Source organism: Ursus maritimus, unplaced genomic scaffold (genome assembly GCF_017311325.1).
Source record: "Ursus maritimus isolate PB19 unplaced genomic scaffold, ASM1731132v1 scaffold_26, whole genome shotgun sequence".
Taxonomy (NCBI): Eukaryota; Metazoa; Chordata; class Mammalia; order Carnivora; family Ursidae; genus Ursus; species Ursus maritimus.
This window is the reverse complement of record NW_024425119.1, coordinates 8,983,651-9,051,965: the sequence shown is the minus strand read 5'-3', so window position 1 is coordinate 9,051,965 and position 68,315 is coordinate 8,983,651. Positions and strand designations below refer to the sequence as shown.

General features: G+C 42.0%; 1 protein-coding gene across 1 annotated transcript; it reads right to left on the bottom strand.

Moving 5' to 3' along the window:
- Positions 1-8,544: 8,544 nt before the first annotated feature.
- Positions 8,545-46,036, bottom strand: A2ML1 (alpha-2-macroglobulin like 1). Its single transcript, XM_008697493.2, has 36 exons — positions 45,972-46,036; positions 45,257-45,440; positions 44,779-44,941; positions 44,140-44,192; positions 37,928-37,948; positions 36,959-37,118; positions 36,603-36,687; positions 35,850-35,976; positions 35,048-35,162; positions 34,601-34,710; positions 33,301-33,468; positions 31,674-31,901; positions 29,508-29,568; positions 29,102-29,247; positions 28,446-28,595; positions 27,719-27,877; positions 26,329-26,433; positions 25,834-25,934; positions 24,881-25,109; positions 24,626-24,752; positions 23,170-23,291; positions 22,087-22,138; positions 21,640-21,723; positions 19,600-19,776; positions 19,351-19,432; positions 18,842-18,998; positions 17,023-17,097; positions 16,681-16,843; positions 15,462-15,676; positions 13,054-13,269; positions 12,761-12,888; positions 12,513-12,603; positions 12,147-12,215; positions 10,936-11,038; positions 10,461-10,502; positions 8,545-9,303 (listed from the first exon to the last, which is right to left on the bottom strand). The coding sequence occupies exons 1-35, from the start codon at positions 46,034-46,036 to the stop codon at positions 10,462-10,464; spliced, it is 4,332 nt and encodes a 1,443-aa protein (XP_008695715.2). The 3' UTR covers positions 8,545-9,303; position 10,461.
- Positions 46,037-68,315: the final 22,279 nt, after the last annotated feature.

Sequence of the window (68,315 nt, the reverse complement as noted above, 5' to 3'; positions counted from 1 at the left end):
GGACCCTGGGACCATGACCTGAGCCAAAGGCAGTTCTTTTTTTTTTTTTTAAGATTTTATTTATTTAACACAGAGGGAGAGAGTACAAGCAGGGGGAGGGGCAGGCAGAGGGAGAGGGAGAAGCAAGCTCCCCACTGAGCAGGGAGCCCCATGTGGGGCTCGATCCCAGGAGCCTGGGATCATGACCTGAGCCGAAGGCAGACGCTTCACCGACTGAGCCACCCAGGCGCCCCCAAGCCAAAGGCAGATTCTTAACCACCTGAGCCACCCAGGCGCCCTGCCTCCTGCATTTCTTTCTACAGATGTGCCATTTCACTTCAACGCAGATGAAAATACTAACAATTGCGCTGCCAATGATGCCAGGGGCTATGAATGCTCCGCCTGCCTGCAGTGATGAGGTCGTCTTCAGCAGCTGGTCAGTTGATGATCCAGCAACAAAAGCACAATTTAGAGTCTTTTTCTTGGACCAATTCTGATACCACTGTTTCAAATCAGGTTCTCTAGGAAGCAAATTTTGAGATATAGGTTTGCATGCAGGAAATTTATTAAGGAATGATCTCAAGACCAATGCCTGTTGTTGATGAAGGGAGAATCTGGGCTTCGATTAATTCCATCACGATGGATCTCATGAGGAGCTCTGGAGCTGACATGATTGTGCAGACTGTTCCTGAACTGAGGCAAGAAGGTAGAATCTTCATCCCCCACACTGGCCAGTTACTGATTATGGGCTGTCCCTGGGAAATGGATAATAGCTGAGGGCAATAATCCAGAAGGAACGCCACTGCAAGTTGCCAACTCTTAACAGTCCCAGGAGCTAGAGGAAATAAGTGCTTCTAACCTGAACAGGAATAGATGCGGGTGGTGTGCCAGAGTCCACTACACTGTTAGATAGATTACAAGGTTTTGTACCTAAATAATCTAAAAGATTCTAAGGAAAAATCAAGATGATAAGTGGATTTAGGGGTACCTGGGTGGCTCAGTCAGTTAAGCATCTACCTTTGGCCCAGGTCATGATTCTGGGATCCTGGGATCGAGTCCCGCATGGCGCTCCCTGCTCAGTGGGGAGCCTGCTTCTCCCTCTCCCTGCCCCCTGCTCATGCTCTCTTTCTCTCAAATAAATAAATAAAATCTTAAAAAAAAAAAAAGACAATAAGTGGATTTAGAAAGGTCACTGGATTCAAGTCCAAATATATAACAAATAGGAAATTAAATTTAAAGACTGTTACCATTTACAAAAAATCAAAAAAACAACAACAACAACAACAACCATTAAATACCTAGGAATAAATCTAACATAAGATGCCTAACACCACTACATTGAAAACTATAAAACACTGATGAGAGAAATTAAGAATGATCCTTAAATTGAGGGATAAAGCATATTTGTAAATTGAAAGATTATACAATAAAGACTGATGTCAGCAAATCTATAGCTTCGAAACAGTCCTTTCAAGTTCCCAGCAGGTGTTTTGAGGAACTGAACAAATTGATTTAAATTCATATGGAAATTCAATGGCCAGGGAATAGCCAAGGCTATCTTAAAGAGGACTCACAACACTAGAAAACTATACTACCATCATAAAGCTAGTGTGTGTGTGTGTGGGGGGGGGGGTATTATTGTGAGGATAAGCAAATTAAACAATGAAACAAAACAGAATCCAGAAGTAAACTGTTGCATGTATGGTTACTTTGTTTATGACAAAGCAACACACTGCAATGTAGTAAGGAAAGGATGGCGTTTCAATACCTAGTGCTGAGTCCATTGGGTATCCATAGAGGGGAAACAATGTATTTTGTCCCCTACTTCACGCCATTTGCAGAAATTAAATCCAAGTGGACTGTATACCAAATGTGAAAGTTGGGAGGTGCCTGGCTGGCTCAGTGGGTAAAACATGTGACTCTTAATATCAGGGTTGTAAATTCAAGCCCCATGGGGGGTGTAGAGATTACTTAAAAAAACCCAAAATCTTATAAAAATGTGAAAGTTGAAACAAAAAAGCCTTTAAGTGAAAACATAAGGAAAACACTTTTGTGACCCCAGCACACACAAAGATTTCTTTTTTTCCCCAAATATTTCTTAAATAGAACATCAAAGCATTCATTTGAACTGTATTAAAATTAAGAACTTTTATTCACCAAAAGGCACTATTGAAAAAGCAGGGAACCCAGAGACTGACATTTGCAATAGGCCTCTTATTTCAAATATATAAAGAATTTCAAAAAGAAGACAACCCAATAGAAAAACAGACAAAAGGCTTGGACAGACACTTTGTAAAAAAGGATATCCAACTAAATGACTAGAATCAGAATGTCAGGTTAACAACGATTATTAAGGAGGGTGTGGAGAAGGCAGAGTGCTCATACACGGCTGGTGGGACTATAAAAGGGGATAGCCACTTTGGAAAAGAATCTAGCAATTATTCAAATAATTCAACACAGAGTTACCATATGACCCAGTAATTCCACTCCTGGGTATACACCCCGAAGAACTGAAAACATATATGCACTCAGTAACTTGTAAATGAGTGTTTATAGTAGTAGTGGTCATCATAGCAAAAAGGTAGAAACAACTAAATGTCCATCAATGGACAAATGGACAAACAAAATGTGGTATAGCCACAGATAATATCTGACCATATTATCAGGTCATAGAAATATTATCTGATCATAAAAAAGGAATGAAGTGTTGATTCATACTACAACATGCATAAATCCTGAAAACATTATGCTAAATGAAAGAAGCCAGTCACAAAAGTTCACATTTGGGGCGCCTGGGTGGCTCAGTCAGGTAAGCAACTGGCTCTTGATTTCGGCTCAGGTCATGATCTCAAAGTCATGAGATCAAGCTGTGCCAGGCTCCATATTGGGCTTGAAGCCTGCTTAAGATTCTGTCTCCCTTTGCCCCTCCCTCCACCTCTCTCTCTCTAAAAAAAAAAAAAAAAAAAAGTTTGCTTATTATATGTTTACATTCTGGTTTTTTTTTAAGATTTTATTTATTTATTTGACAGAGACAGACAGACAGCGAGAGAGAGAACACAAGCAGGGGGAGTGGGAGAGGAAGAAGTAGGCTACTAGCGGAGGAGCCTGATGTGGGGCTCGATCCCAGAACGCCGGGATCACGCCCTGAGCAAAGGCAGACGCTTAACGACTGAGCCACCCAGGCGCCCCTATGGTTACATTCATACAAAAGTTCAGAGTAAGAAAATTTGTAGATATAGACAGTACATTAGTGGTTGCTTAGGGCTGGGCAAGGGGAGTAAAGGATGATAGCTAAAGGGTATATGGGGTTTCTTTTGAGATGATGGAAATATTCTAAAGTTGACTGTGGTGATGATTGAGTGTATCTGCAAATATACTAAAAGCCATTGAATCGGACACTTCAAATGGGTGAATTGTACGGTATGTTAATTATATCTCAATAAAGATTTTTTTTAGGGGCACCTGGGTGGCTTAGTCAGTTAAGTGTCTGACTCTTGATTTTGGCTCAGGTCATGATCTCAGGGTTATGGGATAGAGCCCCCGGTTGGGCTCTGCACTTGGCATGGAGTCTGCCTGGCCCTCTCCCTCTCTCTGCTCCTCCCTCTGCTGGTGCGTGCACATGCATGCTCTCTCTAAAATAAATACATAAAATCTTTAAAAAAAAAAAAAAAGCAGTTTTTTAAAAGAGAGAATATTCAAATGGCCAATAAACTTTTTTCAAAGTGCTCAGCTGTATTAGTTATTGGGAAAATACAAATTAAGAACCAACGCAACGACAGTATACACTTACCATAACGGCTAAAATAAAGTCAGGAAATAGCAAAGTGTTGGCAAAATGTAAAAAAAACTAAAGTTTTCATACATTGTTATTGAAAGTGTAAATTGGTGCAAACACTTTGGAAAATGGTTTACTAAACTAAAACATATGTGTACCCTATGACTCTATATACTCCTAGGTATACATCCAATATAAATGCGTACGATATGTTCACCAGAAGGGCTGTATTAGAATATTCATAGCAATGCTATTCAAAGTAGCAAAACCTTGAAACGCCCAGATTTCCCAGCAATTGTAGAATAGATAAATAAATTGAGGTACTGATACAATGGAATACTATGTAGCAATGAGCATGAATGATCTGTAACTATACAAAAGAATATCGAAAGAATCTATAAACTTACTGTTAAGGGAAATAAGCCAGGAGCAACCATATGAATTATTTTTTTTTTTACAGTAATCTCTATGCCCAACATAGGGTTCGAATTTATGACCCTGAGATCAAGAGTCACGTGTTCCACTGACTGAGCCAACCAGGCACCCCACATTCTTGTTTTTATATGCAAAGAGCACAGGCAAATATAATCTGCGCTCTTAGAAGTTAGAGTTGTGGTTACCGTTGGGTGTTGGTGACCAGAACTGGAGAGTGGGCTTCAAGGATGCTGGTAACGTTCTAGATGCTAGTTACATGGGTGTTTTTAATTTGTGAAAATTAATTGAACTACATATTTATAATACGTGTACTTTCTATATGTTTATTAAACTTCAGTAAAAAGTTTAGGGGCATCTGGGTGGCTCAGTCGGTTGAGCATTTGACTTCAGCTCAGGTCATGATCTCAGGGTCCTGGGATCAAGCCCTGTGTCAGGTTCTCCACTCATCAAGGAGTCCGCTTCTCTCCCTCTCTCTGCCCCTCCCCTGCTTGCTCTCCCTCAAATAAATAAAATCTCTTTTAAAAAGTTAAAACAAACAAACAAAAAGAGCAAACCATTGATTATTTTTCATTACCTATCCAAAATGTCCAAGGACAGGACAGATGTGTGATGTCATCAAGCACCCAAACTCCTTTTATCTTTCTGCTCTCTCGTCTTCAGCATACGGCTTTTATCTGCATGATTGCAAAAGGATGCTCTTCCTTCAGGATTCGTGTCTTGTGCCAGTCAAGAAGGAGGAAAAGCCAAAAGCTTTCCCTTCCTGAGGTTCTGTCACCTCATTCAGAAGGGATTTATTTCCAGAGACTTCCAGTTACTTTTTTTGGCTAGAATTCTGCCCCACTGCCTCCCCTAACATAAGTAATTCTACGAAGATGAGTATTTTAGTTGGGTACATTACTGCTCCAAATACAGCTGTGCTTTTCCTTAGCGAAGAAGAGAATGGATAACGGGGAGGCATTAGCAATGCAGACTATAAGATACAAGCACTCGAGGGTCTTACATTCTGGTGGGGAACACGGGGGGGATTAACAGAAAATGTGAACCCAGTTTGGTAAGTCCTCAGTAAGAAGCACAAAGTCCTGTAGGAATGGAGAGGAATTCTTGTGGAAGACTGACTTACTAGAGTAGAAAACACACCTTGAAGGCCATACCGTATAGGACCAACGGAAGTCCTCCAGGCAGAAGAGATGGAGAGGTTTGGCAAGCATAAAAAGCATATTTCAAAATTATCAGAGAACACAGTAGAAATAGGCAACTAAATGTAGTTTGGTGTTCCTGGAGAAATAAGGGTTAAGGTTGAGAGACCAAAGGTGTCTCTAGGAAGCAGGCACAGGAAGAACTCTCTGCTTTCCTCCTTCCCCCTTTCTGCCTGCAAGCAGGGCATTAATTTCCTTAAGTGAGAGTGTCTCCCCTCCCCTCTCCCAAGCCAGGAGGAGAACAACCTTTATCACAGGAGATGCAAAGCACTAATTTTTTTTAATATTTTATTTATTGATTTGAGAGAGAGAATGAGCAAGAAAGAAAGAGAGAAGGAGCAGAGGGAGAGGGAGAAGCAGACACCCCATTGAGCAGGGAGCCTGATGCAGGACTCAATCCCAGGACTCTGGGATCATGACCTGAGCTGAAGGCAGACGCTTAACTGAATGAGCCACCCAGGTGCCCGGTCAGCATTAACTTGTATCTGCATAAGAAAACCTAACTAAAATAACCTTAATCTTCCAGTCTTTTCCCCCTATATTTATTTACTTTCCCACAATATCATTGCCTCTATAAGACATAGGCAGCAACCTCTACGACATCGGCCAAAGCAACCTTTTTCATGACACATCCCCAAAGGCAAGAGAAACAAAAGATAAAATGAATTTATGGGACTTCATCAAGATTAAAAGTTTCTGCACAGCCAAGGAAACAGTCAGAAAAACTAAGAGGCAGCCCACGGAATGGGAGAATATATTTGCAAATGACACTACAGATAAAGGACTGGTATCCAAGATCTACAAAGAACTTCTCAAACTCAATACACGAGAAACAAATAAACAAATCAAAAAATGGGCAGAAGATATGAACAGACACTTTTCCAATGAAGACATACAAATGGCTAACAGACACATGAAAAAATGTTCAAAATCATTAGCCATCAAGGAAATTCAAATCAAAACCACACTGAGATACCACCTTACGCCAGTTAGAATGGCAAAAATAGACAAGGCAAGAAACAACAATTGTTGGAGAGGATGTGGAGAAAGGGGATCCCTCCTACATTGTTGGTGGGAATGCAAGTTGGTACAGCCACTCTGGAAAACAGTGTGGAGGTCCCTTAAAAAGTTAAAAATTGAGCTACCCTATGATCCAGCCATTGCACTACTGGGTATTTACCCCAAAGATACAGACGTAGTGAAGAGAAGGGCCATATGCACCCCAATGTTCATAGCAGCAATGTCCACAATAGCTAAATCGTGGAAGGAGCCGAGATGCCCTTCAACAGATGACTGGATTAAGAAGTTGTGGTCCATATATACAATGGAATATTGCTCAGCTCTCAGAAAGAATGAGTTCTCAACATTTGCCACAACATGGACGGCACTGGAGGAGATAATGCTAAGTGAAATAAGTCAAGCAGAGAAAGACAACTATCATATGATTTCTCTCATCTATGGAACATAAGAACTAGGATGATCGGTAGGGGAAGAAAGGGATAAAGAAGGGGGGGTAATCAGAAGGGGGAATGAAGCATGAGGGACTATGGACTATGAGAAACAAACTGAGGGCCTCAGAGGGGAGGGGGGTGGGGGAATGGGATAGGCTGGTGATGGGTAGTAAGGAGGGCACGCATTGCATGGTGCACTGGGTGTTATACACAACTAATGAATCATCGAGCCTTACATCGGAAACCGGGGATGTACTGTATGGTGACTAACATAATATAATAAAAAATCAAAAAATAAAAAATAAATTTAAAAAAAAAGGAAAAAAAAATAATCTCTACACCCAATGTGGGGCTCGAACCCACAACCCCGAGATGGAAGAGTTGCACAGTCCTCTGACTGAGCCAGCCAGGCACCCTGCTCGAATGATATTTCTAAAAAGCAAGTCATGACCTAATTTCTCTCTACTTTCTCAATCTAACTTTTAGACACACACACATACACACAATCCCTGAGTGCACTGAACTACTTGGATGAAATACCGTGCTTGCTTCTACCTCTGTCTTTCATATGTAGCCCACTTTGCCCAAACCCATTTCCTCCTTCATTTTCTGGTTGTTGCTCGTCCAGCTCAGGCATCCATTAACCTGGAAAAGCTGTTTCGACCATCCCTTCACCTCAGTCTGGGAAGGTGTCTCTCCTACGTACTCCCAAAGCTTTTTGTATTTCTTCTGTCTCCTCTTTCCTCCTTTGTTTCCTTCCTTCCTCCCCACACTGTAATGTAACTGTTGATTGGTTTATTTTCTCCCTCCACCAGTTGTGAGCAACTTGAGGATAGAAACTTCATTTTACTTATGTTTGCATTCCCAGAACTGGTAAAGTATCCGGCCTTCGGCTAGTGCTGTTGATAACTTAAGTCATAAGAATATTCTTTTTCTCCTATCTGAAGCCCCAAAGATGTAAGAATAGCTTCCGTATTCATTTAAAATGTTCTATCCAGATACAACTTCAGTCTTGAGGAACACCATCCCCCTCCATTGCAAAAAAGGGGGTGCTCTGGTAGGAGCTACAGAGCCAAATGTAACAGAGTGTCGAGTGCTCAGGAGTGGAAGTGGGAGGAGTGCCCTCTTTAGAGTTCCCTCTGTTCCCTTCCTGTGATACCTGAGGAGTAAGGCAGGTTGGGGATGACCTCCTTTGGGTATGTTCCCCACCTTCTCTCATTTTGGGAGCTCCTGGGAGGTCCAGGGCAGAGTCTAGGGTGGGGGAAACAGGAAATGAATGGTTTTTGCAAGTATGGCCCTGGGCTTAGGGAGATATCTCTACGTCATGGACTTACTTTTTCCTGACACTTTTGGTCAAAATCTAAAATTTAGAGGAGCAAGATGAAAGAGTGAATATCTGGGGTTAGAAAGTGTGATTACCTAGATGATTTTCTCTGTTGAAATATCATTCATCTCTTCCCCCCACCCCCCATACCTTTGCCTCCAATCCGGTTTCTAAAACAAAAACATTGCTTCCAGAAAGAGTTTACACGACAATAGATATCCCCTGCAGGTAAAGGCTGGGGGAATCCTGAAGGAGAAAGGCAGAGATGGGGAATCCTGGTAAGCCACTCTTCTTGTTATCAATCACTGTTTTGCCCTGCAGTGCTGGCTGGCCGAACAGTCAGTCCCTTACTTTGCCTCCAATCCGGTTTCTAAAACAAAAACATTGCTTCCAGAAAGAGTTTACACGACAATAGATATTCCCTGCAGGTAAAGGCTGGGGGAATCCTGAAGGAGAAAGGCAGAGATGGGGAATCCTGGTAAGCCACTCTTCTTGTTATCAATCACTGTTTTGCCCTGCAGTGCTGGCTGGAAGAACAGTCAGTCCCTTCATTAGGGTTCTCTACCCTGACCCCTCCCTGAATCCGCAGTACAATTCTCCAACGTGTCTGGGTCAAAAGCTTTAATGAAGAAGCCAAAATGTCAGTTTGGGTTAAAGGATGATCACCATCTTTAAACAGAACCTTTGGTTTCTACAGAAATATGCACAGAGCCAAGCACACAGATTTCTTTTTCAAAGAAAAAAAAAATTTTTTACATCTATTCCCAAAGCCCTAAATTACATCTTCCCTTAGATTTAACCTCCAGGAAGCCATTTTTATCTTCCCTGGATCACCCTCTACTTCCGTATCCTCTCTGGAGAGTCCCGCACATGGCTAAACCACATCTCGTCTCCAGTTGTCTTTTCCATGTAATTCCTTCTTTGTGTGACGATTCCTACCCCATCTCCACAGCCCTTTGTTCCAGCATCTGTGCACCTGTGAAGTATAGAAAGTAGCTGAGGTTCAAGCCTGCTTATCTGTTACTCACTCACTAGTCAGAGAAATCACATTATTTGATTGAATGCGTTTTGCTCTAAGAGGCAGAAGAATGCTGTCCGGTAATGTCACAGAGGATTTAAATTAGTCTCTTTCCAACTTCTATCCTGGGAGAGGAAAAAAAAAAAGAAGAAGACATCATTATACTCAGAAAATCTTCACAAGTATAGAAGAGCTTTTCCCTATCCATTTATTTTTTTAATTATTTTTAAAAAGTTATCTCTATGCCAACGGTGGGGCTTGAACTCACAACCCTGACATCAAGAGTCACATGCTCTACTGGCTGAGCCAGCCAGGCATGTCTTCATTTTTTCCTATCTAGAAAAAAATCTCACAAATGCATGACGAGATTATTAATAGTGTTAGGGGAGTAGAATCAGGTAATCCTTACTTTTCCCTTAGTATTTTTAAATAACAAAGATGTAGAATGTAAAAATAATTTTAAAAATTCACTAATTTCGGGGCGCCTGGGTGGCTCTGTCATTAAGCGTCTGCCTTCGGCTCAGGGCGTGATCCCGGTGCTCTGGGATCGAGCCCCACATCAGACTCCTCCGCTGGGAGCCTGCTTCTTCCTCTCCCACTCCCCCTGCTTGTGTTCCCTCTCTCGCTGGCTTTCTCTCTCTCTCTCTCAAATAAATAAATAAAATCTTTTTTAAAAAATAAATAAATAAAAATTCACTAATTTCAATCAGAAAAAAAAATATTGTTTTTAAAAATCACATAAAGGGGCACCTGGGTGGCTCAGTTGGTTAAGTGTCTGACTTTTGATTTTGGGTCAGGTCCTGATCTCAGGGTCTTGAGATCAAGCCCTGTTATCCAGCTCCACACTCAGTGGGGAGTCTGCCTCTCTCCTTCTCCCACTACCCCTCCCCCTACTCATACTCTCTCTGTCTGTCTCTCTCTCTCTCTAAAATAAATAAATAAATAAATCTTTTTAAAAAATAAAAATCACATAGAAGCCCTCACACAAATGCCATTATGAACTTTTTCTGGTGTGAACCATGGAGATAATTATTCTTTCTTTCAGAGTTTGGGCCAAAAAAATGGGGGCGGCAGGCTGGCTCAGTCAGTAGAGCATGTGACTTTTGATTTCAGGGTTGTGAGTTTAAGCCCTATGTTGGGTATAGAGTTTACTTTAAAAAAAAAGAAAAAAAAAGGAAAGCCCACTTTCTATCAAAAATTAGCTTCCAAAGGACACAGTAACTCAGAAGAAGGTCCCCTTAACTTTTAATACTATCACCCTACCCTAAAAGCTCACCTTTACCTCATTCACAGGGGTCAGAGTACTGAATTGTTGCCCGTTCATCTGTAAAACGAAATGACATGTATCATTACATTACAGGCCTTATTCATTCAAAGAGAAAATACTTAATGAAAACTACTGCTTTAGCCCTTTTCAGAGGATCCCTATAGGCTATGAGCACATTAAGAATTACAGGGAAGTTCCAAACACTAATACTATAGTAAATTATTAATCACACCAAAAATACTCAGAATGGTGAGTCCTTAAAGGACAATGGTCCTTCTTGTTCTTTTGGTCTATAGACCACATCTGATAAAATATCCCTAGGGCAGAAGACATAAGAATGACATACAATTGAATTATAATGTTTTAGGAGATCGAAAAATGTAGTTATGTGCTACTTGGCTTGGGAAGGAGTATTTGTAAAATTAAGAGAGATATCATGAAGAATGAGGCAGAAATATGCTGGGAGACACAAGTAGATCTCAGCCCTCACCTGGGAGGTAGTAGTCATAGACTGTGATGGTTGCTGGTTTCAGGTTAGTGACCAACACACTTTGGCTGATGGTGAAGGTGTAGGTCTGAGTCGTCTTATTCAGCTGTGGAGAAGACAGACAAAGCATCATGTTAAAACTAAAGTGAAAATAAGACTGTCTGTGTGGAGGTTAAAAGACTCTTGTTTTAGGGTGCCTGGATGGCTCAATCCCTTAAGCATCTACCTTCAACTCAGGTCAGGAACCCCAGACCGGGCTCCGTGTTTGGCAGGGAGCCTGCTTCTCCCTCTGCCCCTCACCCTAGCTCATGCTTTCTCTCTCTCTCTCTCACAAATAAATAAATAAAATCTTAAAAAACAAATAAACAAACACAAACAAAAACAAAAACCCTCCCTTAAAAAAAGAAAAAAGAGACTCTTGTCTCCACACAAATTTTCTGAAACACTTCTACCTGTCCCTTCTGCCCCAAGCCAGTCTTTTTTTTTTTTTAAAGATTTTATTTATTTATTTGACAGAGAGAGAGACAACCGGTGAGAGAGGGGACACAAGCAGGTGGAGTGGGAGAGGAAGAAGCAGGCTCCTAGCGGAGAAGCCCGATGCGGGGCTCGATCCCAGGACTCTGGGATCATGCCCTGAGCTGAAGGCAGACGCTTAACGACTGAGCCACCCAGGCGCCCCATGCCCCAAGCCAGTCTTAAAGATACCCGCTTCTGCTGACTTCCTGAGTCTTTCTTCTTAGAATCTTATAGCTCCCTGGCCCTTCGGTAAATTGGTTCCCTCTGTTCTTGGTCTACTCTAACCCACAGTTCCTCCACGAAATTAACTGAAGTGGCCAAAGAAACAGACACTTCCATTTTATTTCAATGATTCTATGCTCCCTATTGGTTTTCTCTCTTCATTGCAGTCTCCGATCAGGTAACATCTCCGAAAGGCCCTCCCTGACCACTTTATTTTACAATAGTCACATTCTGGCGTAGACATTTTTAAATGACATAGATGGCTTCCATTTTGTATCTGTTAGACAGCACTGCCCTGGAGGTGAATAAGAGTGTTTTAAGTACACCAGCGGGGAGGTAGAATTCATTTTGTGGCTGTGGACTCACTCTCCCCGTTCCCCATCCCTGTGTATGCGACCCTAGTGTACGCAGATTAGACGGGAAGTTGCAAAGCTGTATAAGCAATCCAGCTCTTAGGTTCCCTTCCGAATGCCTACCTCTTCCAAGTAAATGTTCAGTATGTCAGTTCCAGATTCGACCTTCTTCACCAGACGTTGTTGGAGAAGCTGAATAAAAAAGGGGAAAATAAAACAGACTAAGATCCAGAGCCTTCCCGCTGCCCTGGGGTAATATTCCAAAGCTCTTTCATGATCAAGGAAACAATATATACTGCGGAAAAGGTAAGAAAAAGGGACCGAGAGGAGTCGTTTCCATCGTATCTATCTGATGCACTTTGTAGCCCACTGAAACAGCGTAACCATGAGTGGTATGTATATACCATGAGGCCCACTTCACCAGTGTTTTAGGAATAATGTTAGGTCCTCTTGAGGCTTAACCAGATGCAGAAAACAGAACAGACTTACGAACTGATTGGTGCCCTCCATGGGACCGAACCCGGAAAGCATCTTCACTTCTACAATGGCCATATTGGAAGAGCTGCGACTCCCCACATAACTGAGGGCAGAAAGGAGCACATCAGTGTGAACCCGTTATTCTCCCTCTCAGCATACTCTATATCCCCAACACACACATGCGTGCACACACGCACACACACACTCACACTCAGCTTCTATGATCCAGGTGCCCCCACCACCCGCTCAGCTTTTCTCACCTGGTACGGACGGTGAGCGTCAAGGATCGAGGTGAAGCACCTTGCTCACATCTAGCTTTTCCCACTTCCACACTAAGACTAAAGGTGTCCGCAAATTTAGGAGGGGGAATATGGTATTTCAGCACCGTCTAGTGGGGGGAAACGGACACCCAAATCAGAGCGGGGAAGAACTTTATCGCACAGTCCTAACAATTCTCTTTACAAATAAGAGAGAGAAAAGGTCCCACTGGAGGCAGAGTTGCTCTCGGACTCTCCTTCCCAACACATGCTTGTTCTCGCGGATCGCCACTTACCTGCACATAGATGCAGCCCCGGCCTGAGGCCTCCAAGGTGTACACCCCAGGGACATTGGGCAGGGTCTCCTGCTGAAGCACCAACCGGTTGGCAGCCTGAACGTGGAAAGTGTGCTGGAAATTCTCAGTGGATTTTAAAGCCAGGCTGACTTCCTCAGATGACACATAGGCAGTAGTGGCGTATCTGGCAAGAGCTTGGAGAGCAACGACAGTGTCCTAAAGAAAACAATGGAGCATCTGCTTACATTCTGTGAGCCACTGGCATTAGCCCCAAAGAAGCCTATAACCTACACATCTGGTTCTTGTTCCCCAGCTTGGACGATACCTTCCAAGTCTCTAAACACCACACTCACCAGTGCTGCGGAAGCTGACACAGAAATCATGTCTTGCCTGCATAGAAAACTGCCATCAAGCTAGTATTGGACACCTATAGGTCACCAGGCTAATCTCATTTTCATATTCAATGAAACCTCGTTTCAGAACGGGCTGGGGCTAGAAGCACGTGGATAACTGTCAGTATATGTTTTGCAGTTTCCTTATTTGGAGAGGAAACAGCGGTGATATGATAGCCCTAAACACTGCACATTCTTCGGAGTTATTTAGCTGGGTAATGATCTTCTGTGGCACAGCCGGGATCCTTCCTGCAAGCCAAGGCTTCCTCGCCACTGTGCCATGTGACAAGCTTTCCTTCATTCGGGTATAAGACAGACAAACTGCCACTAAGAGAACATGGTATCGTGCAGCTGGAACTTCTCCATTCTGAAAACATGACTTATATAAATTACAACTAAAGGAAAGAAAAAAAAGAATGAGATGTTCAGAAAATTGTTGTATTTTACTGTTCCTAGTATGTCTACACGCTCGACACTTCGGACAACATCTGCAGAAGCAAGGAACCCCACTTCTTCCTACCCCAAATTTAAAAGAACGGTTGTACTTAGACATCGCACTGTCATATAAAAACGGGAAGACAGGTCACCCACCCTGGGGAAGCTACAAACAACTTGTCTACTCTCTGTGAACGGGTCCTAGGGGTCCTTATTGTTCAAATACGGGGAAACAATTCAAGAAATGAAACCTCATCATTAGCTGAAAAACCCATGTGAGTGATGTGTGACTTCTTGTCATAGCTAAGGATTTTACTGAAAACAATTTTGACGTCTGTGTGTCACTGAGTGTTCCAAACGTTTCACCCACTGCTTTCTAAAACTATATATCATAATTATTTAGGGCTCAGCAAGAAGAAAGTCCTTCCTGATCTTGGGCCAAGAATTTCCTTGAAGTAAGGAAGCATAGTACCACATAATTTTTTAAAATTCCAATTAAGTCTTTTCCATATTCAAACTCAGTGCTCTTTACATCTTTACCAAACACTGTTATCAATTAAAATCTATTCTGTTTCCAGGTCTAATTTACACGTTACATCCTCAGTGAACTGGCCGTAATTTCAACAAGTCAGAATATAATCTTTGCAAGGATAAGAAATATGTTTTCTTGATCATTTTGTATCCTCAGTGAATTGGACATGGTATGTATTTAATAACATCTGCAGACAAATGAATTAATAACTACTCTCTTTATTATCATTTAAGACAATTTTTATGATGGTATTCAAATTTATAATGCAATTCTACCCCTTTTTCCCTTATTGCCATCTGACTGATTCAATTTCTCCTTATCCCTAACCTTGGCAAATGAAATAGTGTCCTTATCTCTTCAAATCCAATGTCTTCCTCCTCTAAATCACCCCCTACACCAATAACAGGTCGATTTTTCTGAAACAAGGTTAAAAAAAGTTAATAGCTCCTCCGAACTGGGCAAAATCTTGAGTCTGATATGAAAGGACCTTCAGGGTATAAAGCTGCCCTAACTTTCTAAACTGAAGTTCCATTATGCCTCAGCTAACCCAGTTTTCCCAACAGTCATTTTATACTTTTGCAAACTGTTGTCTCTGCTCAAGCCATTTCCTCTTCCTTTCAATAGCTGTCTCTCAAAATCATACACACACTTTTATCTATCTATCTATCTATCTATCTATCTATCTATCTATCATCTATTTTTTAAGTAGGTTCTATGCCCAGTGTGGGGCTTGAACTCACAACCCCAATGCTCTATTAACTGAGCCAACCAGGGGTCCTACATATCCTTCTAGATCTATCTCGAATGCCATGCCCCTGAAGACTTTTCTTACCTACAAGTTGGTGTAAACTCTCTCCCTTTTGGAACATGTTATTTTGTACCTTCTGTATCTTTCTTATGTTATATAACCAAATCCTGCTCTGTAATTATAGAACTATTCCTAACTTTACTTCTAGTTTGCAAACTTTTTAATTTTTTTTAAAGATTTTATTCATTTATTTGGACCTAATCCTACCGGATAAATGGCAGTTGGAGACGAGGCTATTTACCTGAGTAGAAGAGAAGCCCCCATAGGCATTACGTTGCTTGGCCAACCAAGCCACTATGGCAGTGGCCTTGGAGAGCTCCTTTTGAGTCAGGCTGGCTTTGCTAAGCTGGGCCAGTAGTACATATGCTGTAAGTTCCACATCTACAGCCGCAGGCTGAGACCAAGGTCTGGCATCCGGTGATGGACTAGGCTTTGAGCTCCAGTGAATGGACTCTCCTATGGAAAAAGAAGCATGATCAGGAAGGTCTTAGAAGGAAATGATTTCTCATATTCAATTTGTAAATGGTGCACCTTAGAGCAGAGCAAGTACCAACCAAAAATTAAGCGTGAGTTAGACAAAGATATTTCTCAAAATCTTCTGATATATTGGCCATAATGTTTACACAGGAATGTGTGTACATAAGTGTGTGTGTAGAACATACATCATTCCCCAAGATGAAGCTGAGACTATCAATAAAAACCTCCCTCCCGCAATTACAGGAAAACGATTCTTGTTAATTTGTAAATTCTAATGCTAGCGGAGGTAGGTAAGTAGAAACTTTTAAGAATCTTATGTGTTTGGGGGCTTTTTGGGAGGGGCGTATAGAATTTTAAGTTTAATTTTTCAGTCTTTATTTTACCTAATAAAAAGTTTAATGTTTTTTAAAGATTTACTTATTTATTTGAGAGAGAGAGCGAGAGAGCAAGTTGGGGGTTGGGCAGAGGGAGAAGGAGAGACAGATTCCCAAGCAGACTTCCTGTCGAGCACAGAGCCTGACATGGGGCTCGATCTCATGACTCTGAGATCATGATGTGAGCTGAAACCAAGAGTGGGACCCTTATCCAACTGGGCATGGAGCTTGCTTAATATTCTCTCACTCTCTCCCTCTGCCCCCCCCCCGGAGGAAAAAAAAGTCTCTAAGTTTAACTCTTACCCCGTCAACCTCAGTGATCTCACACCAAAGAACTTTTACAGGGTGATTCTACAATGCCCACAGGTCTTCTGACTAGCTTCCACCATCTCTTTCCTCTTCATGTTAGAAGTATAACGATACCTTTTAAGGACTTCCACAGGCTTTCTCACAAAACTCTCAACAATAATCTAATGACTTCAAAACTCTTCCTAAAAGGAATCCTATATATGAGAGCATCTATGTGGGACTATGGGGACTAAGGAAAACTATAGATAACTCACAGCATATTTTCATAATTTCAAAAATCTCCTAACATGGCCAACGTACCTGAGCTGATAGCCTGCTGGTCTAACTTCTCAAGAAGAGTGTTTCTGATGTCCATCTCCCCAGCCAGAGAGAAAGTATAAGCCAGGAGGGCCTGTGTGTAGAGGTTGGTGGTGGAGGAAACCGAGCCCCTGAGGCACTGCAGACCCTGACTCACCATCGGGTCCTGGAAAGCAAGAGGAAGAACTGAATTTATAAGGCATTCCTTGGGAAATGGGAGGTGGTAAGGAAATCATCATATCCTTTTTGAGTTTACAAGGGTGAACAGGGATTGAAAGGTGGTGAATTCCCCTAGAACGAGGTGTAATAAGAAGGACATAAAGAGGAGGAGCTAGAGACACTCACATGTGTGGTCCTTCCCATCTCCAGCAATGCAGCTGTGATGTACGCAGTCAGGGAAGTCTCATCCTCAACGCCGCCCTAGAGGGAGACGGGCAGACCGGTCACGGCAGCAGCCAGCACAGCATATGCAAGAATCGTGTGCAGTTTGCAAAAAAGCATCCCCTCTGAATGGGTGGAGAACTAAATGAACAAGCAAACAAACACAGCGGAGGGGATAGGGAGAAATCTCTCATTCTCAGCTTCTTACTGAATCTGAGCTCCTCAAACGGACATCCTCTCAAGAAGCAAAAGGCCCAGACTCTTCTCCAGGAGGGATTAGGTGGCACCTGCCCTGTTTAATGCCTTTCACGGAAAGATACTAGCAAGTTTTTAAAAACAGCTAATCTAAACTGTTATCCTCATTCTGTAGATATGAAAAAAAAATAAAAACACTTAAAAGCTTAAACAACTTGCTCGAGATTACACAGCTAATAAGCAGCAGGACTAGGACTTGAACGCAGGGAGTTTAATTACGGAGCTCCTGCACGAACCATGCTGCACGGGTAATGGGTTTCTTACTAGACTGGCAGGGTCTGGTAAGAAAGGAAGAGGAAAGACCTCTGGGATCTTGTTGGAGTCAAGCCCTGGCTTGTGCTCCTCCCACGTGTATTTCACACAGGATATAAGAGGAGAGAGCCTTGGGGGGCACTGATAAAATCTTGCATAAGGAAAACTAATGAATCCTATACAGAGATTTTTTTTTTTTTAAATGCTCAAGATTTTTAATCCAGGCCCTGGAACAGCAATGTAAACAATTTCTCTAGCAACATACGCACAAATCTGTCTTTCACTGGGTATATTCTGAATTGAACAAATTCTCTGGAAGCATCAACACCTCACCCTGTGTTTGGGAAGGGTAGGGGCAATGTAGTGAAGGGGCAAGAGCAGTGCCTCTGGAGTCCAGCGGCTGTGGTTCAAATGACAGTCGTCCTACCAAGCATTAGCATTCACCTTGGGCAATTCACTTAATCTCTGAAACTTAGTTTCTTCATCCGTAAAATGGGATTAATAATGGCATACCAGCAGCCAGCTCATTAATTTGTTGTAAACATTAAATAATATTGAATAAACGAAGTGCTTAGAACAGTGCCTCTTACAAAAAACACTGGGCTGCCTATCAGTCCTTACCAGAGCAGATGGCCTTGCTGTAGATTTAGGGACATAGTAAGAAACCCAGAGAACTTCTAGTCCAGTGGTTCTTACACTTCCACAAATACCAGAACCACCTCGAGGACTTGTTTAAAATACAAATCCCAGGGACCCCTGGTGGCTCAGTTGTTAAGCGTCTGCCTTCGGCTCAGGTCATGATCCCAGGGTCCTGGCATCCAGCCCAGCATCGGGCTCCCTGCTTGGCGGGAAGCCTGTTTCTCCCTGTCCCTCTCCCCCTGTTGTGTTCCCTCTCTTGCTATGTCTCTCTCTGTCAAATAAATAAAATCTTAAAAAAAAAACACACACACACACACAACAAATCCCAGAGGTTCTCAGAGTAGGTTGGGGTAGGACTGGAGTTTGCATTTTAAACAAGTTCTCAAGTGCTGCTTCTGCTGCTGATCTGAGGTCCACACTATGAGAGCCGTGGGCTAGTACATAGTCCCATTCTACAGACATGGAAGCTGAGGCTCAGACTGGTTAAGTACGTTGACCAAGGTCATCTGAAGCCAGGGCTGAGACCTGAAGAACACTAACACTGATCCCAGGCTTATGCTCTTTTGATTGCTCAGTCAGAGGTGCAAATTCCTCCCAGACATGGTAGTGGGCTGAAGGCCCGGGGGCAGGTCTGCACCTTCATAGCTGTGTGAATGAGCCTTCCCACATTGGCGTAGCAACCGCTGGGGAGCTGGTTTCCTGCCATCCACTTGAGAGCGTCCTGGATATTATTGTCATCGATGAAGATGAATTCTTGAGCTTGGCCAAAGCATTTGGTGACAAACGCTGTCAGCCTATATGGGTAAAGAGGAAAGTGTGGCATAAAGGGGGATTTCCCAGCAAGGGTACAATAGTTCTATAGTTTATTTTGGTATAGGGTTCCAGAAGGGGATTAATGAAACATAATGCCATAGGAGCCTAGAAAACGGAGGTATTAATGGGCATTAATGGGGGACAAGAACTGGGGAGGCACAAGGTCAGGGAGAAGGGTGAGGGGCTTGACCATGCATGAGGCTGAAATAAACAATATTAAAGAGGTAGAGAAGATGGATATAAGAAGGAATGGGGTAAGAGGAGAGGGAGAGGAATAGTTCCATAGGCCCAGGAATTATGCTCTGGGGTCCACTGAGAACTGGGCAATATTACCATGTGTTTCCATCTCCATCCTGCTCCCCAAAGGCACTGTATGAGCCATTTCTGTGTTTGTACATTAGCTCCTTCTGGTACCCTGGGAAGCCAGATACCATGTTAGATCACAGGGACAACTTCGAAAACCATGGCTTTCAAGGCTTTCAAGGGTACAGGACACTTCACTGGGGAATTCCTCTGTATCTTATTAACCTATCATTAGGCTCTAGAGAACGTGTCCAAGAAGAAAAGATTGAACCGACTCACCTAGCTTCAGGAAACCCACTGCCCGAGACCTGATTTCTTCAGTCAGCAGCCTTGCCTTCTCCAGATACTGCAAGACGTAGATTATGGGAGCAAACAAGACCATGTTCTGCTCCCCACAGCCGCTTGGCATCTGTACCAGATTGTCTAGGTTCTGTAGGGCTGTGCCCATAATGTCTCCTGAGATCCAAAAGGAGAGAGAAAGTGATGGTAGGGAGAGGAAGGAGCCCTTGTGAATTACTGTCATTCATTTAACAAATATGTATCAGTGGGGCGCCTGGGTGGCTCAGTCATTAAGCGTCTGCCTTTGGCTCAGGTCATGATCCCAGGGTCCTGGGATCGAGCCCCGCATCGGGGTCCCTGCTCAGCAGGAAGCCTGCTTCTCCCTCTCCCACTTCCCCTGCTTGTGTCCCCTCTCTTGCTGTCTCTGTCAAATAAATAAATAAAATCTTTAAAAAAAAAAAACCATGTATCAGCAACCATTTAGTTGAGTACCTACACTGTGCCTGGGAGACCGTAAGTCAAATACAGTCTTTACCTCAAAAGATCATAATCAGAGGGGCAAACAATGACAGAACATTGCAAGTAGAACTCATTATAGACAATTATAATACAGTACTGTAGTTGTGGGTTCGTACAAGGTGCTGGAGTACACAGAGCAGTACATAGGCTACGGAAGGGAGTTCAGGACTTTTAAGAAGACATGTCACTGGGGCCGGTGAGTGCCCTAACAAAACCCGCAATACTTAGGCTCAATCTCTAAGGTCCTCCACTGCCTATAAATACATTATCCTCCAAAGCACCACATTCCCCCCAAGCACACACAATCCTGACACCCTTTTCCAGGGATAGCTACTGACTCATCCGTATATTTATTTTATAAACCAGTGAGCCTGACACAAACGACCCAGTAATATCTGCACTTCAGCCATCAAGTTCAATTCAAACCTATAAGTAGGTACCAAAGGTCAACTATTTAGGGGCGCCTGGGTGGCACAGCGGTTAAGCGTCTGCCTTCGGCTCAGGGCGTGATCCTGGCGTTATGGGATCGAGCCCCACATCGGGCTCTTCCGCTATGAGCCTGCTTCTTCCTCTCCCACTCCCCCTGCTTGTGTTCCCTCTCTCGCTGGCTGTCTCTGTCTCTGTCGAATAAATAAATAAAATCTTAAAAAAAAAAAAAAGGTCAACTATTTGGCAGAAACTTCACTAGGACCTGAAATAAAAAAGACGTGGCCCTTACCCTCAAGGAGCCCACAAGGCAGTGTGAAAGACAGGTATAGACAGTGGGCTATGCTATAAAAAGATAAGTTCTATACAACAAGTATGCATCAAATACAGCAAATAGAGAAATTTTAACCTGGAAGGGATCTTGGTAGGGGATAAGAATAAAGAAATAATCTAACATGTCCAGGGCTCCTACTATCTGCTAGATATTACGGTGGAAACTTTATATTTAATTTTTACACCAATCCTGAGAGGTAGGTTATCATTAGTGTCTTAGAGAAGGGGGGACAATGATCAGAATTGTTCACTTATTTATTCAAGGTCACGTGGCTATTAAATGGCACAACTTGGATCCCAACCCAGTTTGGTATGATTTCCAAGCTCAGGCTTTTCTACTCAATCCCTCTCCTTGCCCAGAGGAGTGAAATGCCCCATCTGTGTAAATAAGGTTTTATCTTCCCTAACTATACTCAGATATATAAATTCCTCATTTTTAAAATGGCTGCTACAAACACTGTATTTCTCCTCCACTCAATTTATAGACTACCTGAACCTAAATGCATATGAAGCTTCACTGACCTTTAACTTCTTCCTGTCCACACTCCTTTCTGTTTTTAACTATCATATACATCTAATCCCACATGTACTGTTACCTATAGGATGTATTTACAGACTATATAAGCTAAGCTCTTCTGTCACTTCTATTCTAACATGCTTTCCTTCAGATGGGTCCACATGCCCCAACCCACTCCATGCTTTGGCAGATTTCAGCCCTGTGTGTTTTTTTTTTCTTTTGAGCAAGAATCACTAGCTATTTACCCAGAACCGTGACATAAGCCTTGCTTGAGTCAGGAACAACATCCGCAGGGAGCTCCAGGGAGATGGATTCTGAAGCCACTTGTCCTGTGAGAGGCAGAGAAAAGGAGAAAGTATAGAAGGTGGAAATAGTGCGAGTTCAAGCCCAAACCATAGAAAAACTTTCTATAATCCAGGGTTTTCTGTACCCAGTGCTTTCTGTGGGTTAGAAGCAATTTTTTTTAACCTTTTCATAGTGTTCTCTGCTGAAAATAAATTCCCCCCAAAACCGTAATTGTGCTGTACATGTTTTCTTCTTCATCCTGTCTCTCAGCTAATTGGCCCTATAACGGATAGCACCCCAGACTCTCTTCTACCCCTTCTTGTCCTGTATACTCCTCCCTTGGCCTACAAAAATCTGCTGCTGTCGACAGGAACTCTCAGCACCAACCCCTCTCTGCATTCACCCACCTTTTGGGCAAAGCAATGAGCTGTATGTCTTCTCCACAAGGACTCCCTCAGGCTGACATGAAGAGAGACATAGGACGAAAACAATGAAGACAAATGTCAGGGCAGATGGCACTGAAGGAGGAAAAGGGGAGAAGAGGCCCTCTCTGTGGTCCCCAGGACTTCTCAGAACTGGAGAGAATAGAGCTTCTCTTTGAAGCTCAGGAGAACTCCACTTCAATGCAGGAGTGGGCCTGTCAATCAAATTCTTTCTGAGCAAGGGCTAGAGCTAAGGACAAGTTTAGGAAACTTCTAAGAGGCAGGGTTGACAATGGGGTTCTTAGTGGGATAAAAAGCAATTAATGATGATATTAGAGATGTTAATAAGAGAAACTAACATTCATTGAGTGTACCAGGTACCGTATTCAGCACTTTCATAGAGTATTGGAATGGGTTAAGCAAATACTAAGGGCAGAAGGGAGCCACAGAAGAAGGAAGGTGAGCTACCTGATTGAAGTTGGAATCAGACAACTGTGAAAGACTAACCATATGGCTAGACACACACACAACATCCCTGGGGTGACTGCTGTCTCTACCTCTGAAGCTAGGCCTGCAGAAAACTCACAGAAATGAAAGAAAGAAAGAAAAAAAGAAAGAAGGAAGGAAAGAAAAAAGAAAAGAAAGAAATAAAAAGAAAAGAAAAGGAAAAGAAAAAAAAGAAAAGAGAAGAGGGAAGAGGGAAGGGGAGGGGAGAGGGGAGGGGAGAAGAGAGGGGAGGGGAGAAGAGGAAAGAAGAGAAAGAGAGAGAAAATAGAGAGAGAGAGAAAGAAAGAAGGAAGAAAGAAAAGGAAAGGGAAAAAAGAAAAGAGAGAAGAGAAGAGGGAAGGGAAGGGGAGGGGAGAGGAGAGGGGAGGGGAGGTGAGAAGAGGAAAGAAGAGAAAGAAAGAGAAAGAGAGAGAAAATAGAGGAAAGAAAGAAAGAAAGAAAGAAAGAAAAGAAAGAAGAAAGAAAAGAAAAGAAAAGAAAAAGGAAGGAAAAAAGAAAGAAAAGGGAAGGGAAAAGAAGGGAAGGGAGAAGGGTAGCGAAGGGAAGGAAAAGAAAACTCACCTTGACCAGAACTGGTTTGATGAGTGTGTCACTCTGGCCCTTTGCTGGAAGGAACCCCTTCTGCCCCCCACAGAGTTCATTGCTGTCCAGAATCTTAGTGGTGATAGTAAAGTTCACAAGACCTAGAAGAGAGAAGGGGAAAGGAAGGCATTAACCCTATTGCCAGAGGTACCAATGAGGTCTCTTCCCTTCTAGACCAGGGCTTCTTAAACTTAACAACATGCAAAGACCTGCAGATCTTAGAATACAAACCGACTCAATATATCTGGGGTGGGGCCTATATTCACATTCCTAACAAGTTTCCAGGTGATGTCAATAATGCTGGTCCAGTGTGGTAGGCAGCCTCTAAGGACCCCCAGTGATCCCTGCATCCCAATATATACACCATTGTGTAAGCTTCTCTCAGAGTGTGGGCTGGACTAAGCAACTCACTTCTAATGAGAAGGATAGGGCAGAAGCAATGAGATGCTCTTCTGGGACTAGGTTAAAAAAAACTATAGCTTCTGTCTTGGGTGCACTCTTTCTCTTGGGTCACTTGCTCTGCAGGAAGCCAGCTGTCCTGTCCTGAGGCAGCCCACTGGAAAGATTCATGTGATGAGATACTAAGGGAGGCCACTAGACCACAGCTGAGGCCCAGAACTGCAGCCTGTGAGGGACAGAGGTTTTGGAAGGAGCTTGGAAGTGGATCCTCTCCCAGTCAAGTCTCCAGATGAGAACACGGCCCTGCTGACAGCGTGACTGGTATTTCATGACAGACCTTGAGCCAGAAGCATCCTGCTGTTCTCTGCACCTAGATTACTGGCTCATGGAAACTGGGTGATCATAAATGTTTATTCTTTTAAGCCTCTAAGTTGTTGGGTTTTTTTTTTTTTTTTAAGATTTTATTTATTTCTTTAAGAGACAGCACGAGCAGGGCTCCATCCCAGAACCCTAAGATCTGACCTGAGTCAAAGGCAGACACTTAACTGACTGAGCCACCCAGGCGCCCCAAGCCTCTAAGTTTTAGGGTGATTTGTTAAGCAGCAGGACATAACTACACATCTGAAGACCATACCAGGTCTTCCAGTTGCCAGGGTTTTTATCCTAAGAGCAAATGACATCTCAGGGTTACTGGGATGATTAAATGGATTACCACCTGTTAAGCAGTTAGAATCGCAGCTGGCCCGTAGTAACTATTTGATGAGTAATATGACTATATATCCCTTGTCTTGGCATAAATATGAAAAGCTCCCCTTTTCACATTCAAAAATGTCTAGTTTGGATAATTTTTTGGTCATCTATCAAAGAGCATTTGCTTATTTATTTATAGCATAGACTTAGGAGGGAAAAAAATAGAGGCAAATAAAATGAGAAAGAACGAGAACAAAGCAAATGCGGGAGAGGAAAGGGTAAAGTTCTCCATCGCTGAGCTTTTGCTATATGCTTTCCTTGCTCCTCTGTCGCTTCCTTCTCTTACCCAATTTGACAGCGGTGATGTTCCAGTGATAGCTTTTTGCTTCATCAGCACAGAGACAGCTGGAGCCCTGAGAATCTGCCCACGATTCCACCTGGTACTTATCTGATGTACCCAGGTTAGTCTGAACCTGAAGGTGTTTAAGAAATAAAGGGTCTGAGTACAGGAAACAACACACAGAGGCTTAGGAAAATGTGGGGGTGGAGACACATCCCCTCTTTCCCAGGGACATCTGCTTCCCATATCCCCAGCTCTTACCCTGATGCAGTCCTTCAGATAATTGAAGATGGTGGCAGTAAGGCGAAAGGATTCCCCACGAACTACTGAGTAAGGGAGAGTCAGTTCAACAAAGAATGGCTTGAAAGCAGTCAGTCCTACAGTAGGTGAAAGACCAAAGCCGCTGGCCTGGGAGGTACAAAAAGTCATGGCCTTCCACTCGGTGATGGTATCAGGAACCGTGACATGGACAGCCTCCTTCCCGGAGTAACTGCAAGAACACAAGAACCCAGGTGAGGGACATAGCAGGAGAACATTGTGAATTAAGCTATACATTTACCTACAGAAGACATTTGTTGTTATTGTTATTGTTATTGTTATTGTTATTGTTATTGTGGGGGGTGGGGAAAAAAGGCAACTGAACCGAGGAACATGCAATCTCAGAGCGTGAACGTTCAGGTGAGTGAGGATGTACGAATATGGGAGAAGGGGGGTGCCTGAGTACGTGAGGGGGTGAGTGAGAGTAGGGGGGCACGTGTGCAAACACATCTGAAAGAGGCCAGTGCCCTCTGAATCTGTGAGAGGATATCTTGTTGGGGTTTTGATTTGCATTCTCTGACGATCAATGCTGTTGAGCATCTTCTCATGTGCCTGCTGGACACACGAGCCTTGAGGTGAGAGAGGCTGGTCATTCTTCTGGCTTGTCAAAATGAGCAGGTAAGCAGCGGGCAGGAACTGATGTCAACATGTGCGTTTATGTCTGTCGGACCTGGACTCCAAATGCACTGTCTGTACTGTGTAAATGTGGAGACATGTGAATTCGTTTTAAGGGATTGCCTATGATTGCCTAAGAATTCAGGGAAAGAAGCAAGTTCCCATGTCCCCATTAAACTTTCTTGGCTTGAGGCTTAGATTCATCAGACATTATCTGAGTCTGACTTTTCTCCTGACTCCCCACTGGACACTCTTGCTGTACCTTTAAAGGCACCACTTACCCAATAGGAAACAGATCCCAGAGCCAAGTCTCCGGGAAGTACTGGCGGACCTGAGCGTCCTTTGACTGAATTGACGAAGGTGATGATGACTCAGATCCCATCTCAACATCACCATAATTTACTAAGGAGAGCAAGAATAAGGGAATTGAGGGGAAAACAGAAGACTTCCATTGTAAAACAAATTGAGGCAGAGGGATACTACCAAGAAATTTAGAGGGAAACAGAGAACATCCAGTCAGAGACAAGGAGGAAGGACCACAGAGGAACTGACTAGTCATACGGCCATCAGGGGGAAGTGACAGATAAGGAGGTTGGGCCAGAGGATGAACAGGTAAGGGCTTCAGACTTCAAAGGGAGAGAGATCCGGCTGCCTGCATTTATGACCCACAACCCATCGCCATTCTGAGGCTAGAGGCTTAGTGCAGGAACAGGAGGCAAAGAATAAGTTTTCAGAGTTCTATGATTTAAATATCGCAGAGAATCCACAAGCCACACAGGTAGCTTACCTCTAGCCATTGCAGTGCTGTATCTTAGAGACTGTTGACTGCAATCTACTGGCTTCTTAATTTTGGCATTGGACAGTATTTTCAGGCCCATGTCCTGAGAGACACCAAAGAAACCACAGAGTGAAGTGTTAGGGTGGCCCCCTCCCTTACTACCAGGCCAACTGCCTAGGAATGCAACCCTCCAGGGACTGAACCAAGACATTCTTTTCCTATTAATTGTGAGACTGCTGGTTACTACCCAATACTCAGCCACGAAGGTTTTGTTCGCTTCTGTCAGCTAACGTGAAAGGCCTTCAATTTTTTAAAATATATTCTTTGCAAAATGATCACCACAATAAGTCTCGCTAACATCCATCACCATACGTGGTTACAAAAATTTTTTCCTTGGGATGAGAACTCTTAAGATCTATTCTTTAGCAACTTGCAAATATGCAATACAGTATCAACCGTGCTGTCGCCATGCTCTACATTACATTCCCAGGACTTATGTATCTTACAACTTACTTATCTTATAACTGGACGTCTGTATCTTTTGACAACCTTCAGTCATTTTACCCACCCCAACCCCTGCCTTTGGCAACCACCACACTGTTCTGTGTATCTATGAGCTTGGTTTGGCTGTTGTCATTGATTTTTAGATTCCATGTATAAGTGAGGTCATATAGTATTTGTCTTTCTCTGATTGACTTATTTCACTGAGCACAATGCTCTCCGGATCCATCCATGTTGTCACATATGGCAAGATTTCATTCTTTTTTTACGGTTGAATAGTATTCCACTTATTTCATTGTCAAATATGTTTAATGCTTCTTCCAAATATTAATCACTGTATCATTATTATTCAATTTAGACTGAACTTTCTGAGGGCAGGAACCATATCAACTCAGTCAATTCACAAAAATACACTGAGTATTATGAAGGATCAGTCATTAAAGAGGATACAAAGACGAACAAGACATGGTTCCTGACTTCAGAGACTTCCTGGTCAACCTTGGGCCACAGCATCCCCAACTTCTACTCACAAAGTACTCAGTTCCTACTCACGTAGTAGTTTTTATAATAATAGTAAGATGCCTCTGGTGTACCTTTCCTCAGTTTTTCCTTCTTGGCCGATCCCACGGAGATCAGTTTGTTTAGGGTCAGAAAGAGGCTGCACACAGCCTCTCACAGTGGCTCTCTTCTGATGCAATCAGGCGGCTGGGCCCCTTCTTCAAGCATAAGGACCAAGAGAGGCTACCTCACGTATCAGGAGTTTCTTCCAAGACTTTATCCCTTCAGTGCCCACATGAGTCTCTCTGCTTTTTTAGATATGGACTTTCCATCACCCCCCACCCCACCACCATTATTTCTATAAGAACAAAATGGGTAAGAACATCTACCTGGAAAAAGTGGAAGAGGTCCATGTCTTCAGAGAACCAAGGCCTCCACATAATTGAGAGGGGCCGAGGAGCGTCCCAGGAGCCAGACATTGGACACTCATCATATTCAGCCACCTGATAGGGGTAGTGACCATACCAGACTGAGAACATCCTATAGACCTGAAATGGGAGGGGAAAAAGAAATAAACTATTGACACAGTGAAATCAGTTGAGAAATTTCACTCAGATTCTGGTGCCATAGTTCACTGCTCTTGTATTATTTCTCTTCTTTACTCCAGAATTCTTCCTATATTTAACCATCATAATCTCTTCCTACTTTTTTTTTTTTAAGTAGGCTCCATGCTGGGCTCCAGTGTGGGGGTTGAACTCATGACCCTGAGACTAAGACCTGAGCTGAGATCAAGAGTTAGACACTCAACCAACTGAGCCACCTAGGTACCCCATCCCTTCCCTACTTTCTAAATTTTGATCTCTTTCTCACCTTTTTCAATAATTTGTCACCTTTATCTCCTATTACAAATTTCCTGCCTCTATGTCCACATGAACCATCTTTCTTCTGCCATCATTTGACCTTCATTTCCACACCAGCTTTTCTACCACCTTGTGGTGGTATACAATTTCCCTCAGACTTTCTTTCCTACTCCCTGAAACCCATCTTTTATTCTAATTCAGTCAAACCGTCTTCTCTGTCAACTCCCTCTTCCCACCCTGTTGGCAGACTACTCACGGAATGGTTGCTCAGCTCTGTCTCTGGCCTAAGTAGTAAGACACTCTCATCCACAGCCCGGACTGCACACAGGGACCCAGGAGCTGCCTGTAGCTGTAGTTCCACGTTTGCTCCTGGAAGCTGCTGGGAAGGTGAGAAGCCAAGGGAAACCTGTGAAAGGGAAAAGTATACTTGGGGGTCAGGTCAGCCCGGAGAGAAGGGGAAACAATGTAATTCGGATCATCAGCCGATATGCCCCAACTCTGGTATTCAAGCCCATTCTTTCACTTTTATACTGATTTTTTTTTTTTTTTTGTAAAGTATAGTCCTTTTGGAACTCGTGTCTTGTGGTATACATTGGAAAAAGTGAGCGGCATAGCACGGAATAACATAGAAAGTTTAAGAGACAAAAATTAATTAAAAAGTTCAAAAAAAAAGAAGAAAGTTAAGAGACAAAAACTAGAGAGAAAGAATTGTGCAATTTCCCAGCACAACTTCTTAAAAAGAAGTGGGAGATAGATTCAACAAAGCGTACTGAAGACATGAATACAATAATGACATCCACTTCAATGGGATCTCCTTATTTCCCTGCCCCTGCCTGATTTCCACCCACACCATACACATGCTCTCTCTCTGTGCCCAGACCTTTTCTTCACCTTCCTCAACTGCCATTTTACCTGATTGTCAAAACACATCTCCACTGAGAACTGAACTTTGTCAGCTATAATGCCTCCACTGGGAAAAATGGCATAGACCACCAGGGAAGGATCAGGGGCTAGTCTGGAAGTGAAGGTCAGTGAGAGGGAAAAGGAGCCTTTCGTTCCTGAAAAAGAAGAGGGGATACACAGGGATGAGAACATGCCCTGATGACCTCCAACCACATGTCTGCTCTTCTCACTGGGCCTGCTGCCGGCCTCATCGTGCAAGCTACTTCCCATCTTCCTGTTCTCCTATGGTTATCCTTAGTGTTCTGCTCTCATTGCTTCGTCTTTTGCTTCCAGTATAACATTTCCTGGAAGCTTAAAATATCCTTTGGTCTGTTAAAATATCCTTTGGTCTTTCAACAGAAGTATGAATACTCACCTTCCTTCTCAAAGTTCAGGTGTTTCTGCCCCTCCATCTCCAAATGCCCTTTCCCTATTAACTAAAAAAGACACACACACACACATAAAAATCAACAGCATGGAAGTTATGAGAGTTTCGCCTTGACCCTACTCTAGAGCACCCCTGCACCTCTCCATAAAGAGAGGCTCTTTTCATAGCTCGAGAGCCTGGGTCAATACTTCATGCAGTGTCCATCAGTTGGTCAAATGTCGGATGGTGCCAAGAGCCCTGCTGACTCTGCCTCCTGAAGGTCCGCCTGAGAACCACGGGAGTGGATGGGAAGAGACAAAGGTCATCAGTACCTCCACACCAAACGGAAGAGAAACTATTCTTCACAACAGATAGCTGTCCACCAATTCTTCAGTTTCCAGGTTTTATTCTCTTATAATCCTTATAACATAAAGTTCCTAAGATCCATCTTCATGACCTTTTTTTTTTTAATCACTTAATTCAAAATTCAATGGAAATGAGTGTGCTTTAAACTGACCTGAACCCTTCTGACATTTGAGTCTTTGGAGGAGAAATCCCTTTGTCTGACTTCCCTTCCTGTTCGCTCCCTTGAAACCAAATTCAGAGAAACTCTCTAAGCAGGGCTGTCATCTCAGACTGCTGTCGAGGGCTCTATGGCCAGCTTCTCAGACTCCTGACTGACACTCAGCCCTTCCACACTATCTGCCGACTACTTCTCCTGGCCTCGCCACACCCCTGTCCTAAAGGCAGTGCGTGGGCTATCACTCTGACTCCTCCTCTGTCATGTCAGGATGACTGTGTCAGCTTGACAAAGGTACTGAAATGAATCAACGGGGAGACGAGCCCTCAGAAACCTTGAGATGATGGTAAGAGAACGGAGACTCTAGGCCATCAAACGCGGGAGTTACACAAATCTAATTTCTCACTATCACCAAGGTGACCAGTAAAGCTGCTTATCTTTATACATTTCTTTCAAGCTACAAGTTACAGTTTTATACCACAAAGCTGCTATCCATGTTAATTTTAACCTTTATCATCTATTTTAAAACATTGACCAATGAAACACAGAATGAAATTTATTCTGAGTCCCATCCCCTCCTCACCCTCTCCCCCACTCACCCACCCAGCTCCCGTTCAGCCCCCACCAGCAATGTTTTATCCTCAATTCCTCATTTTATCTTCCCATACAATTTTCCTGTTTAAAAATCTCTTTTTTTCTCATTCCCTCCCATCCTTTACACCTACACTGTGCAATGCAGTAGCCACTAGCCACAAGTGACTGCTGGAGCCTTTGAAATGTGGCTACTGTAAAATAAATACCAGTTGAAACCAAAAATGTGAAATATCTATTAATAATTTTGAGGTGGATTTTATGTTCATGTTGACATGATCATATGTTGGATACACTGCGTTAAATAAAATACTTTTTTTTTTTTTTAGTTTATTGACTTATTTAGGTAATATCTACACCTAATGTGGGGCTCGAACTCATGGCCGGAGGTAAAGAGTCACATGTTCCCCCGACTGAACCAGACGGTGCCCCCAAAAAAATATTTTTAAAATTAGTTTTACCTAGGGGCACCTGGCTGGCTCAGTCGGTTAAGTGGGGGTTCTTTTTTTTTTTTTTTTAAGATTTTATTTATTTATTTGACAGAGAGAGAGAGCACAAGCAGGGGGAGCAGCAGGCAGAGGGAGAATCAGGCTTTCCACTGAAGCAGGGAGCCTGATGCGGGACTTGATCCCAGGACCCCTAGATCATGACCTGAGCTGAAGGCAGATGTATAACTGACTGAGCCACCCAGGGGTCCCAAGGCACGGGATTCTTGATTTCAGCTCAGGTCATGATCTTGGGGTCCAGGGATAGAGCCCCAGGTCAGGCTCTGAGCTCAGCAGGGAATCTGCTTGGGATTCTCTCTCTCCCTCTCCCTCTGCCCCTCTCCCCACTGTTGCACATGCTCTCTCTCATATATAAATACATCTTTTTAAATAAATAAATAAAATAAAGTTAGTTTTACCTATTCTTCTAATTTTTAAAATATGGCTTCTAAACATTTTTAAATTGCCTCTGGGACTTGCATTATGTCTCTAGACAGTCTACCCACCCTCTCCGGCTCACTCTCCTCGTTTCCTTTCCTTCCCCAGTGCGCTTTCACCAGCCCTCATTTCCCTTCTCACATAGTAGGAGAAGATGACTTCCTGGTCAGGGTTTGCATCCGCTGGATCAATGTAATAATCCACCAGCACTTCCTGGGGCTTGCCACACGCCAAGATTCCATGTAGTGGCTGGATACCAAGGAAGCTCCGAGTTGTGCTGTAGAAGGACCACAGGTGCAGATAGCCATTGCTGTAGTAACGAGGCCTCTGTCCTGGATTATATACCGAATCTTCCATTTGGAATCTGCCCTAAGAAAAGAGAGGAAGAAAAAGGCTCTTAACACGTACCTGGACCATAGTAAACCCATGGACTTGTTATGGTTTTCAAACAGATCTCTCTCAAATCTTCACTGTCTAAGAATGGCATGTAGATATTCGCCTAGGGGTCCAGCCAAGGATGTTTGAGAAATCCACAACAGCAGCACTTCAGTATGAAGAGGAGTGAAATAAGGGCTGAATTATAGCTGTCAAGTAACAGGCAATTGTAGATCATAAACTTTCATGGACTGATGCAGGGGATATAGATGAGCACAACTAAGATTACATAGAAATTAAAGAATACATCCTGGGGATAAGAACACAAGGCATAAAGGATAATAAGATTAAAAATAATTATTTCTAAGTAGAGTGATTGAGTGATGCCTTGTCTAAAGAATTAAATTAGCCACAACACAAATTGTATGTGTTTGCTTAAGTAATATGGCTGCATGATTGCATTCATGGCACAATCCATCCCTCCCTGTATTAACGTCCTTTACTATGTAATCTTACATTGCCCTTCTAGTCTAACTGCAGGCTCACCACGCGACTTGCTGGGAATGGGATGCGAGCACATGCAAGACAAGTAGAGGCTTGGAAAAACCATTGGGTGTCCACTTTTGTTCTCGCAACTCATCGTTGTCATCAGAATATACCTGGGATAGCTTGCTGGAGCATGAGACACTGGCCTTCAGCCACAAGCATGCAAGAAATTCCACCAAGATCAGCAGAGCTGCCTATCTGACTACCCCAGATGCAAACAATAAAGGCTTGTTGTATAATACTAAAGTTTGTAGTTGTTTGCTAAGCAACATTGTTTCATAGTTGATAACTGATATGAGTAGCCTTCCCTACAAGTTATCCAAAACCTAGAATTTTCTTCTTTGCCATTTTTATGAGTAATGACCGGGGGCAGGTGGGAGGAGGGATCTAGGAGGAAGAAAATGACTCTGAACTATTTTTAGCTCCCTACTGTGATTTTAAATATAGGATCAAATAGAGATGGGGTAAGTTGTAAGATAAATGAGTAGAAATAACAATTTTTATCTGAAGGGTCATTCATTAGATTGATATTAAAAACCAAAAAAACCCTTGGGCACCCGGGTGGCTCGGTTCGTTGAGCATCCTACTCTTGGTTTTGGCTCAGGTCAATGATCTCAGGGTCCTGGGATCGAGCCCCATGTCAGACAGAGCTCTGCGGGGAGTTTGCTTGAGATTCCCTCTCCTACTCCCTCTGCCCCCCCCCCAGTAAATAAATAAACCTTTTTAAAAAAAAAACACCTTTTGTCAACTAGGAAGCAGGACTGGTGAGTGATGGAGATGGAATTACAAATGAGGGAAGAGGTAGAGACACAGGAAAAGTTTGAAGTTTTCCTTCAGGGAACCTTACCTCCAGAGAAATATCTCTCCCATTCCAATTAACTGTATCCAGCTTAAAGGGAGCAAGGCCATCGTTGTCAGTAGTTAGGGTCTGGTTGATGGTTCCATTGATGCCGTAAACCACCAGAAATACTGAATGATTCTTGAGAAAGGAGCCATCATGGCCCCTAACTCTTATCTGGGGGATGAAGGTTATCGGGACATTAGAGTTAGGTCTGGAGTAGGTTCAAGTATGAGGTATAGCGAGGTGATAAAAGAAACTCTAAGAATACATTTCAGGAAAGAGTCCAGAAACAGGAAAATGTGATTCAAGCATTGGAAACTAACATCTATGAGGAAATGAGAAACAAACAGAAGCAGTTCAGCCTGGAGTAGAAGTGGATTTGCCATGGAGCTAATGAAGCTTTAGGACCCCTCATTTACACAGGCCCCTTCCAAGCCCCTCTGTACATTATTTTGCTTTAATTTTTTTAAACTGAGTCCCCTTCCACTCCCAAATTGCATAATTGTTAGGCTCTAAGAAAATCTGGATCACTCTTGGTCTAGAGGAAAGATGACTAAGGATAGATGTAAATGGATCCAAAAAGATACAAGGTTACCGTGTGGAGCAGTTATCTGGAAGTTAAAAAAGATAAGCTGGAGAGAGGGATAGATTGTTGAGTATCAGAAAGAAGACACGGGGCGGGGGCGGCGCTGGCTGGCTCATTTGGGAGAGCATACACCTCTTGATCTGGGGGTCATGAGTTCAAGCCCCACGTTGGGTATAGAGATTACTTAAATAAATAAATGCTTTCTTAAAGAGAAAGAAAGAAGACACTAACAAAGGAAAATTATAAATCTCTGAAGAAACTGCTCAAGGAGCTGTGAAAGGCTCTCTGTCAAGGAAAGTTTAACGTTAATCTTGCTTAGATGAGAAGCCACGCTAGATGATTTCTCTAGATATCTCTCAGGTCTAAAATTCAAAGATTTGAACATTGGAATATGAGCCTCTGGCACTGGGAAAGCAATAAAGTCACATGAATATTCAAAGTACATCTCATGTGAGATTAAGGGCAGCACAGCAGACGGAATTAAGAGTATATACTCTGGAGGCAGGCTGCCTGCCTGGGTTTGATCCTAGTTACGATTTACCAGCTGTATAATTTTTGGAAAATCACTTACCCTCTCTGTGCCTCAGTCTACCTCACTGGATAGTTGTAAAGATTAAATAAGTAAATATGTGTGAAGTACTTAGAACAATGCTAAAGTGGCCATTATTATACGTCTACAGGAAGAAGGCATTTTTTGTGTAGAGACCAGTTTCAACATACCTTCCCACTGAAGGGGAAATTGGGGTAATAAAAATTTTTGGTATCTTCAAAGGTTATTGTTCCCACTTGCGAAGAAATGTCGATATCCTGAGTGGTATTGGCCTCTACTCCTACAGAGAGAAACCAGATGTATGACAACCGAAATACCTGATATCCTCACCTTCATGTCTAACATAAAATCCCTGAAAGGACAGTGCCAGCGGAAGTAAAAAGCTGAACATATTTCTGGTCAAAGATCCAAACAAACTCCTCCTCCCCCACCTTTTGAGGAAATAGGTAACAGATGATAGATGGGAATCGGCTTCTCCCTCTAACTAGGAACTAGGAACAGAGTCGTTCCCAAACACTAGTGAGGGTAAGAGGTCTTGAGTGCTCTGAGTAAGTCTATTCCTGGAACAGCCCTTCTCCTTTCACTTTTCTTAATGAACCAAGGACTATCCCACTTACCTGTTCCTTCCTCCACCACAGTAGCCACAATATTGATGGTGCGGCTGTACATGTAACCAGTGAGGTTGAAGGTGGACATGTCCACAGAAGCAGAGAAGCACCCTGCTTTGTCAGTCTAGTGGAGCAATCAGGGAGAGAGGAAGAGGGTGAATAACCTAACTTTTACTCCCATTTCATAATGTACTATTGAAAAAAATTCTTATCTCCATGCTTTAGTTTCTCCACCTTGAAGTCAGAAAAACTCTCTTATAACATAGAGTATCCACTTGCCCGTATACAATCCTGAAACAACTTTGAGGGTCCAAGATATGAGAGTGGGGAAAAGAACCAACTGCAGGGCAGGAAAATTGTATCTCCCAAGGATTTAGGTTAATTTCTTGACTCCAAGGCAGATTCTAAAGACTTCACCTGTTTAGAATAAGGAAGACTGCTTTGTTCTTTGGAACTGGGGCAATAATTGTATGAAAGGATTTCTACTTTGGGCTTTTTACCACTTTTTATTTTTTACACTTTTCAATATATTTTTTCTTTTTTAAGTTTTTACTTAAATTTCAGTTAGTCAGCATATAGTGTAGTATTAGTTTCAGGATGCCCTCCTTCACGACCATCATCCACGTAACCCATCCCCCCCACCTCCTCTCCAGCAACCCTCAGTTTGTTCTCTACAGTTAAGAGCCTCTCTCTCCCCCCCCATGTTCATCTGTTTCATTTCTTAAATTCCCTTACCACTTTTTTATATAGGTGCTTAGTTACTCATTGGGACATACGAATAAGGTTCCTTTTCTACAGCCCATTTACTCACCTGTCCAGAAAGATTCCTGCACTTGTCAGGTAGCCGTTCCCGTTCTCCTTCTGGAAAATAGTAACTATATGCCTTTTGACACACCGATACCTGCACTGCCCCTAGCATGGGCTTTCCATAGGTGTACCTAACCCAGAAAAGCATGAGAAGTCAGAGTTGGGAGATGGCACTTGAGATCCAACCCTCCTCTTCCAAAACACCGCTGTCCCTTCTTTCCCCTACTCCAACTTCTCAAAGTAGTGACAATCCTTCACTAGTCTTGTTCATTTCCCTGCTTTTCTCAAAGCCTTACGATATTGCCACTACACAGTAAGTACTATCCGAAGGACAGAGACGGTGTTTTTCCCTCTCCTTACTCCCATTTCTCCATGGGACTCAATATTGTGTTCTGCATAAGGAAGACAATGAATCAATGATGCTGACTGAGCGAGCACTGGAAAGAAGGCAGCAGAGACACAATTAGAAAATGTGTTCTTGGAGAAGTCGTGACTCTGGACCACATAAAATATCTTAAGTTTTTTTTTTTTTAAGATTTTATTTATTTGACAGAGAGAGACAGCCAGCGAGAGAGGGGACACAAGCAGGGGGAGTGGGAAAGGAAGAAGCAGGCTCATAGTGGAGGAGCCTGATGTGGGGCTCGATCCCACAACGCCGGGATCATGCCCTGAGCCGAAGGCATATGCTTAACCGCTGTGCCACCCAGGCGCCCCAGTATAGCTTTACTCTTCACCAGATCCAGAGCTTTATTCTTACCTACAACAGACTTTCACTAAGAAGGATTCCTCCACTGTCGATAACTGCTTGGGTTCCACCACGTCCACCTTGAACTTAGGCAACACTGGAAAGAGCGGAACCAGAAATGGGAAAGGGAGAGGAAGAGGATTTGACCGTACAGGGAGGGGACAGAGGGTATAAAAACAGTTGTACTTGAATTAGTTAAATTAAGGGGGGATTATGAAGGCAAAATTCTCCTAAAGTTATTGGCTGGTTTAGCCTGGATTCAAAAGTGAATAAAAAAATCCCTTCCCATAGTAGATTTTACTTTACCTTTGCTGATTTGGGGGACAAGATTATGTCCAACACTTTGACCTGCTAATTCTCCCACCTACCATATTCTTCCACACTGAAGGTGCCAAAGGTCGTGCCCCCGGCCACTGCTACTGTATAGGTCCCCAGCGTTGCCTCTGGAGCCAGCTGGAAGGAGAGATCTACAATGCCTTGCTCAGGCACCACTTCCAGCCACTGCGCAATCCTGTTGGTATTTGGATCCTGTGTTCATTAGAAAGAAACTCACGATATACCCGCTTGTTTCTCACTCTGCACTGCAAAAAGCAGGTAAAGACGCAAAGTGCAGGTAAAGAACCCCACTCATTGCTCATGACCCCCGTGGTCTGTGTCCAGGAAGAACAGCTCTGTGTTTCATTTCTAATTTTCTTTACTACTAAATGAAATAAATTTTCCTATAGGTCCAACGCCATTTGGGACGAAAAGCATCTTTGTGGATTCAAATAATCAGACTGAATCCTCAAAGGTATTGTTGCCAGTTTCAGAAAGTGGGCTTTAGGATGTCCTTTACAAAGAGTGTTTATTCTTGGTACCTATTTAGGGGCAATGCTGAAGGAATTTATCATAAGATACCCCAAAGAAAATCTAACAGAACAATGGAGGGGTTGCTGTGGGACATTCACCCTTCTAGTCCCTTTCCTTCTTAGCACTTCCCAAGGTATTCATGTCATATTCAACTGGTGAGTGTCTATGACAAGAGCCATTAGAATAAGAGGAGTACAGAACTAAGCCTGGTTGAACCGGCATGGCATAGAGAAGTCACAGGAATCAGAGAGCGAGGGCTAGTGGCAGAAGGAGTGGTGTCCCTATCTACAGAGGTTCAGGACTGAGAGGGTGGGGGGCGCAGGCAGGAAAACAGGCATGGCTTGGGTGGGGCTCTGGGTGCTCTGTATGGGTCAGAATCTTGGGCCCTGGGCCAAGATCGCAGAGCTGTTTCTGGCTCCACGGTTTAGCACCAAATTCACTTCCCCTTTTCCACAGCTGACAGAAAAGAAAAGGAAACTTCGACCTACCTGCAGCTCCACCATGGAGTACTGAAAAGGAAAATCAGATAATGTGGGTTAAAGCCGGATAAGCAACAAGGATGGGCTGAAAGCAGAAAGTTCACAAGGGCCTCTTTCTTTCTCTGTTGCCCACTTCTTCCTTCCTATATGGCTCTTTTGTGCCCTCATCAGGGTAACAATGCAGCAAAAACTTACTGGCTAGGGGAGGAGAGAGAAGAGGTTTCCTCAAAGGGATTGCCAGGCTCCAGAACATTTGAAGAAATGAAGCTTCAGACCCTTCAGCATCCCTTAGTGCTCTGGAACTGAACTCTACCACAACATGCCTTAAAAGAAAGTCTTAACATCCGGAGGCTCCCCCATGTTTTAACCTCTTCTTGGCCAACTATCTCCTTGCCTCTTCCTCTGCTGTCTGAATACAACTGGCAGCATCGGAACATTTACTTTCTAAAAAATATTTTGTTTAAAAGAGTTCCATCAGGGGGCGCCTGGGTGGCACAGCGGTTGGGCGTCTGCCTTCGGCTCAGGGCGTGATCCTGGAGTTATGGGATCGAGCCCCACATCAGGCTCCTCTGCTATGAGCCTGCTTCTTCCTCTCCTACTCCCCCTGCTTGTGTTCCCTCTCTCGCTGGCTGTCTCTATCTCTGTCGAATAAATAAATAAAATCTTTAAAAAAAAAAAAAAAAGAGTTCCATCAGGGCGCCTGGGTGGCTCAGTTGGTTAAGCATCTGCCTCCGGCTCAGGTCATGATTCCAGGGTCCTGGGGATCGAGCCTCACGTCGGGCTCCTTGCCCAGCAGAGAGCCTGCTGCTTCTTCTCCCTCTCCTCCCTCTCCCTCTGCTGCTCCCCCTGATTGTGCTCTGTCTGTCTCTGTCAAATAAATAAATAAAATCTTTAAAAAATAAAAAATTAATTGAAAAAAAAAAAGAGTTCCATCAAAGGACTTCAAGAAAATGGATGCTAAAACCACAAGGTTAGCAGTGAACAGGTTATTGGGCTAGGTGCCAAAGTGTCACCAAAATTACTTGCTAATTAGAAAAAAAGAAGAAGGGCCACCTGGCTGGCTCAGTTAGTAGGGAATGTGACTCTTGATCTCGAGGTTGTGAGTCCAAGCCCCCTGTTGGGCACAGAACTTACATTAAGCAAATAAAAAATTAGGGGTGCCTGGGTGGCTCAGTCAGTTAAGTGTCTGCCTTTGGCTCAGGTCATGATATCAGGGTCCTGGGATTGAGCCCCACATCAGGGCTCCCTGCTCAGTGGGGAGTCCGCTTCTCCCTCTTCCTCTGCCCCTCCCACCAACTCATGCCCTCTCTATCAAATAAATATTGAAAAAAATTAAAATAAAAAAATTAAAAATTAAAATAAATTTTAAAAATTTTTAAAAGAAGACATACGTTCACACTGGGGAAATTAGGCTGTCACCACCTTAAGCAAGTAATCAATCTCATCATCACTAATAAGGCGACAACCTGACATTATGTGTCTCCTGCAGAGTACCTGGAGGTTCACAGCATTACCTAATAAGTATTTTTGCTTAAATTTGATTAAGACCTCGAACTACTTCCAGAAGACAGGGGAACAAGTTGGACTACACAATAAAGAAATAATCAGACAAATCAAGAATGTTGAGTATTCTGTAAGACAATTAGGCTTCCTCAAAAGTCAATGTCATATTCTGGAACGGGGACATTATCATTAAGCCTGATAACTTTCTCTCTCTCTCAAAAAAAAGTCTATAATGAAAATTTAAGATTATTTTAAATTAAGAGAAATTTGAAAGACATACCCAAATGTAATGCATGAATTTGATCAGATCCTACTTTGAAAAAAAAAAAAGAACCCTCAACCTCATTTGAAAAAACCTGATTTAAGACTGGGTATTAAATGATATTAAATGATTATTATTAATTTTCTTAGGTTTGATAATGACATCATGATTATTTAAGATGGACCTTTTCTTTATTTTTTTAATGATTTTAATTTTTAGTAATCTCTACACCCACCGTGTGGCTCAAACTCGCAGCACCAAGATCAAGAGTCGCACCCTCCACGGACTGAGCCAGCCAGGTGCCCTGAAGATCCACTTTTAAGAAGATACCTGCTAAAGTGTGCAGGAGTAACGTGTTAAGATGTCTGCAACTTACTTTTAAACGATTCCGAAAAAAAAGGAAAAAAGATCGATTAAAATGATACGGCAAAATGAAACATAAAGAATGTTACGCTTGAAAATTCTTGTAATAAAAAATGGAGAACAAAACGGCTGCTCCAGATAATCTATGAGAAAATCATCTTTTTATTGTGTTGTTTGTTTGTATAAGATCTTTTGATTTTTTCAAGTTGTAATCATTAGAACTGTACAAAATCATAGCCAAGGAAATTGGTAATTAGAATGTCTAAAATGTTAGGGATGCCTGGATGGTACAGTCGGGTAAGCCACGGACTCTTGGTTTTGGCTCAGGTTAGGATCTCAGAGTCATGAGACAGGGCCTCGAATCAGGCTCCACACTTACTGAAGAGTCTGTTTCAGGTTCCCTCTCCCACTCCCTCTGTCCCTGACACTCGTGCCCTCTCTCTCTCTCTCAAATAAATCTTAAAAAGAAGAGAAAGAAAGAATGTCTAAAATGTTAATATTATTAAGACTCTGATTAGAGACGGTACACTTATTGAATTCAGGGCATTCCGATTAGTATTATATACACTTAAAAACTAAATGGGATTGAAAGCTGGAATTTAAATATAGGAGCCTCAGCGAGGGTACAAGAACTGGATCCCACTTGGAAGGAAAAGGGAATGAAATCAAGACGGTGCTTGCCTTTGATTCTTGGACCAAGTACCACATGATGTCAACTAGTGAAGAAACAGAATGTCACAAAATACAGCTATCAGTCTTGATACCCAGGATAATGGCAATTCTTCAGAAAAGCCAAAAAAAAATGAGAGACAAGGATTATAGGAACAGAAAAATTTCCCTTCTTCCTTTCCAGGTTCTTTGGCTGGTCTAATAAATAAATTGACATAAGATGGATTAACAGGAGAAAAAATTTAATTACATACATTTGGGAGCCCCGCAAAGACAATGAGACTCAAAGGCAGCCAGGCAATTGAGGCTTATATACCATTCTGAGCTAAGGAATGAGATAGGGGCCTGGGGCTTCAGCGGGAAATAGGGCAATTCACAGGAAGATCAGAAGAGCAGATGTCTGGTAATCAAATGCTTGCCCTACCATGAAGATGAATCTTTTAGGTAAAAAAGTTATATCTGGTAACTGAGCCATGCCCCCATGTAAGTTCTTTTTTTTTTATTTTTTAAGATTTTATTTATTTATTTTAGAGAGAGACAGAGAGCATGAGCAGGGGGAGGGACAGAGGGAGAGGGAGAGAAAGAATCTCAAGCAGACTTTGAGCTGAGCATGGGGCCCAAAGTAGGGCTCAATTTCACGACCCTGAGATCTGACCTGAGCCAAAATCAAAAGTCAGGCACCCAACCGACTGGGCCACCCAGGTGCCTCCCCGACTATATAAGTTCTTTTAGTCAGTTAAGGGAGAGGTAAAAATTTTTTCCTGAGTATTTTGGCTCTTGACTGCCTTCAGCTCAAAATAATCCACATGGCAAAGTGGCTCATTTTAGGGTAGCACATTCTGCTGCCCTTCAGGATCAAGGGGGAGACAGGACTTTTACAAACCAGAGCGATCCAGACAATAAGGAGACAAAAATGAGACTACTATGGATTGCTAAAAAGTACAGAAAAGGAACACTTCTCCGATGACAAAGTACTTTTCTCACACAGAGGGTCAAGAAGCAGGGAGGAACCAGTTACCTAGAAGTAGGCTCTGGAAAAAACCAAGTGTTCAACAATGCTAGGAAGATAGCACTTCCAACTGGAAGCAGGCTGAGATTTCTGAATAAATAGTTGCATCAACCGAACCAGAGAGGCTCAGTTAATCTCAAGTATATTTCAGTTGCCTAAGGATAAAATGCTGTGCTCTGTAACCTCACAATTTTTGTCTCTCCGTTTCTTAGTAAAATTCCTTTAGTTGATCTCAGTGTTTCAAATTGGGAGTTTCAAACGGAGGGCTTCAGAGGGGAGGGGGGTGGGGGAATGGGATAGGCCGGTGATGGGTATTAAGGAGGGCACGTATTGCATGGTGCACTGGGTGTTATACACAACCAATGAATCATGGAACTTTACATCAAAAACTAGGGTTGTACTGTATGGTGACTAACATAATAAAAAATATTTTAAAAAACCCCAAAACCAAAATGGAGTTTCAAATTTTCAGTGTTTCATACTGGAACCTGGAGTGGGGGGCTGGCTAAAGAAATGGTGGAAACAGGAAGAAGTAATTTTACAACAGAAATAGAGAATGAGAATGGAAATCACAACAACTCTCAATAACGGGCAACAGTGTAACAAGGGTGGCTATGAGATCCACCTGCAGGGGGCAGTAGAGTCTAAACTAACCCTTGGCTGCGGTGGTCACGCTCTCCCCCAGTACTTCCTCCTTTCAACTCTGGGATTAACGGTCTGTTGAGAAAGAAGTCGGCAATATTAAACCAGATCGATGAAGAGAAGATACAGGTGGTAGGAAGGAGCAACTGCAAAGAATTCTAAATTGGGGGAGAAAGTAGTGGTGGAGGAAACTACTAATTAATAAGCTGAACGCTTCACTGTATGTATAGGGAAAGGAAACAGGCCCTGAGAACATGGGAATGGAAATAAAAATTAATGCATGCCCTATCATTATCTTTAAAGCTTCATGACACAGCATGTATCCTGGGCTGCGACTGAAGGAGAAAGAAAGCAACAGGGATCTCGGGAGAGGTAAGTGTTTCAGAAATGTAAAACTGACCAGGCCCTAAATTGAGATCAAACGTATCAGAAGGCTTATGATTCTAGGGATTGAGCTGTTCAAGGAACATTTAAGTAATCGCCAAATGTTACCACCTCTTTACCTTTGGCACGTAGTCTTTTTTTTTTTAATTTTAATAATATTTTTTATTATATTATGTTAGTCACCATACAGTACATCCCTAGTTTTTTATGTAAATTTCGATGATTCATTACTTGCGTGTAACACCCAGTGCACCATGCAATACGTGCCCTCCTTACTACCCATCACCAGCCTATCCCATTCCCCCACCCCCCTCTACCTCTGAAGCCCTCAGTTTGTTTCCCAGAGTCCATAGTCTCTCATGGTTCATTCCCCCTTTTGTTTACCCCCCCTTTCTTCTTCCTTTTCTTCCCCTACCGATCTTCCTACTTATGTTCCATAAATGAGTGAAACCATATGATAATTGTCTTTCTCTGCTTGACTTATTTCGCTTAGCATTATCTCCTCCAGTCCCATCCATGTTGCAGCAAACGTAATATAGTCTTAAGAGAATTGCCTACTTTATCGAACACCTTGCCTTGTAGTAAAAAAGGATGGTGGGGATGGATACTCTTATTTCTTCCTTTTGTTAAACATACTCCTGAATTATTTCTAATATCCTAACTGCAAAGGCACGTGGTGTCATTCCTGGAGAGAACGCCTTGAGGTTTTTAAAAAAACTTTTTTTTAAAGGATTTTATCTATCTATCTATCTATTTGTCAGAGAGAAAGAGAGTGCACAAGCAGGGAGAGTGGCAGGGGAAGGGAGAAGCAGGCTCCTGGCTGAGCAGGGAGCAAGATCCCAGAACCCTGGGATCATGATCTGAGCAGAAGGCAGACGCTTAACTAACTGAGCCACCCAGGCATGGCTTTAAAAACCCCTTTAAAATGACAGTGGATATCAGCATCTCTCAGGAATGTTAACTTAATTGATGTTCTCAGCTATCCACTTGAGACAGACACCACTGCCCGTTTTTAGGAGATGGACAAGGAGGATTTATCTTATTATTTTTTAAGATTCTATTTATTTATTTGACAGAGATAGAGACAGCCAGCGAGAGAGGGAACACAAGCAGGGGGAGTGGGAGAGGAAGAAGCAGGCTCATAGCGGAGGAGCCTGATGTGGGGCTCGATCCCATAACGCCGGGATCACGCCCTGAGCCGAAGGCAGACGCTCAACCGCTGTGCCACCCAGGCGCCCCGGACAAGGAGGGTTTAGACCGGTACCCTGAGACTAGCACAAACATTCTGCATCTCATCACAGTGTTAAAAAGAATCTCTTCTCCTTTTGCCTACTCTCTTTCAGTCTGCCCTACTCCTCTCCCTTTCCCTCTTCCCAACCAAGTTCTCACCTTGTCATTCACCGGAAAAAAGCCGCTGTTCAGGGTGACAATGCGGAAGTGCACTGGAACAGAACAGGCATCATTGGCAAAGGGGATTTTCCCCTCCCTGAAACTTTCTTCCACCCTTTCTATTCCCCCCCCACACACACTTCTGAGTGTGCAAAATTCCACCAGGTTTTGCTTTAAAAAACAAACAAACAAACAACTGAGTCTGAGAGAGAGCTCAAAGCCCCCAGAGGGTTTCTCTTCACAGCTCCTGACTTGGAAACATTAGAATGGAATGCCCTTCTGAGGAAGAAGGCACAAAGTTCAAATACCAGGGGCTCAAGCCAAATGCCCTTGATGCTTTCGTATTCACGTACAAGCAGCTTGCCCTGAAACGCAGCAGCCGGTTAAACTTGCCAAATTCCACCCCAGGAAAAAAGTACATACTTTTGTTTCAGATACACACACACTAGCAACTTCACTGACTTACTCCTGCTTGTGTGACACAGGGCGTCTTCAACACCTGTGACCCTTCCTCCCTGCAGACCTTTCTCCCTCCAGTCTTGTTCCACGGACCTCCCACCAAACCACAAAGCCCCTCTTTCTGAATATGTGCAGCGGTTTGCCCTGTCTTTTGTCCAGTCCCATCTGTGCCTCTCTTACCTTCCTGCCCTGGGTTGTAGATAGGTTTGTCAGTTTGTATAATGATGCCATTCCCCTGTCTCTGAATTAGAACCTTTTTCTTCTCCTCAAAGCTGATATTATTTCCAGTCACCGACACCCAGACTGTAGCCACTTCTTCTGTGCCACCAGCAGGAGGTGGTACCTGAACAAGGGAAGGGAGCTTGCGGATGAGTAGGATACTGGGAGTGGAATCAACTGAGTTAGATGGGGGTAGGAGGGGCAGGGCCATAAAACAAGATGCCGGGAGGAAGAAGGGAAACAATATTCGGAGGTTAAGGTAAAAAAACTAAAAGAAGAAATCCAAGGTCAAGGAAATGGTGAATGTGTTATGGCCAGGAGTTGAGTTTAGCTTTAGGGGAGACAGGTTGGAAGACTGTGATGAAAGTAGATTGCCTAAGTGCCTAGGAAGGAGGGTAAGAAAGGAAGGGAGCAGAGTTGGGGTTGAATCTGTGCTTACCAGAAAGGAGATGCACTGTAAGTGCCTCTTCTTCGATCCAGAGGTTTCTAGCAACTTCTGGGTCTTGTCCTTCGTCTCCAGAGTAATAGTGAATTTTACATTATGGGACCCGGGGCTCAGATCCAAACAAACTTTCTGGGTAGAGGGGAAGTTAAGCTGGGCTGGTACTGTCACCAGGTAGTTTCTATTAAGGAAGCAAAAGGATCTCAGGGCAGTAATGACTCATTCATTCAATGAAAAATTAAGCCCTCTCCTAAGCGCTCAGCATATAGCAGTGAATTAAACGGACTGATCCCCAGCCTTTATGAACCTTATTTTCTATAATGGAGAAACAGATGAGAAACAAATAACTCAGCCTTAAGCCATGCACAGCTTAAACCAACTACAGGTAGGAGGCCATCATCGAGAACATACACCTAGGGTACCAAGAAGGAAATTAATTCTATTACAGAGAACAGGGTATGAGGAGTCTATTATAGTTTCATGCTATCTTTTCTTTACTTTTTTTTTTTTTTAACGTTATCTTTCTTAAAGCTTTCTTTTGGTGCCTCTGCCTTTCTCTCTGGGTAAAGGAGAAATGGAAAACCTAAGAAGGAACAGATGAGAAGGAAATTCAAATAAATCAGAGGTTATCTCTTCTTTCCCATATTCACATTTGAGAAAAATAGACAAAGAAGCCACCTGCCCTAAATCAGCTCTGACACCAAGCACTTACGGGAGATAGTTCTCTGCAATGGCTGGTGATAGGGTCAATATTCCTAGAAGGAGTTGAGCCCACATCCTTGTGGGTGAGAATCCTCAAGAGCAGGAACCAGAAGTCTGCAGCCCTGCTATAACTTATATATTAACCCCACAAGGTGTGGAGCTTTGATTATGACTCTAGCCAATCACCTCTTAGAGCCTCAGGCTAAGGTGGTAACTCCGGGTAGCACTTCTGTTCACTTCCTCAATTTTACTTCTCCCTGAAACATTCATGCTGGCTCAGCCAGTCCTTAATACCTATCCTGGGAAAAACCCAGGGCTGAGTATTTGCAGTGGTAATGCTCTCAGAACAAATTTTGGACTCCTCCCTTTTCTTCTGGTTTCATTCCAAATTTCCATCCGCATTTGATCTTTGTTCTCTTTTTATTATTCTATTAAGACATACTTGGAAACACAGGTACGGGAATAATATCAATGGAAAAGCAGTATATCTATCTAGTTGGGAATTAAAACAATGAATACTACTCATATTCTTCTGACTATGTGGAAATAGGGACACACACTCCTTATAAAACAGTATAAGTGGACAGCCTTTCTGAAGGTAATTTCACACACATCAAAACCGTTTCAGATTTCTATGGCCCAGCAACTCCTTTTTTGGAAATGTTTCTTAATGAGGAGAGAGAGCATGCATGTATGCAAAAGATGTATCAACCCTAACTTTCTTCACTGTATTCTTTATAATGGCAAGACTTGAATGCTTCCTGGGGTATAAATTAGTGAGAATACTTTCTGGAGCAATGAACAACTCAAATCAAGCCAACTTAAACAAAAAAGAATTTCTGGTAACTGGGGTGAATCAGATGTGAAGAACTGAAGGAACCAGAGAAACCGGAAATGTTATGGCCTGAAATTAGGCACTGATGCTGTCAGTACTCATTTCTTCCCCACTGCGCACAAGATTTCCTTCAAGTAGTGAAGAAGACGGAGCTGGGAATTCTTCCAGCTCTATGATCCTAAGAGAAATTTCTGAAAAAAAAGATTTTGTTCTTCCTTCTCTCACATGCTCACCTCTGAATTAATCATTGTAGCCAAGATACTGCAACAAGGTGGACTTGGGTCATTCTTATCAACCAGAGGCCAGCACGATGAAGTACTGTGATTGGGAACCCTCAAAAGACACATGGAATTGGACAGGAGGGGGCTCTCTAAAGAAAGGAGTCCACTGCTATAGGAAGTGCATTGGGGTAAAGATGCTGGGAAAATCGAATATTAACTCTATTACAATGCCCAATAATTTAAATTTGGTTGAAAAATTGTCATAATAATATAAAGCAACAATACACAGTCATCAAAAATAATATTTTCATGACAAGGGGAATTGTTTGCAATATTAATTGAATGGCAGGGTGGAGAAGAGGGAATATAGTACAAAACAATATGTGGGAAGTTCCACTTCCAGTTAGGATGTAAAAACAACTGGAAAGAACGTTTTTCCCTCCCTGATAGTGAAAAAAGCCAGATAAACTGCAAAATCATAACTTTCCTTGAACCAAAAATTTGAATCTAAGAGCTGAGCAGAGGTTGCTGGTTAACTAAGTAGCATAAAATCCAAGGAGGCACATTTCCTTCCGAGAAGAGACTGAGTGTTGAATTGTCTCATCTGTGCCAGAACATGGGAGGTGTTTGGTCCATCACAGAAGCAAGTGAGAACACAGCTAAGATTTTAATGAATCACTAAAGGTGTAGTGTGGGCTAGAATAACAACAAAGAATCTCTGTGTGCCACACGGGAAGCTTGTACTTAATTACAGGTTCTCTTCCATGACCTTTACCAAGTGCTCATAAGAAAGATCGGATACAGAATGAGACTCAAAAGAGCCTCCCATAGTAGTATAGAGATAGAGGACAGTATTATCTATCCTGTAGGAAAGGCCCCAGCTGCCCAAACTATTTTCAAAAGGCTTAAGACTCTGGGGAGAAGCATTAAATACTGTTGCTCTGATTGTTGCACAGGTAAAGATCCACGGTTGCCAGGGGAAAGATGAGGGAGAGGGAGAGGGAGAGGGAGAGGGAGAGGGAGGAGAAGGAGAAGGAGAAGGAGAAAGAAGAGGGAGAAAGAAGAGGAAGAAGAAGAAGAAGGAGAAGGAGAAGGAGAAGAAGAAGAAGAAGAAGAGGAGGAGGGGGAGGGGGAGGGAAAGGGGGAGGGGGAGGAGGAGGAGGAGGAGGAGGAGGAGGAAGACCCTACCCCACAGGGAGGGAGAAGAAAAAGACCTCAGCCCAGAATTCTATACCCATACTTTCAGAGATTTCCTAAGACTGAAGGAAGGGCAGGGAAATCTTTTCCACACAAGACCTGCCATGGACACAAAGCAGAGTTTGATTGGGAGTAGAGGCAGGAATCCGAAGAAAATCTCATCCTCCAGGACCAGGCATATAAACTACCTAAGACTGAAGATGAAAAGGACAAGAGAGAACTACTGCACCCTCTCACCAGCACCCTAGCAAGAAACATAACAAGCAGCAGTTCACCACTGGTGGAGGGGCAAAAATATGGAGAGAGACCACCTCTGTAGTGCCTATAATGTGTATAGGGAAGGTGGAGAGCTGAAAGTGGGGAAAAAACCTTGAGAAAAACCTCCAGCATTCCAGACCCTATCCTAAGTACAGGGCATCCTAAGAGGTATTTGAAGCTTATGGTACACTAAAAGAGCACACCCTAAATCCACCTCATCTTTTAACGAGAATGACTCCATCTACCCTGCTAAACTGCCTGAGAAGAGATGTGTCCCTTTCTAGGCATAAAGGCTATTTACCCAATCTCCCGTTTTGCACAAGATGTCTGGCATTCAATAAAAAATTATATGATGGGGCGCCTGGCTGGCTCAGTTAGTACAGCATGCAACTCCTGATCTCAGGGTCATGAGTTTAAGCCCCATGCTGGGTGTAGAGCTTACTTAAAAAGAAAAAACTTATATGACTGACAAAAAGAAGATGACGATGACAACAAAGACAGCAATGGTGACGACGCCCTGTGAAGATACAAAGCAGCTGACACAGCCAGACTCAGAGATGATGCAGGTGTTAGATCTACCCAAATGGGACATTCAAATGGCTAGAAGAGGGGCACCTGGCTGGCTCAGTCAGGAGAGCATGTGACTCTTGATCTCAGGGTTGTGAGTTTGAGCCCCATCTTGGGTGTAGAGACTATTTTTTTTTTTTAAGATTTTATTTATTTACTTGACAGAGAGACAGCCAGCAAGAGAGGGAACACAGGCAGGGGGAGTGGGAGAGGAAGAAGCAGGCTCCCAGCAGAGGAGCCTGATGTGGGGCTCGATCCCAGGACTCTGGGATCATGCCCTGAGCCGAAGGCAGACGCTCAACGACTGAGCCACCCAGGCGCCCCTAGAGACTACTTTAAAATAAAATCTTTTAAAAAAAAAAGTGAAATAGCTAGAAGTAATATGTTAAGGAAATTTTTAAAAAGGTGGACAACATCCCTAAACAGATGGGAAATTTCAGCAGAAAGATAGAAGTGATAATGTCAATTAGAAATGCTGAAAAAAAAAAATCAGGTATCAGAGATGAGCAGCTCCTTCTTCAGGCTCATAAGTAAATTTGACACAGCTGAGAAAATATTTAACCAATATCTCCCTTATAAATAGGTCAATAGAAATTATCCAACTGAAACACAAAGAAAAAAAAGGTGGAAAAAATTGAATCTCATCAAAAGACAAGAGGTAACAAATACTAGCTTGTGTGTGGAGAAAGGGAATACTTCTGAACTGTTGATAGGATTATAAATTCGTGCAGCCATCGTGGTAAACAGTATGGAGGAGCCTCAAAAACTTAAACATAAAACTATCATATTCTCTCACAATTCCACTCCTGGGACTTTATCGAAAGGAAATGAAAACATTAACTTGAAAAGGTGTCTGCACCCCCATGTTCATAGTAACAGTATTTCCAATAGCCAATACATGGAAACAACCTAAGTGTCCACTGATGGATGAAAGGATAAAGAAGTTGTGATATATATGTGCGTGCATACACACACACACACACACACACACACACACACACAGAGGAGTATTATTTAGCCATAAAAAATGAAGAAATCTTACCATTTACAACATGGATGGAACTTGAAGGCATTATGCTAAGCAAAATAAGTCAGACAGAGAAAGACAAATACCGTATGAGTTTACTTTTATGTGGTATCTGAAAAACAAAACAGGTGCTCAGTGGGTTGGTGGCTCAGTCAATTAAGTGTCCGACTCTTGATTTCGGTTCAGGGTTGGGAACTCAAGCCCCCCATTGGGCTCCATGCTGAGCATGGAGACTGCTTAAGCTTCTGTCTCTCCCTCTCCCTCTGCCTTTCACCTCCAAACCTACTTCCACACTCACATGCACTCTCTCCCTCTGTGTCTTTAAAAAAACAAAACAAAACAAAGCTCATAGAAAAAGAGATTAGATTTGTGGATACCAGAGACAGGGGGGAAGGGAAATTGAAGGATGGTGGTCAAAAGGCACAAACTTCCAGTTATATGATGAATACAGACTAGGGATATAGTATACATCATGATGACTGTAGCAAACACTGCTGTGGGATTTATAGGAAAGTTACTTTTAAAATTTATTTTATTTTTATTTTAAGTAGGATTCATGCCCAATAGGGGGCTTGACCTCATGACCCTAAAATCAAGAGTCATATTCTTCACCAACTGAGCCAGCCAGGCTCCCCAAATAGGAAAGTTGTTCAAAGAGTAAATCCTAAGAGTTATTTCTCATTGCAAGGAGAAATTTTTTTTTCTTTTTTCTTTTCTTCTTCTTCTTTTTTTTTTCCTTTCTACTGTATCTATATAAGAAGGTGGATGTTAGCTGCACCTATTAGGTTAAGCATTTCCACCATGTTAATCAAACCACCATGCTGTATGCCTTAAACTTATACAGGGATGTATGTCGACTATTTCTCAATAAAACTGGAAAAAAATCAAACAGTATATCCACGAGCTGCAGGAACATATCAAATGGTTTAAAATATATGTCATTAGAATCCTAGAAAGAGAAGAGAGAAAGAACAAGCAGAAGAAATGTTTGAAGAGATAGCAGGTGAGAATTTTCCAAAAATAATAAAAGACATCAAAGAACCGATCCAAGAATCATGGAGAATTCCAAGCAGGATAAATGACAAAATAAAACACACCTAGGAGCGCCTGGGGGGCTCAGTTGGTTAAGCGTCGGATTTTTTATTTCAGCTCAGGTCTTGATCTTAGGGTTGTGATTTCAAGCCCTGCACTGGGCTCCACGCTGGGTGTGGAGCCTACTTAACACACAAACACACACACACACACACACCTAATCACATTATTTTCTTTTTTTTTTTTTTAAAGATTTTATTTATTTATTCGACAGAGATAGAGACAGCCAGCGAGAGAGGGAACACAAGCAGGGGGAGTGGGAGAGGAAGAAGCAGGCTCATAGCGGAGGAGCCTGATGTGGGGCTCGATTCCATAACGCCAGGATCATGCCCTGAGCCGAAGGCAGACCCTTAACGACTGAGCCACCCAGGCGCCCCTAATCACATTATTTTCAAACTGCTGAAGACAGAGATAAAGAGGAGGTCTTGAAAATGGCCAGACGGGAAAAAACACATTATATACAGAAAAATAAAGGTAAGAATTATACCAAACTTCTCATGTGAAACAATGTTAACCAGAAGACAATGGATTGACATTTTCAAAATACTGAAAGAAAAAACCCCCCAAATCCAGCACTCTACAGCCAACAAAAATATCTTTCAGTAATGAAGGGAAAAGGGACTTTTTCAGAGAAACCAAAGCTGAGAGAATGTATTGCCAGATCTGTGCTACGAGCAATGTTAAAGGGAGTTCTTTTTTTTTTTTTTAAAGATTTTATTTATTTATTTATTTATTTGACAGAGAGAGAGACAGCCAGCGAGAGAGGGAACACAAGCAGGGGAGTGGGAGAGGAAGAAGCAGGCTCCCAGCAGAGGAGCCTGATGTGGGGCTCGATCCCAGATCGCTGGGATCACGCCCTGAGCCGAAGGCAGACGCTTAACAACTAAGCCATCCAGGCGCCCCTAAAGGGAGTTCTTAAGGCAGTAGATACGAAGGGGATGGCAAACTATAGCCTGCAGGTTAAATCCAGCCTCCCACAGGTTTTGTAGATGGAGTTTTATTAGGACACAGTAACACTCATTTGCTTTTGTGCTATCCTGGTAGACTTGAGGGATTACAGGAGACCATTTGGCATGCAAAGCCTCATTATTTACTATCTGATCATTTATAGAAAGTTAGCTAACTCCTCTCAGGATGCCAGACAGAAACTGCACAAATAAATGAATATCTCTGGAAATGGTATCAAATAAAATAAATATAAAAGACATTCAAATCCATTTTTAATCACTCTAAAAGATAAATGACTGCCCAAAGCAAAAAATAGTTCATTCTGAGCTACATTGTAGGGATGAGGTATTTTTTACATGTCAAGACAAAGGGAATGAAAAATGAAGAAAGAAATACTGAGGAACCTGCTTTGCATAATTTCTTTGGCACCTTTTCCTTCTCTCCTATTTTGAATTTTCTGATGAAATTTTTCTCCTTTTCCCTTTGTAACTTTTTCAGGGCCCACTACTCCTCACGTCTGATTCTCTCAGCTTTTATAAAAGCCCAATAAAGATACCTTAATTCTCTTCAGCCATTAATCTTCTTTTATCCTGGCCCTTTGATTCTAGCAGATAAGATTGGTTAACTTTGGGGTCCTACTGAGCATTTTCCAATCCTGTGCCTCTAAAAGAGAAGGTAGAATGGATATAGGTATTGTTCCAGCCATGGGCGGGGGAAGGGGGGCCTATCTATGCATCCAGTCATGTATTAGTCATGATACGAAAAAATAGTATTGCCTGAGCTAGAAAGCAGTGCTTACTTACATCAAATGTATTTAGCTTGAATTTCTAGGAGGTTAACTTCACTGCAAAGGGAGATTTAAAACAGCTCTATGCTGCCCTAGCAACCAGAACACACCAGTCTTGCAGAAGAAAGACAATGGTGCAACGTATCTGCATACTGAACGCCATTTGTTAGCTGTGTGACTCATGACAAGGTATAACCTCTCCGTGCTTTGGTTTTCTCATCTATAAAATGAGAACAACAATACCATGTATCTTACAAAGTTGGTGTAAGAATCGAATGATGAGATGCGTGGGAAGTGTATAGAACGGTGCCTGATACACACTTAGCTTCCTACAAATGTTAGCTTTATATTTTTTTTAAGATTTTCTTTATTTATTTTAGAGAGACAACAAGTGGGGGCAGGGGCAGAGGGAGAAGCAGGCTCCCTGCAGAGCAGAAGGCAGACATCTAACTGACTGAGCCACCCAGGCACCAAAAATGTTAGCTTTAGTATTATTAAAGATTATGGTGGAACAGGCTTTCTCAGAGTCAGCAACTTTCAAGCAATCAGCATTTTGAAGAATGATATAAGCAAGATTTATGGACTTGTTACACAACAATGTGAGTATGGTTAACACTGCTGAACTGTACACTTAGAACTGATTAAGACGGTAAATTTTATATTATGTATTTTTTTACTGTCATTAAGCATTAAAATAGGGGCACCTGGCTGGCTCAGTTGGTGGAGCATGCGACTCTTGATCTTGGGGTCGTGAGTTTGAGCCCCATGGTGGGTTCAGCATGATATAGCATACTTAAAAATAAGTAAATAAGCTATCTTTAAAATTTTTTAAATAATAATTATAAAAAGATCTGGAAGTTGGGAAAAAACAGCAAAAGTAAAATAGTGTTTCAGTATTTCTTAAACTTAAAAACTTGCAACTTTCATTAAAAAGAGAAAAATCTGTTGAGAGGTTTTCTTTTGTTTGGCTACACTGTGGGTTCCGCACGGTCAGCAGAAGGCACAGACTGACACAGCAAAGCAGACAGGAAAAGACTTCATACGTGTAGCTTTTGTCCGTGCCATTCCCTTTGCCTGGATTGCCTTTTCTCCTTCTCTACATGGAGAATCTCTCATCATCCTTCCAGATTTAGCTAACACTTCCATGAAGGCGTTTCTACTACCTCATATTCTTCACTGCTCCAAATAGATAATTTCTCTTTTTCCTGGGCCCCAAAACTTGGGTTCCTAGTGAGCTTGACCCCAGCACTAGTCATCTTGTCTTATCCCTCTTTACTTACATTCCTCTTTCCCAACCTATTCTGTGAGATGCTTGAGAGTGAGAGGCAAAGCTTATCCTAATTCTTCCCCTAGCTTAGGTATTCAGTATGAATGCATAAATAAGGAGCAAAGGGCAAAGGTTATCCCACATCTTATCCATCTCTTAATTATCTCCAAAATAATTTCCTCTGTTCCAGCTCTGCAAACTCTTTCAACGTTCCCTCCCTGTTTGCAGCTCCTATTTGGTATGATTTTATGATTAATGGCATCATTAATTAATTGTTCTTCGTTGTAGCTAACTTCACATACTAGGAAGAAGGATCCATCTTTTTTTTTTTTTAAGTAGGCTCCACACCCAAAGTGGGGCTTGAACTCACAACACTGAGATCAAGAGTCACACACTCTACCAATTGAGGCTGCCAGGCGCCCCCAAAGAATCTATCTTTTCTCTCGATTTATTCATGACAAAATGTTTGTTGAAATACCTTTTGTTGGGCCCCCATCCCAGAGTTTCTGACTCCTTGGTATGCAGTGGGGCCTGAGAATTTGCATTTTGAACAAGTTCTCAGGTGATGCTGATGTTCCTGGCCCAGGGACCATACTTTGAGAATAGCTGCTATGATGCCAGGTCTAAGAGTAGTTATTCAGAAAGGCTGCCTGGAGTTTAGATCAAGGTTCTGATAATAAAGATGCAGAATGTCAACTCCCCTCTGCACTTCCCATACCAATGTCCAATAGAAAGAGGTCATGAGGGGCGCCTGGGTGGCGCAGTGGTTAAGTGTCTGCCTTCGGCTCAGGGCGTGATCCGGGCGTTGTGGGATCGAGCCCCACATCAGGCTCCTCTGCTATGAGCCTGCTTCTTCCTCTCCCACTCCCCCTGCTTGTGTTCCCTCTCTCGCTGGCTGTCTCTATCTCTGTCAAAAAAAAAAAAAAAAGTCAAAAAAAAAAAAAAAAAAAAGAAAGAGGTCATGAAACTGTCTACCTTTCCCTCTTCACTCTCTTTCTCTTGCAGACGGTTTTTCCCAGGATTTCTATGAACTTACCATTAGCAATTCTGCTACCTGGAATGAAATGGAAATGATAACCATATGGGGTAGAAGAAATAAGATGCCAACACTAATGAGCTCTCTGTGGAATGAATCCCGATGAACTCTCCCTTGATGGGAAAGGAGAGTTGTTCAGAAAATATGAGAGGCTGCCTCTGTGTTTTATTTTCTATAATTTTTTAAAATATATACCCATATAAACAGTAACATGTAAGTTAAACAGTGAATGTTAAATTTAATCCACACCGTGGAATAGTTAGTTAGCATCTGAAGGCCCAGAATATAAGATTCACATCTACATTCATTTGGAAACCTCTGGTATGCACAGACTGTATAACCTCTGAGGACAGGAACTCAGTTTTGCTAATTGTTTTTTTTTTAAGATTTTATTTATTTATTAAATTATTAAATATTTATTAAATACCCTAAATTATATTCCATTTTCTATTATTAATAACTACTTGTCTTTATTATTTTTAATTTTTTAATTTTTTTTCTACTACTTGTCTTTAAATATATGGTTCTATCCTGTGTTATCCCTCTCCTTTCTATCTGTCTCTCCCTGACGTGACCATTAAGAGTAAGTGTCAGGTAGCTTTTAACTGCTGATAGGGACAGTCTTGCCTTATAGACATGTCAAACAACAAACTATCTGAAAAAGAAGCTTTTAAAAATCCCATTTACAATAGCATTAAAATCAATAAAATATTTAGGAATAAATTTAACTGAGGAGGTGAGAGATCTGTACATGTGGAAACTATAAGACATTAATAAAAAAAATGAAGAAGACACAAATAAGTAGAAAGATATCTCAAGTTTATGGGTCAGAAAAATTAATATTGTCAAAATGTCCATACTATCCAAAGTAAGCTATAGACTCAAAGCAATCCCTATCAAAAATCCAATGGCTTTTTTTCCCCACAGACATAGAAAAATAAACGCTAAAATTCATATGAACCACAAAAGTCCCCAAATAGCCCAAGCAATCTTGAGAATAATAAAGTCATGACACTTCCTGATTTAAAACTGTATTAGAAATCTATAGTAATCAAAACAGTACGGTGTTAGGATTGGAGGGGAAGATGATGGTGGAGTAGGAGGACCCCGGGTTCACCTCATCCCATGAATAGAAATGGATAACTATCATTTGATAGTTATCATCCTAAATACCCCAGAAATTGATCTGAAGACTGACAGAACAAATTCACAACTAAAGGTACAGAAGAGGCCACATCGAAGAAGGTAGCAAGTTCAGAGATGCAGCTTGGGAGAGAAAGGGATCATGGCTGCTGCAGACATGGAAAGGGGGAGAGACAGACTAGCACACAGGGGAGCACGTGGGGGAAATGATTGCCTATAGCAGTTGGCTTGGAAAGCAAGAGAGCCCAAATTTTGTGAGTTCTTGCAACCATCTGGTCTTAAAACCTGGAGTTTTAAAGGTCAGCATGCTTGGCTCTGGGAGAAATCAGAGGAAATTGAGACTGCTCTTGGAGAAAAGGTAGTTAGACAGCCTGTGAACATACAGTGTGGAAACAGCGATCTGAAGAATGCCTGGAGCGCACAGTGGGAAGGTTATTTGTTCATCTCAGAGCACATCCCAGAGAGACAGCATTCACAAAGAGACCCCTCCTGGAAAAAAGGAACTGGCAGGTGCCATTCCCCTCCCCTGCACTTCAGCATAAACACAGAGCCATCTGTGGGAACCAGCACGTCATTGACACTCACTATCTCCCCAACTTGCTTACACCAAGCCCTGTCCCCTGCACTCCAAAGAACTGCCCTTCCCTGTCACACCTGCCTCAGTCCCAGCACGATGGCCCCCTCCCCCAGAAGACTGGTTCAAACGCCTGCCAACACCACATCTCCAGACCCAGGAGTTTTGTAAGGACTTGGTTCCATGGCAGCAGCAACAGGTCTCACTTTGCAAGCAGACCAGAGCACACCTAGTTAAAACAAGCCACATTCAGGCCAGGGGCCAAACACTGACCACAACAGGTAAAGAGCCACTGCAGACAACTGGCCTGAAGGATAAAGCAGCCAGGACACAACAGCAGAGCACACGCATCACACATTGGAGACACTCCCAGAAGCACCAAACCCTGGGGAACCAGGGGAAGCTATACTGCAGGGTACTACAGGACCTCTCCTTCATAAAGAGCAGGAGACATAGGTGACTTTCCAAGTATACAGAAACAGACACAGAGACTTAGACAAGATGAGAAGACAGAGGAATTTGTCCCAAATGAGAGAAGAGTATAAGGCCATAGCCAGAGATCCCTATCTCAAAAAAATTAACCTAAAATGGACTAAGGATGTAAATGTAAGACCTGAAATGTTAAATTCTTAGAAGAAAACATAAGAAACAAGCTCCTTGACATTGGTCTTGGCAATGATTTTTTTTTTTTTTAAGATTTATTTATTTTAGGGGCGCCTGGGCAGCTCAGTCAGTTAAGCATCTGCCTTCAGCTCAGGTCATATGGAGGGCTTGGTTCTCCCTCTCCTTCTCTAAAATAAATAATTATATTTTTTGAAGATTTTACTTATTTATTTGAGAGAGAGAGAGCACAGGCAGGGGGGAAGGGCAGAGGGAGAGGAAGAGAATCTCAAGCAGACTCCCTAATGAACTTGGAGCCTGACACAGGGCTTGATCTCATGACCCTGAGATCATTACCTGAGCCAAAACTAAGAATTGGTCCCTTAACTGACTGAGCCACCCAGGCACCCCAGCAACAAAACATCATGCCCAAAGCACAAGCAACAAAAACAAAAATAAACAAGTATTTCACACGAAAAAGCTTCTACACAGCAAAAGAAATCATCAACAAAATGAAAAAGCAACGAATGGAATGAGAGAAAATATTTGCAAACCATCTATCTGATAAAGAGTTAACATCCAAAATACATAAGGAACTTGTACAACTCAGTAGTAAAAAAAAAAAAAAAAAAAGCAAATAATCCAGTTTTTAAATGGGCAGAAGAGGGGCGCCTGCATGGCTCAGTAGGTTAAGCGTCTATCTTTGCCTTGGGTCATGATCCCAGGATCCTGGGATTGACCAGTCCCACATCAGGCTCCCTTCTTAGTGGGACTGTTCTTCTCCCTCTCCTGCTCCCCCTGCTTGTGTTCTCTCTCTCTCTGTCAGATAGATAAATAAAATCTTTAAAAAAAAAACAAACCAAAAAACAAAATTGGCAGAAGATCTAAAAAGACATTTTTCCAAAGAAGACGTACAAATGACCAACAGGTACCTGAAAAGTTGCTCAACATCACTAGTCATCAGGGAAATGCAAATCAAAACCACAATGAGATATCTCACACTTGCCAGAATGACTACAATCAAAAACACAAGAAATAGTAAGGGTTGGTAAAGATGTAGAGAAAAAGGAACCCTCACACGCTGTTGACAAGAATGTAAATTGGTAGAGCCATGGTGGAAAGCAGCATGAAGTTCCTCAAAAAGTTAAAAATAGAAGTACCATCTGATCCAATAATCCTACTACTATTTACCCAAAGAAAACAGAAACACTAATTCAAGAAAATACATGTACCCCTATGTTTATTGCAGCATTATTTACAGTAGCTAAAATATGGAAGCAACCTAAGAATCCACTGATAGACAAATGAATGGATAAAATGATGTGGTGTGTGTGTACATACACATATACACACACGTGTGCATGGGTGCACTTCAATATTACACGGCCATAAAGAAAGGATGAGATCTTGCCATTTGCAACAACATGGATGGACCTAGAGGGTATTATGCTAAGTAAGATAAGTCAGACTGAGAAAGGCAAGTACCATAGGATTTCACTCATATATAAATCTAAAAAATAAAACAAAAGGATAAACAACAAAAAGCAGAATCAGACCTGTAAATACACAGAATAAACTGATGGTTGCCAGAGGAAAGGAGGGTAAGGGAATGAACAAAATGGGTGAAGGGGAGTGGGAGGTACAGGCTTCCAGGTATGGAATGAATAAGTCATGGGAACAAAAGACACAGCATTTGAAATATAGTTGATGATATTGTAATAGCCTTGTGTGGTAACAGATGGCAGCTGTACTTGTGGTGAGCATAGCATACATAGTATATGGGGATGTTGAATCACTGTGTATGTATCTGAAACTAACAACACTGTATGTCAACTGTATTAAAATGAAAATCAAACCACAGTGAGGTAGCACCTCACACCTGTTAGAATGGCTATAATTAAAAAGAAAAAAGATAGCAAATGTTGGTGCAGATGAAGAGAAACAGCAGGTCTTGTGCACTGTTAGTGGGATGTAAACTGGGGCAGCCACTATGAGAAATAGTATAGAGGTTCCTCAAGAATTAAAAATAGAATGACCATATATGACCCAGCAATTTCAGTTTGGGGCAAATATCCAAAGGAAATGAAATTGCTATATTGAAGATATAGCTGCATCCCCATGTTCATTGCAGCATTATTCACAATTGCCAAGACATGGAAGCCATTTAAGTGTTTGTCAATGGATAAATAAAGAAAATGTGATATGTCTACACACACACACACACACACACACACACACACACACACACACAGGAATACTATTCGACCATAAAAAAGAAGGAAATCCTACCATTCGCCACATTATGGATGAAACTTGAGAGCCTTATGCTAGGTGAAATAAGTCAGAGAAGGACAAACACTGTATGATCTCATTTACATGTGGAATCTAAAAAACTTGAACTCATAAAAACATAGTAGGATGGTGGTTGCCAGGGGCTGAGAGAGGGAGGTATGGGGAGATGTGGTCAACATATACAAACTTTCAGTTATAATAAGTTCAGGGATTCAAATGTACAGCATGGTGATTGTAGTTAACAATACTGAATTGTATACTGGAAATTTGCAAAGATTAAGTAGATCTTAAATGTTCTCACCACACACACAAATTATAATTCTATGAAGAGATACATGTAATACCTAACCCTGATGTGGATACATTCCACAACATACACATATGGCAAATCATCGTGTTGTATGCCTTAAACTAACACAATGTTATTCGTGGATTACATCTCGATAAAGCTGGTGGCAGGGAAGAAATTTCAAACATGCGTCACTAGTTAAGTATTATATTTACACTAGTTTAGTCCAAACACTTCCCTATCAATTATATTTACTGATCTAACTGGAAGCTGTTTTGAGTTAGAATCAGGAAACCTCTCCGTGTCTGTTCTAAATTTGAATCAAACTGCTTTTGAGATAAACTCCAGAGCCTGACCTCCCTGAGGCCCCCCGGAATATAGTTTGCCCATAACATTGGCATGTAGTAAGAACATGATATAAGCTTGATTTTGGCCAGTCTTGTCTCTCCTTTGTCCCATCACCCTGTTTCTGCATTCTGTATAAGGAAAATCTTCCAGCTCCAGTAATGCCAATCCCTCTGTGGGAGGCTAGCTGACCTTCCATTAGGAGTTGTTTACTTCACTTTACTACCCTTTCAGTCAAATATTTTTATCTCTTCTGATCCATTTTAAAACCTCTTTAATGGGGGCCCCTGGGTGGCTCAGTTGGTGTTGTGTCTGCCTTAGGTTCAGGTCATGATCCTGGGGTCCTGGGATCGAGCCCCGCATTGGGCTCCCCTCCCACTCTCCCTCCCAACCACTTGTGCTCTCTCTCTCTCTCAAATAAATAAATAAAATATCTTTTAAAAATCTATTTAATGCAGTTATCAGTCTGATAATCTGCCTGGAAGTTGGTGGGGAAAAATGTCCAGAGTCTAATAATTTCCAAAACTGCATAAAATCCTATTGCTGGCACATCACATGACACATACAGAGGAAACAGCCATATTAATAGTTATTTTGTAAAGAGTTAGCCTACTTAGTTTTGTTCTGGATATCAGAATCCTGACTTGAGGGTTTTAGCCTGAATAAACATCGTAATATATCACCTGGAAGGGTTTTTGCATATGGACCTTTACTGTAAATAATAAAAGTATTTTTGGAATAAAAATCATATAAATTATATATTATCCTATTGTTATCACCTTATCCTAATAGGTTATTATCTTGTGCTATATATTATATTAGGCATAACTAAGTTAACTATATTATAGTTATATAATGTATATAATAGTTATTCAGGGATACTCATAAATTTCCAATTCATCTACACCAAAAACTTACTGGTGATAAGCACTCATCAATAAAGCTAAGGAAAAAAAAATTGTTCTGGTGTGCTTGGAATTCTTCTTTATTTGTATTATCCCAGCTTTCTTGATGCTTTTAAAAATATATTTTATAGGGGTACCTGGGTGACTCAGTCAGTTAAGCATTTGCCTTTGGCTCAGGTCATGATCTTGGGGTCATGGGATCAAGCCCCAAATTGGGCTCTTCGTTCAGTGGCAAGTCTGCTTCTCCTTTTCCCTCTATTATCTCTCTCACTCTCTCTCAAATAAATAAATAAAATCTTTTAAAATATATATATATTATAGATATAGATATAGATATAGATATAGATATAGATATATCTTATATTTTGTTCCTTATCATTCTACTCAATGATGTTATTTGTTCAAGTCCAGATTATTTCTACTTTTTCACAAATAGTCTTTGGTCTTTCACCTGCTGACATTTTCTTTCAATACTTTATTCTCCAAAAAGCTACTGGCACACCTTGTTTGGTAATCTCTTACAAGATATCTTGAATACTACCCCATAGGGGATGGTATTCTGAGCAAGCCAGCTTTCTGTTCTCATTCCAGAAGAGGCCAGAAGACAGCGGCCTATTTCCATCACATTCCAGGACTGCTGATTAGAGACTCTACCACTGGAGAGTCAGGAGCTAAGCAAATCAAGTTACAATTTGGGGAAGAGGAAGGGATGAACCTGCTGGAGTTAGGGCCACTCCTTGCTTGCCTGTGTCTTTGCCACCCTTCTCTACTAATTATAGGCCTCACTATTTCTTCTTCAAATCCATTTGAGTAAACAATATGCTGTGTCAAAGTTCAAATATGAATGCATCAGGACGAATGAAGTTGCCACCCAACCACACCCAGACTCAGACAGCAACTGAACCATGATGCTATACCCTCAGTCCACTTAGAACAGTGTCTGTCTGTGCTAGGCATTTAATAAATATGAATGAATATTTACTTATTTAAAAAAATTATTGTTAATTCATTTTTTTAGAGAGGTGGGAGGGGCAAAGGGAGAGGGAGAAAGAGAATCTTAAGCAGGCTCCATGCTGGGCATAGATCTCGTGATCCTGAGATTATGACCTGAGCTGCAATCAAGAGTAAAATGCTTAGGGGTGCCTGGGTGGCTCAGTCATTAAGCGTCTGCCTTAGGCTCATCGAGCCCCACATTGGGCTCCTCTGCTGGGAGCCTGCTTCTTCCTCTCCCACTCCCCCTGCCTGTGTTCCCTCTCTCACTGGCTGTCTCTCTCTCTGTCAAATAAATAAATAAAATCTTTAAAGAAAAAAAAGAGTAAAATGCTTAACCGACTGAGCCACACGGGTGCCCCTGAATAAATTTTTAAAAAGAGAGCAGGGGTGCCTGGGTGGCTCAGTCGTTAAGCATCTGCCTTGATCCCAGGGTCCTAGGATCGAGCCCCACATCGGGCTCCCTGCTCAGCGCGGAGCCTGCTTCTCCCTCTCCCACTCCCCCTGCTTGTGTTCCCTCTCTTGCTGTGTCTCTCTCTGTCAAATAAATTAAAAATCTTAAAAAACAAACAAACAAAACCCTGTGATCTGTGATAAATAAATAAAATGAGAGCAAAAAGGTCTAATTGGGATGATTTCAGCAAAAATCATGTAGTAACAATCTCTAAAAGTAACAACAAAAAATTCTAACAAAATCGTCAGGATCAGCTTTAGAACCCTGGAAATCAACCAAAGGTTTGAAGTAATCCAGAGAACATTTATTTAAGAAAAACAGATGAATCCTGGTAAGAGCAATGAGCTTTGTGGCATTTCCTTTCCTAAGTCCCACGCCCCACTTCCCAGTTCCACAGTAACCTTGAAAAATAACAGCCTGCATTTCTAAAAATGGGGGGCGGGGGATGTTGAAAGAATCTCATTCCCAAAGAAATGTCATTATTGACCTGTCTGCTAATGGTTCCCTGGAAGACTACTAGAAAGTCTTTTCTTTATGCAACCTCACACAGACTTGCCCACTGCTAAATACCTCAGGGAAATGGAGGAAGAGCTTTGAATGTTTTAACATTATAGCTGCCTAAGATGATGGCATAAATAATAGACTAACCAAAATGCTTAAAAAGAAATGCTGAGGAATGAGATATCCATAGGGACATTGAAAAAATTTATGAGGGGCGCCTGGGTGGCTCAATCGTTAAGCATCTTCCTTTGGCTCAGGGTGTGATCCCAGGGTCCTGGGATCCAGCCCCACACCGAGCTCCATGCTCTGCGCTGGGAGCCTGCTCCTTCCTCTCCCACTCCCCCTGCTTGTGTTCCCTCTCTCCCCAGCTGTCTCTCTCTGTGTCAAATAAATAAATAAAATCTTTAAAAAAAATTTATGAAATTAGTTCAGAAGTCACTGGACAAACAAAAACCGATAAAAAAGCAGTAACAATAATAAATCCTGAGGAGACCAAAGAATCTGATTTCTAGAGATGTCACATTATATTATTTGAAATGTTCAGTTTTCAACAAAAAATTATTAGAAGGAAGAAAGTTTGACTTATACACAGGAAAAAGCTCAATAGAAATAATCCCTGAAGTTCCTGAACTTACTAGACAAAGACTTTAAATCAATTATTTTCATTAGATTTAAATAACTAAAGAAAACAATGTCTAAAGAAGTAAAAAAGTATGAGAACAATGTTTCACTAAATAGAGACTATCAAAGAGATAACAATTTTATTTTATTATTTATTTATCTTAAAATATTTATTTATTTATTTGTTTATTTATTTATTTATTTGAGAGAGAGAGAGAGAGCACAAGCAGGGGGCAGAGGCAGAGGGAGAAGCAGACTCCCCACTGAGCAAAGAGCCTCACATGGGGCTTGATCCCAGAACCCCGGGACCATAACCTGAGCCGAAGGGCGACACTTAACCGAGCCACCCAGGTGCCCCAAGAGATAGCAATTTTAAAATGGAACCAAATAGAGGGAGGGGCTCCTGGGTGGCTCAGTTGGTTAAGCATCTGCCTTCAGCTCAGGTTTTGATATCAGGGTGCTAGGATGGAACCCAGCATCAGGCTCCCTGCTCAGCAGGGGGTCTGCATTTCCCTCTCCCTCTCCCTTTGCCCCCTCCCCTGCTTGTGTTCTCTCTCTCTCATGCCAGCAAATAAGTAAATAAAATCCTTATTAAAAAAATAAATTAAATAAAATGGAAACAGAAATTCTGGGGTTGAAAAATAAAATAACTGCAATGAAAAATTCATGAGAGGGGCTCAACACCAAATTTGAGCAGGAAGTAAAAAAAAAAAATTCATTGCATTTAAAGATATGTCAATTGAGATTATCCAGCATGAGGACAGAAAAAGAATGAAAGAAAATAAACAGAGTCTTAGAGACCTGTGAGAACATCAAGCATGCCAACATACTGGACGTGGTGAGAGAGAAAGGAGCAGAAAAGAATATTTGAAGAAATAATTGTCAAAAATTCCCCAAATTTGATTAAAAAAACATTAATCTACACAACTAAGTGCAACAAACTCCAAGTTAATAAACCGAAGGAGATCCACACCCAGATGCATTACAAACTATGAAAAGAGGAGAGAATCTTGAAAGTGGCAAGAAAGAACAACGCATCATGAACAAGAAACCTTCACAAGATTAACAGCTGATCACTCAGAAACCATGGAGATCAGAGGCATCTGGCTCAGTCCCTAGAGTGAGCAACTCTTGATCTCAGGGTTGTAGCTTTGAACCCCTCATTGGGTGTAGAGATTACTTAAACGAAGTCTTTAAAAACAAAAAAGAAACCATGTAGATCAAAAGGGGTACTATATTTAAAGCACTGAAAGAAAAAAACCATCACTGCAGAATTCTATATCCAGCAAAAATATCTTCCAAAATGGAGAAATTAAGACATTCCCAGATAAACAAAAACTTCAAGGTTTCCTTAGTAACAGACTGCCTTACAAGAAACCTATAGGGAATCCTTCAGGCTGAAATAAAAGGACTTTAGACAGTAACTTAAATCCTCCCCCCCTTTTTTTTTAAATTTATTTGTCAGAGAGCACAAGCAGGGGGAGCAGCAGGCAGAGGGAGAAGCAGGCTCCTTGCCAAGCAAGGAGCCCGATATGAGACTCGATCCCAGGACCCTGGGATCATGACCTGGGCCAAAGGCAGGTGCTCAACCAGCGGAGCCACCCAGATGTCCCTCAGGTTTTGTTTCATTTTAAATAAGCTCTACACCCAACGTGGGGCTTGAACTCATGACCCCAAGATCAAGAGTCACATGCTCTACTAACTGAGCCAGTCAGGCATCCTTAAAGCCTCATGAATAAAATAAAGAGCACCAGTAAAGGTAACTATGTAGATAAATGTAAAAATAGAGTATAAATATACTACTTGTTTGTAATGCTTTTTTTCCCTGTCTAATTTAAAAGATAACTGCATAATGCGATAACTACAAATGTAAGTTGTTGGGCATATATGTATAAGATGCAATTTCTGACAATAACAGCATGGTAGGGGGCAGAGCTACATAAAAACATAATTTTTATACTCTTGAAATTAAATTGGAATTAATCCAAACTAGATTATTATAATTGAAGATATTAATGGTAATCCCTAGGGCAACCACAAAGAAAAAAATCTCTAATTATAAATTTAGCATTAATTTATTGTCAAATATCAATTAGACGTTTGCATGGAATTTATTCTACTTCTCAAAAAACTGAAAAGTTAACAGTAGAGACTTATCTTCAGACACTTGTCTAACAACGAGGCATAACAGGATTCTATAAAAATTCCAAGAGCATCCTTCTAAAAATGCCTTCTATACTGTCTGGCTTTCTTAAGGTCGTTGGACAGATTTGGTGGGAATTTGAAGGGGTAAGATTAAAGATTAAGATTAAGATGTTTAAAATCCGAAGAATGTCACCAAGTTCCTAGAAGAGATGCCTATTTCCATCAATAACAAATTCCATACTCACAGCAGTAAAAGGAAGTGGACTGATCGTGAAATCCATTGTTATTTCAGGCTCCAACCAGTAGGTGGAATCAGAGTACAAAGGACCCATCCAAGGGAAAAGGATAGAATAGGACAAAGCAATTATTTTAAAAGGCATGAGCAGAAATGGACAGTCACATGAGCACAGACATTAGGAAGCATCTTTTCAGACAGATTGTTACCTTTGGGCTAGAAGGCTAAAGGGAGGTAACAGAATCTTTGTGAAAGAAGTTTTAAGAAACTAAGCTAAAATGTCAGTTGCCCAGGTTGTTCAAACATGAACTTAACTCAAGGCAGAAGGATGACCTAAGCGACTTATTCAGATTCTTTTCATTTCACTGATTTTTTAAAAAGTAATCTCTACAACCAATATGGGGCTTGAACTCACAATCCTGACATAAAGAGTCACACGCTCCACTGACTGAGCCAGCCAGGTGCCTCTCATTTCACTGATTTTATTCAATCTTTTTATATATCTCCTACATCTCTACTATCCCCAGTGATTGCCAGTCTTTCAGATACACACAATCCCCTAAGATGTAATTGAAGGACAATTAAGAATTTTTAAATGTCTTCAGAGAAAACTTTCTTTTTTTTTTTTTTTTTTTTAAAGATTTTATTTATTTATTTGACAGAGACAGAGACAGCCAGCGAGAGAGGGAACACAAGCAGGGAGAGTGGGAGAGGAAGAAGCAGGCTCATAGCGGAGGAGCCTGATGTGGGGCTCAATCCCAGAACGCTGGAATCACGCCCTGAGCTGAAGGCACACCCTTAACGACTGAGCCACCCAGGCGCCCCCAGAGAAAACTTTCTAAGGAGAGATTTCGAGATTTTTTTTTTTAAAGATTTTATTTATTTATTTGACAGAGAGAGAGAGACAGCCAGTGAGAGAGGGAACACAAGCAGGGGGAGTGGGAGAGGAAGAAGCAGGCTCATAGCGGAGGAGCCTGATGTGGGGCTCGATCCCAGAATGCAGGGATCACGCCCTGAGCGGAAGGCAGACCCTTAACGACTGAGCCACCCAGGCGCCCCAAGAGATTTAGAGATTTTGATTAAGTATGCTTGCTTCCCTGCCAGCTGGGGAGCTTTAAGATTGGGCCAAGTTAACTAAGGAGGCAAATACAAAATACTACAAACATTCTAGTGACATCAAAGAGATAATGAGGAGGGCGCCTGGGTGGCTCAGTTGGTTAAGCGTCTGCCTTCGGCTCAGGTCATGATCCCGGAGTCCCAAGATCAGGCTCCCTGCTCAGTAGATGGTCTGCTTCTCCCTCTGACCCTCCCTCCTCTTGGGCTCTCTCTCACTCACTCTCTCTCTCTCAAATAAAATCTTAAAAAAAAAAAAAGATAACGAGAAAATATTATAAACAATGTTATGACAACACATTTGGCAGCTAAATGAAGAAATTTTTTGAAGATACAAATTACAAAGCTCTTTCAAGAAAAAATAGATGATGTAACTAGTCCAATATACATTAAAGAAATCAAATTTATATTTAAAAATCCTCCCACAAAGAAAACTCTCAGCTCATATGGATTCCCTGGGGAATTCTACAAATATTTAGAGAAGGATGATAGCAATTCTACACTAGCTTTTCCGGAAAGTAGAAGAGGGAGTGTTTGACAGTATACGTGGAATGCTACTCAGCAATAACAAGAAATGAATTACGGTTACATGCAAAGTGAGAGAGTACCTCCGTGCCCTGTTTCTGGTCTTAGGAGGAAAGCATATGATTTCTCACTTAGCTCTAAGTTTTTTGTGTAGATGTTCTCTGTCAAGTTGAGGAAGTTTCCTTCTCTTTCTAGTTTGTTTAAAGTTTTTTTTGGGTTTTTTTTGTTTTTTTTGCTTTTAAAAATTTTAATCAAGAATGGGGATTGGATTTTGCCAAGTGGCTTTTCTGCATCTATTGATATCATATTTTGATATAATGGATATGATGAATTATATTAATTGATCATTGATTTGGCTCAACTTTGCCAGTTGTTCTTTCTCCTGTT

Coding starts and splice junctions, on each gene's coding strand:
- A2ML1 (XM_008697493.2), bottom strand. CDS start 46,036: ATGTGGGCTCAACTCCTTCTAGGAATATTGACCCTATCACCAGCCATT. Junction 45,441..45,971: donor ATTGCAGAGAACTATCTCCC/GTAAGTGCTTGG, acceptor CTTCCTTAATAG/AAACTACCTGGTGACAGTAC. Junction 23,292..24,625: donor CATCACCGCTGTCAAATTGG/GTAAGAGAAGGA, acceptor TCTCTCTTCTAG/GTCTTGTGAACTTTACTATC.